Source organism: Daucus carota, chromosome 8, assembly GCF_001625215.2.
Source record: "Daucus carota subsp. sativus chromosome 8, DH1 v3.0, whole genome shotgun sequence".
In the NCBI taxonomy this organism is placed as follows: domain Eukaryota; kingdom Viridiplantae; phylum Streptophyta; class Magnoliopsida; order Apiales; family Apiaceae; genus Daucus; species Daucus carota.
The window spans coordinates 10,920,781-10,992,869 of NC_030388.2; the positions used below are offsets into that span (position 1 = coordinate 10,920,781).

Consider the following 72,089-nt stretch of genomic DNA (forward strand, 5'->3'; position numbering starts at 1 on the left):
AACCAACCAAGATATAGACATATCTTGCTTCAAGGGTTGCACTGAAATCTTTCGAGTACTTGGACAACATCTTCATTGCTTCCACAATCTTGAATACTTCAATCTTTATTCTTCACTGAGGCATGAACATATTAATGAACTTCTTCCAGTGAACTTATTCCTTCAATACTGTAGATGGCTTCTTCAACCTTTGTCTTCGTATCTTCCGATTCCGGTGCAGGCGTAGTGTTATTTACTTGTCCTGTTCTATTGTTGAGTTATCATCCCTATGTAACAGATAGGGTTGTCTTTACATTTAGACTTACACACGTCTTCACATTTGCTTTATTTTCCTTTGTATAATTAATGCAGCAGGTCCCACTAATTTGCATGGCCTCCACTAAATCCCTGACATGGTAACTTTCTCTCCCCTCTTTTGTATACTTCCGTGCTCTTCAGTCTTTAGTGGATTATACTTATTAAGTGAATGTCTTGTAATGGTCCCCCACATAATATGCTTTTCTAATATAATAACTTTCCTTTTTTCAAGCATCAACTCCGCTTGTATGTTACTTTCACCAACTTTGCTGCTTAACTATGTCCTGCTTGTCTTCAATATTCTTCGTCGCATGCTATTTTCTTTAACTGAATTGCTCCTTGAAGGCGCGCCTTTCCTTTTTCGTTGTTTCTTCATCAATTATTTTTATGACTTGCTTTATCGTACGTACACATGCGGTTCTTTTTCACTCCTTTGCATTGTTTATATATTGTAATTTGTAAACGCCCTCAATATTACGCAAACATGATCATCCACCTTCACTTCGAAATCTGTTTGCTCCTCTGGGCGTGCCCTTTTTATTTTCTTCTTCAGCAAAAATCTTCAGTTGCTTCTTTCATTTACTTTATCTCTTTTTTTTTTATTCCTTTAAGATCCTGGCGCGCCCTTTTTAGTGCCCCATCATGTGACGTTGATGATTGTAGGAATACAAGCTGACTTTGGTGCTTTGATAACGCGGATGTCTTGAACTTTGACTTTGATCCAAGTTGCGGCAGGATCTTGTCCCGACCTTCTGTCTTCGACCAACATTCTCGGACTTGTTCTGACTTTTCGGTCTTCGACCTGTATTCTCGGGCTTGCCCTTCGTCTTCGACCTGCATCCCAAAATGTATCTAGGGTCTCCGACCTGTACGCGGAACTTGTCTTGTGTCTTCGACCTGCATTCCCGGGTTTGACTAGGATCTCTGACCTGTATCCTGGAACTAATCTTGTGACTCTGACCTGCATCTCGGAGACTGTCCAGGATCTCCGACCTGTACTTGGAGCTTGTCTTAGGCCTCTGACCTGTACCTCCGAAACGAGCTTTTCCCTGCAAGTGCTCCAAGACATGTGTCCCTCCAAAGAGTTCGCATCTAATTCGATAGGGTCCTTCCTAGTTAGCACCGAACACTCCATGAATTGTCACGTTCATCCTGGCATCATCCGACACATCACTAGGTCTCCCCCTTCAATGGCTTGGCCTTGACCTTACTATTGTAGAATCGAGTTGTTCTCTGTTGATATGCCGCTTACGTGATCTGTGACTCTCTTCTGACTTCTTCCACCATATCTGGGTGAGGTCTCTGATTAACTTTGTTTGCCTCCTGCTCGAAGTTGTCTCTCCCTAAAGAACCTGCTTCGACCTCAACTGGAACCATTGCCTCGGGATTTTTAGAGTAAATGAACTACCCCCCGAGTAATTGTCACCTATTTCTTCATGAACTTCCCTCATCTACCAAGAGGACAATGGCGCTGGTCTTCGGAAGTGTCCTTTGTTGCGGTTGGCTTTAAAGATGTGCTCTATTGACGCAACCAAAGGTGCCCAATGATTAGATCTTCCATCATAGTCCCAAGGTGGTGTCTAGTTTCTTCTATAGGTAGTATTGTCTCTGCTTGGATTTTGATGTTTGCTTCTATGTTCCGGGCTGGAAGATTGTTCTCGTCTCCTCTTCTTGATCTTTGAAGGACTTTGAGATTCATTCTTCTCACTTTCAGCCAAGGATTGTTCCACGTTATTGTATGCTTGGCTCGGGCGTAAAGGTCAGCCAAGGACTTGGGTCGTTGACTTGTAGATGCTTCCAGAAGTCTGTTCCCACTCTGAGACCTGTATCCAAGAAACTCTTCTGCATCTCGACATTGAACCTGCCAAGAAACTCAACAACATCGGAGCTGCCATGAAATTTGAGATCTGATGTGTGTTCTTGATGGGCGAAGGAGCCTTGATGACTTCGGCAAAGACTGGTTCTTGACTGGAGGTGACATCTTTCCTCCATCAAAGTGTATTGAGATCCTCCTGAGAGGGTTGATGTTGCTAGCACCGAACCCTGGAATGTTCTGGATATTAGGTTGGACAAGCGTTGTAGATGGGATCCCCCCTATAGCTATGAGGTCGCTTGGCGGCGGAGCAAGGAGATTCGACGAAGTGGCAAGATTTGATGGAGCAAGGAGATTCGACGACGGAGCAAGATTTGATGAGAGCATGAGTTGATGACGGAGTGAGAAGATTGGCCGATGTCTGTTGTCGGGTTGTGTGGTTGATCTGTGCCTCTATGAGATTGAAGTGAAGCGCGTCTGTGCTATGTTAGAAGGAGGTGCACCTCCTAACATACTTCCTCCCTACAAAGGATACAACCAACACAATATATCGTATACGAGTATCAAGAAGAATATTTACCTTACAGCGCGCCCAGTCAGGGGGAGGCGCGCTTCGATCTATTGTGTCAGCCGCGGGACTTGCTTCCTTCCGACGCCTTTAGAAAGTCTTCAGATCCGCAAATCGCGCTTCCCTCATGTGTTGGCCTCTTGAACCTTCACTCCGATCTTGCCTTCATCTTTCAATCTTCCCTTGTTCAATATCGATAACAAACAACCATGATTACCATCGTCTTTTCCTTCTGAACATACTTCTCTATCGAACCCGTCTTCTCCTTCATAACGGTTTTTTCCTTCGATCCTGTCGTCTTCTCCTTTGAAGGGACTTCTCATATAATTCATCGTTACTCACCATGATTGGCGGCGACTAGGCGATCGGCCATCGTAGACTGACGTTGTCTCCATCTGTTATCACAATTGCCTGTTCCTGGGGGGTGTCCCCGACCGTGGTGTTGTCCAACCGTCTGGTGTTGCTTGTCTTTTCGATGTTGTCTCCTCTGGATCTAGGATCGGGTTGCTGGTTCCCGCCGGACGTTGTCTCGCCGTGGTTCGACATCTTTCTCCTTGATGGAAAATCTTGAACTAGCCCCTCCTTCTAGCGCCAATTTGTTAACGGAGAAAACTGGTAGGTTAACAAAGATGAGGTTCGCGGCGTGGATCAAGATTCTTGCTGGCGAGAATGTAGGAAGTGGTTGGTTGTTTGTTATGGAGGCGGCTGCAATTGTAAGCAAAGGGTTCGAGATCGCTAACTGGAATAGCTCTCAAGAATGATCGATGCCTACAATCTGCCTACGTACCCCTATTTATAGGGGATCAAGCCGGCACGTAGTTCTTTCTCCTAAGAGACCCATGTGGGCTGGGCCTCCCCTTCTAGAATCTTCCTCCTGAAAGGGGCCCAATACGATGAGGCCTAGCTCTAGAGCTTACCCCAAATGCATGGGCACTACCCTACTCCCCGACAGGGACAACCCGCCAGACTACAGAGATAGGACCCTTCAGGGTGTGTCTTCTCTTCATCCTCTACCTCCCAAGGAGGACAACCCCTCAGACTACAAGGTAGGGCCTTGTAGGATCTACTAATGCTTAAGGGCGTCCCCCTAAACAAGAAGCATCTCCTTCTGCCCTTCTAAATTACTGTTGACCAAACTATCCTCGGCAAGTGGGCGCGCCCAGAAGATAGGGCGCGCCCTATCTTTTGACAGGGTCACTTCGAAGTCGTGTTGATCTTGATTCTCCTGGTCCAAATAGGTCTTCTTCTGTGGGCCCTGCCCATTTAGTTAATCTTCATAATTTTGCACCATAAGTGGTCTCTTCTGACTGACATGACTGGTTTGGGCTTGGTCCAATCTTGAGCCCATTATGGTCTTCTTTTATGGGCCGGGTCTTCATGGTGATTTTTGCGTATAACACCAGCATCAATCATCTCTGAAAGTTTGTGATTTTGGACTCAACAAAGATGTAATTTTTCTAACAACCATCTTCTAAACAAAAAAGAAGCACTGTTGATTCTTTGGTCCTTGGTATCTTCTACATAAGTTGTTCCTCTGAAGACGGTAGCTAGAGAGCTGCAAAATATCCATTTCCTCCCAAATCTTAATCGCTTATACGCCTACTCCCAAACGCTTTCTTGTTGTTATTATGATTATTCTTTGTACACAAATCAAGTTGCAATAGCTTGAAAGAAGTGTGCCTCCCTTGTTATCATTTTTATAATAAAATCCTATCACCGAAAAAGAATCTTCATGTTATTATGATTATGCGCAAATCAAGTTCCAATGCCTTGTACCAACAACTTTCAACATCTTGCGGTAGACATTGCATCGTCTTGTACCAACTTTCAATTGGTGTGGTTATAATGATCCTGCTAAACCATACTCCAACTGAATGTTTCGTGTGGTTATAATGTTTCCGATGAACCAATCTCCATGACACGAACAAATAACAGAACTTTCCTGGTACCAAACATTCCTTTTCGGCTGTCAAGATAGCAGCCACCATCGAACTCAGATAAGCACATTCTGTCATCTGCCAAACGGTTCAGTAATCTTTCCTATTCCACCTATTCCATGTTGTTAACAACTCATCGGACAAAAATATATCTCATATAAATCAAGGCTAAATTTTTTGGTGTAAACTTGTGCTCCAACAGCCATCATAATATACTCAAACAGCTGTGACTGAGATCTGGTAAAAAAATCGAAAAATTTAAAACATAAAATAAAACTTAAAGTACATAATCCCTATCTTATTTGTTCAAGTTCTAAGTTAATTACTACCATCATAACAGTGATTTACAAAAACTAGCGTGTTTACCTGCAGTTACAATCCCTCAGATCTGGTAGTACTGGCAAGTGGCCACCATGTTTTCGTTATATAGATCTGCAATTTCATCACTTTATCATATGGAGAATTTTTTAATTGATAAAGTGAAATGAGATGTGCATTTACTCTTTAATACTTAATCTTCTACTTAGTGTTCAGGGCATACGTGTTAAGTTTTTTTTTGTTTTTTTTATGATGGCATACGTGTTAAGTTGGTCCTAGTTTATTTATCTTTTCTGTGACTGACGGGGGTGTATTCGATTGGGATTTTAATGCATTGTTTTTAGTCTATGGATTTTAATGGATTGTATGGGATTTTGATTTTTTGCGGATTCTTGATGAAATGTCGCAGAGTTGATAGGATTTAGGTACAGTGCTTCAAAATCTCATTGAATTTGGTGGGATTTCAAAAAACTTAAAATACACTGAAGAATGCCACAAAATCCATCATTTTATGAAATGAAAAAAAATCCAGCAGCATTTGAATACCATCAGATTTTAATGGATTTTAAACAATCCCAATTGAATACCATCGGATTTTAAAGCATAATTTAAAATCCCAATTGAATACAACTAGATTTTGTAGCATAGTTTAAAATCCCAATTGAATACCTCAAGATTTTAATGGATTTCAAACAATCCCAATCGAATACCCTCGGATTTCGTGAATGCAAAAAAATGCTTTAAAATCCCAATCCAATACACCCCTCTGAGTCTAAAAGATAATAGAGCTTGTATTGGTTTAAAATTATTTTTAAATTTCATTTGAAAAATATTTTTTATTTCATAGTTAGAAATTAAAATGAAAAATAGTTTGATATATTTGTTTAATATTTTAATTATTACAAATTTCTTTTGATAAAAATTACAAATAAGTCATAGTTACTAATAAATTATTTTTAATTTTATTTTTTATATTTATTAATTCATAAATCATTAAAAAATCAAATTATTTAAATAAAAATTTTAAACTACTAACTTATCATATGAAGTCACCTTAAATCATAAATTATAATTTTAAATTCAGTCAAATGATTAACTAGTCTCTAAATCTGATCTCGTTTTAAATAAACTTTTTCTTTGATAAGCAAGGATTTCATTAATATAATAAACCCAGGATCTTTACAAGACCAATAGATCACGGGGGAGATTTTAATCAAGATTCACTTGACTCAAAAAAAAATTAGGACATATCACAAGGGTATGAAGTATGAACTAGATGAGACCCTATCAACAAAAGAACTTAAACAACTAAAACTTACTTAAAGCATACTTGAACCAACTTAAATACTAATTAATCAAACAAAAGAACCCTAACAAGGGTTATGCACCAGCAACACTGTTACTTCTTCAGTTGCGATTCCTGACCCTGGCTGACCAACTCCATCCAGCAACATGTTCATTTCCTCTGTGTCATCATCGGACACGTCCATCACTTCCACATTGTTGCCTTCCTCAACCTCTTCACCTTCCCAGAGCCAATCTTCGTACTCATCCTCAGACATGGCCTCAAACTCACCCTGTCAAGTACCTAAGCCCATATCCAGACTCCACAGTTCCTTAAAATGTCCATGCAGGAGATGAATCACCACCAACCTGGTTCTCTGCTGAGACCCAACATGAGCTAATTAGTACCTGGCCAGTGCATTCTGGGACTCCTCGACTACTCTGACCACCAGGGTTAGGTTCGGGTCACTTTTTCGCTGATTAAGCTGCTGGATGACATTCTCATGGTTGGGATCCGAGTACCACTTCCATTCCTCCCATTCCTTGATAGCATCCTTGTTATCAGATTCTAGTTCCACCATATGTTCATTCTCCAAGAACGCCCCTTTTAGCTCGATCAGCATCGCCCAAAGCTCATTTCCATGCTTGGTCAGATCCATGATTGTACCCGAGTACATCTTGATGATAGTGCCCTTACGATTCCTCAGAACTATCTCAATGCCAGAGTCGTTTCCATTCGGCATGGGATGATCCAGAGTGAAAGCATGGACATTCACTTTGATAAATCCTTTGAGAGGCCAAACCCATGACTTAACCATTTTGAGCAAGAGAAAGAAAACCCTAGGCTGAGAAATATGAGATTGTTTGAGAATTGAAGTTGGAGCTATTTAGGAGACTATCTTTTTAGCCAAAGCGTGCCTGTTAAGTATCCTTGTGCCTCCATAATTGCACTGCGCTGCCCAATGAAAATACATGCATTCTGCAGTTTAATTAGCCAAGACACTCCTTTAGATTTCCAAGCAACGTCTGCCCATTGGCCCAGGAGAAAGTAAATTTTTTGAGAAGCAGCGAGTGAGTTGGGTTGCTCAAGAAATTACAACAGATTTCTAGCTAGTATTTTCCTTCTAGTTATAAATCGAACTGACAAGAGAAAATTTGTTGCGATATTTGTAAAAAATACAGCCCTAAGTAAATTAATTATCAGCACCAAGCATGTAAAATAACCCTTTCTGTTCGTTCCTTGGGTTGCCAAATCGTGGGCCGCAATTAAATTGTCTCTTGGGCTGTAACATACCTTAATTCCTGGATTATTAATCAGCCTGATCCAATCTGCATGGTCATCTGGGTTGGTATAGCCCGCCCTATATTTTTGGAAATCATGAACTAGAGAAATACAGTTCATTTTTATTTGTAGACGACCTTGGATTGATCTCCGAGAGGTGAAGGACTTGAAAGCAAACAGAATTGCCTCTCTCTCAGCTTCTCTAGGAGATGTTGCTTGTGATGGCCCTGAGAAAATAAAAATTAAATTTTGATCTCTATCTAAAATGCATCCACCAATTCCTGCTATATATATGGTTATGATTGAGTAATTTCCATGAGCCATCTGTGTGTATTTGAAACTCAGCATTCCACCATACTAAATCTTGATGAAGACCTTGTTTATTATGTAGCATAGTTGCACCAGCTGGATTAACTTGCCACAGGTTAAACAGCTCATCTGGGAAACTAAGTTCAGCTTTCAACCATTTAAAGCTCCTAAACTTGATCAAGTCAGCTGTTGTGGCAAGAAGCTCCCAGTGCTGGTTGAAGACCAAATCATTTCTTCTTAACCATAGAGACCATAATGCAGCTACAATACTAATCCTCCAAGCTGAAGAGATGATTTTCCCTTTAAAGATAGTGAAAGATTCCTTGAGTGAATTGCCCAATTTGGACCTCTGAGAAGAACTGAGAGCCCGCCAATTTGCTATTATGCACCAAATTGACTTGGCTTCCTCACTGTTCCAGTAAATATGGTTGATAGATTCAATTACCCCTACACATTGGACATTTTTTAGAGAACACTGAATCCAGTCTTGCATGTAGGTTTTCATTTGTAGGGAGTGCATTAGCTTCTAGCTTCCACAAGAACAATTGAATTTTGTGAGGGACTTTCGTTTTCCAGATCAAAGATCAGTTAACAGGATATTCATGAGGATCTGTGGCTTCTAATTATTCAAAACAGGTCTTGGTGTTGTAAGCTGCCTTATTGACTTTTCAGACTACTTTATTCTCAACTGGTTGTAATTGAAATCCTCTTAAGATAACCTCTACTTCCCCTGCCAAATCTAGTTCTCAGTCTTTAAGGGGTCTCACCCAGCTGGGTTCCAGAGAGTTGTGGTATAGCCATAGGGAGAGAATGTCCTGGATATTTTTAAATTTCTATTTTGAGAGCCTGTAGAGTCTGGGGTATTTTGAGAGTACTGAGCCAAAAGAATTCCATGCATCTTCCCAAAAGTGTGTTCTTCGACCATTACCAACTTTCCATTGCATTTGTTCTGACTTCAAAAGGTTTGAAATGATTGGAGAAGAGATTAGGCTACTTACCCCTTTAATAACTCGCTAGGTTGAGGATAGTGCCTGACATTGTGACAAATCCTTATAGCATCAAAGGTTGTATTTGTCCATAATTAGGTCATTCCAAGGTTTGCCCCTATTAGCAAACCACTTCCACCACCACTTACCCAAAAGTGCCAGATTTTTCCTTTCAACCAAGGCTAATCCAAGACCACCTTTTTCCTTTGCTAAGCAAATTCTACTCCAATTGAGCAAGTGTAGTCTTTTATTATCCCATAGGAAGTCTCTCCTCCTCCTTTCTATTTAAGCTGAAATACCTTTGGGAACCTTGTAAAGGTTAAACCAATATGTTGGAAGACTATTTATGGAGGCCTTGATAAAAGTGGTTCTTCCAGCCATGTTCAGACATCTGCGTTTCCAGCCCGCCAACCTTCTGTCAACCTTTTGGTGCAAAGGGGTCCAAAAGTTGGTTAACCTTGAGTTCGCTCCTATAGATGCTCCTAAATATGTGAAGGGGAACTGCATTACTGAACAGCCTAAGATGTCAGCCCAAGACTGCATTACAATATTATTTACTCCTCTAGCATATAAGGCACTCTTGTTAAAATTTATCTTGAGCCCTGTTAAGAGTTGAAAACATTGCAGAAGCCTTTTACAATTGATTAGACTATCTTCAATCTGATATGAAATTATATTTTGACTCAGAAAGGAAATGATGGGAAGTTAACACGAGTGAGTCTGGGAGGAAGGACAATGTGGTTGATGCAAGGACTGAGGCTGAGGTCAGAAATGAGGGGACTAGATGGATTTCCAGAGATGAAAATTTGCACAGTACTCAAAACAAGGATGTTAGGATCGAGGCTCATGTTGGTGCCTCTGGAAGAGAGGTTCTGTCAGCAAGAAAATGGTTCTATTTCATCCCTCAAGTAGGGATGATGATGCTAGTGTAGACCTTGAAGAAGGTGATGGTAAAGCTGGTCAGGGTGATGCAAGGAGGGCTCTGAGAGATAAAAATTTGCACAATAATGAAAGAAGGGCTCAAAGTGATGTGAGGACTATTTAAGATATTGATGTTAGCAGGATTGAGGCTCTTGTTGGAAGCGATGGCGGTAAAGACGTTGTGGCTGATGCAAGATAGACAAGGGCCAGGACTATGAGTAGCAACATGATTTCTAGAAATGAAAATTTGTGCAATACTCAAGATGAGGATGATAGGAGGTCTGAGTCTCGTGTTGGTCATAATGCTGGTGTAGACCTTGAAAAAGGTGACTGTATAGCTGGTCAGGGTGATGCAAGGAGATCTCAGGACTGAGAGGAGAAGAAGGGTTTCTAGAGTAATGCGGTACCGTTTGTGCCCTTTAATAGTGATGATGAAATTGGTGGTGATGGCGAACATGTGGGTAATGATGGTTAGTTGGTCACATTATTGAAAATGTCATTCCTGAGGTTCCTGTTTCAATAGAAGAAGGGGTGCGCCGAAGTCAACGCTAGCGTAAACAAACTCAATTTCTCTTGTATGAGTGGAATGAAACTCATTTGAAGTGGAAAGTACGCAGAGCGAAGAAGAAACCAACAACAGTTGGGAAGTCAAATTCATATTCTGATGCATTCAAAACAGTGCATCATGAACCATAACCAGTCAAGAAGAATAGTAAAATTTATCTTGATTCAGATTCCGAACATGAGCCTGATTTAGATGCATTCATGGCTTATGATTTGGTAGAAGGATTGGAAGCAAGATTGCAGTATGAAATGATTTATGGTGAAATGCCGGAATGGATACATCGCTCCAGTATTAGAGATGATACCGTACATTTCTCCAAAGTTGTGAATGGTTTTAAATAAATTTTTGTTTTAAACTTATGTTTGTTAGTTGGATAAGACGGAAATTGTTTAGTAAAATTTACATATAAATTAGAAATTAGTTTAAAACTAAAATTGATGTGCTTATTTATTTAAAGTACTCTATTTTGATTATTTTATTATTTTAAGTATACCCGAAGAATTAACACTACATAAAGTTGATGATAAATATTAAGATACACATTAAAACACTTTATTCCTGGACGGTTTAGATTCGAGCTCCGTTCGATAAATTAAACAAAGGATGTCGAGTTCAATGTTATCTGGGATTTACTAACATACGGGCTTTTCGAGGACTGCAGTACAGCCGTTTTATCAGTTATTGGCCAAGGGATTATGTTGATACTTTGAGGTCTGGTGTAGGCTTTACCTTTTGTACTTCTTTTAGGATAAATCTTTTATCTTCCCCATGCTCACAGCAGGCCTCTACTGCCACAGAGATACTACTTTATCTACCCTCAGCACTATACATATCACTCCTTGTCACTCCATACTCCCACCATCTTTCTCTCTTCTTTTTTCTCCTCTGATTAGCTCTACTTTCACATATCCATGGAGCTTCTCAGGGAGTTACCGGATACGAATTACAATAAAATTAATGTCCACTGTATGATGTCCACTCAGCCGCTCCCAAATGGCAATGTCAATGGAGGGGGGGTTGTTGCCCAGGACGATACTGGTGGAAAGGCATGGATTGCCATGGGACCAATGTTTGGGCTCACTGAAGAGCAAGCTGTAATGGCTGGCATACAAGCTGCAGACTTGGATGCTCCTGCGGGTCATGGTCTGTATGGTCGAGATATTCTTTACCATGCAGTGAATGGAACCCTCAAGGAATTCTTGGCTCAAAAGTGGCTGTCAGCTAAACTCCTCTCCAAACATTTCATTGTCATGACTGTGGATGAGGTTTTGAAGGCGATGGGGCTAGCAAGTAAGCACTTAAAGTAGCTGCTTCTAGTGTTTTTATTCCAGGAGGATGGATATCAATGGTGGATCATTGAATCAGTTTGGAATGGACAAACTAACAACCAACAACTATCAGTATTGGAGGATGTGCATGAAGGTGTGTCTCCATAGACAAGATCTTTGGGATATTATTGATGGAGGTGATACAGATTTGCCTTCGGATACACCTGAAAATTCTGAAGCAAGAAGAAAGTGGAAGATTAAGTGCGAGAAAGCCTTGTTTGCGTTGCGAGTATCTATTCACAAAGATCTTATTGATCTTATCCGAGGTATAGAGTCACCAAAAGATGTTTAGGACACATTGGAGACGCTGTTAACCAAGAAGAACACAGCTAGGCTTCAATTTTTGGAGACAGAGTTGGCTAATACAAATCAAGGGAGCGTGACAATTGCTCAACATTTTCAGAAGGTTAAGAGTTTATGTGCAGAAATTTCAGAACTTGATCTAGACAAGCCAATTAAGGAAGCACGAATGCGCAGGTATCTTATTCGTGGCATAAAGAAGGAGTATACCCCATTCTTAACTTCAATTCAAGGATGGGCAAATCAGTCTAGAATTGTGGAGTTGGAGAATCTACTTACCAATCAAGAAGCTTTAGCTATGCAGATGGCGAAAGCTTCGATTTCTGAAACCGACGAGGCATTGTTTGTTGGAAGAAGGCGCTACAATAATTACACAAGCTGGAAGGGAAATAAGGAAAAGGAGAACTCGAAGAGAGACCATTTCAGTAGTAGGGAGCAATGGAAACCCAAATATTTCAAAGGTGGACAATATTAGAAGTCAAAGAGTGCATCTGATTGTGAAAGCTGGCCAGGAAAGAATTTTAAACAAAAAGAGATGAATTCAGAGAATTCTCAATACGAGGCCAGGAAGAATATAATATGTAACAGGTGTGGCAAAGCTGGACATATAAAGAAGTTTTGCAGAACCAAATTTGTAGAAGGAAATGCAAGCATTTCTCATAATAAGGAGGAAAATTCTGCTGGATGGGAAACTTGTCTTTCAACTGAGACAACAAATTTCGACAACATTGTGCAAGAATCAGCACTAACTTCTATTGATGGAGGCAGTCTTGAAGAAGATTTTGCAACTATCAACTATTCAAGAGACTGGATCATTGACTTCGGCTGCTCTCATCATGTAACAGGTGATGTTTTTTTGCTTTCATCTCAGAAAGAACACAAGGGAAGTAAAGCAATTGTAATAGCAGACAGCTCTGTTCATCCAGTGAAGAATGAAGGACATGAGAAAGTGAAGACCATGGATTCGAATGTTGGTAAAGTCACTCTCAATGATGTATATCATGTCCCCGGTATGACTAAAAATCATATTTCAGTATCTCAGCTTTCAATTTCTGGAAGATATGTTTTATTTGGTCTAAATGATGTTAAGATTTTGGGAAATATTAAAAGTATTCAAGCTGATACAATGTTCAAGGGGAAAAGAGTAAATTCTCTTTATGTTTTGTTGGCAATTGAAGCTTTTGTGGAGAAAACAAGCCGACAAGATTAAAAATATCTTTGTGGCATGCTCGTGGCGCATGTGAATTATGAGAAGCTGAAAAATATTTCAGAAAACAATATTGTTAATGGGTTGCCTAATTTGGGAAATATTCCGCGTGGAGTTGTTTATGAAGGTTGTCAATATGGTAAAGCACATCGTCTTCCATTTGGCAAATCTTCTACCAAATCTACAAAACCTCTATAGCTGATCCATTCTAATTTATTGACAAGCAATGTAGCAAATTATGATGGTCTTCATTATATGCTTGTAATTGTTGATGATTATACAAGATTTTCATGGGTGTTCTTCATGAAAGAAAAATCTGCTACATTCTTGATCTCCAAGCAATTTAAGAGAAATATTGAGGGGGGAGGAGTTTCGAAGAAGAATCAGGTGTTTACGAACTGATAATGGAGGAGCATTTAAATCCAACGAGTTTGCTGATTTTTGTGAAAGACATGGAATAAGAAGACAATTGACGTGTCCAAGAACATCGCAGCAAAATGGAGTTGTTGAACAGAAATTAAGACATTTACAAGAGGTAAGTAGAAGCTGGATGTATTCAAAGAGTCTTCCTTAAGAGTTATGGGCAGAGGCTATGCGTTGTGCTTGTCATGTGATTAATAGATTAGCTTCAAAAGTCATTAACATGCAGACTCCATACGAAGTTTTTTATAAGGAGAAACCTTCGGTCTCGTATTTCAGAATTTTTGGCTCTGTATGTTATGTCATTGTTTCTGATCAACTGCGTGCAAAAATGGATGCTAAGGCACAAAAATATGTTTTTGTGGGCTATGATCTTGAAAGAAAAGGATGGCGGTGTATGGATCCTCACACTCTCAAAGTTGTGACATCTAGGGATGTTGTCTTTGATGAAACATCATCTTATTATGTGTAGCCTATACTAACACAACTTCCAGATCCACCAAACATTGAAAATGAAGACAATGAAGATGTGCAAGACTGAAAAAATCATTATCATGATGGTTCAGCAAGTGAAAGTGAAACAACTCATGCAGCAGATGGTGGAACTTAAGGAAGTGATCAACTGCCTAGACGATCAGAAAGATGACGTGGGAGGAATAAAAGGTACAAGGACTACACTATCGGGGCTGATTATGATGGAATAACATAGTGTTTCTTTGCTGGTCCTTTTGAAGAATCTGAACCATCATCATGTGAAGATGCTAAAGGACATCTAAATTGGGAAGCTACTCTGGAGGAAGAAATATCAGCACACCATAAGAATGAGACATGGGATCTAGAACCTAAACCTAAAGGAGTCGAGCCAATTTCTTCCAAATGGATTTACAAAGTCAAGCGTAAATCTGATGGAAGTGTGGACCGATATAAGACGAGACTTGTGGCTCGTGGTTTCTCCCAAAAACATGGCCTTGACTATGAAGAAACTTTCAGTCCAGTAGCTAAGATGACATTAGTTCGAGCTACTTTATCTACGGCAGCTTCTAAAGGATGGAAACTTTGGCAATTGACGTAAAGAACGCATTTCTCTATGGAGATATTGATAGAGAAATCCATATGGAGCAGCCTTTCGGATTCAAATCAAAGAAATTTCCTGATTACGTATATCGACTGAAGAAAGCAATTTATGGGCTTCAACAAGCTCCGCAGGCCTGGTTCGGGAAAATTGCTCAATATCTAATATTTTGTGGCTATGCTTCCTCAAGTGCTGATGCGAGTTTATTTATAAAGAAAGATTCGAAGGTCTATGTCATTGTGTTATTATATGTCGATGACATGATAATAACTGGGAACGATGAACAAGAAATAAATAGATTGAAGAATGAACTCGCTACCCGTTTTCAGTTGAAAAATCTAGGGGAGCTGAAACACTTTCTTGGTTTCGAGGCATCAATGTGCAAAGATGGTATTTTCGTTTATCAAGGTCAATATGCTAAAAAGATCCTTGAGAAATTCAAGATTATGAAATGCAGACCAGCATCCACTCCAATGGAGCAAAATCTGAAGATGAAAGCTAATATTGGGAAAGAGCTCAAATATGTAAAGACATATCGCACTTTAGTTGGAAGCTTAATAAATCTGACGATTACGAGGCCTGATATTTCATTTCGATTTGAGTTATTAGTCAATTCATGCAAAAGCCAAAGAAGCTTCACTTGGATGCTGCACATAGGATACTTCGTTATCTTAAGCATACAATGGATTACAGGCTGTTTTACTAAGTGGGTTCACTAATGCAGATTGGGCAGGTGATCCCTTGTCAAGAAGATCAACGTCAGGTTATATTTTCAACCTTGGTTCGGCAATAATATCTTGGTGTAGCAAGAAGCAAGGCTACCGTAGCACTGTCAAGTACAGAGACAGAGTATAATATATGCAGCTACAGTTGCTGCAAAGGAGTGCGTATGGCTAACAAGATTAATTAAGAACATCAACCATTCTTTTGTGGAACCAGTTGAGCTATATTGTGATAATATGAGCTCAAGTTGTCTAGTTTCCAATCCGGTATTTCACATGAGAACTAAGCACATTGAAGTGCACTATCATTAATTCATACGGGAGAAGGTGTTGCAAGAGGAGATTGATCTTATTAAAGTTGATACAAATAAACAACTTGCTGATATAATTACAAAGGCACTACCTAAGGCGAAATTTGAGTTTATTAGAGAACAATTCGGCTTGGTTCCTGAAGTTCGCACAAAGGGGGAGTGTTGAAATATTGTGCAAACTTCCTGAAGTTTCTAAAAGTACTAAGAAGCCGAATACTTTCTTCTGTAAATACTGCATATTTGATTCCATCCATATATATATTTTCTTCCTTATGAGTTCTAGTCTCAATAAGAATGCTAGTTCTTACTGTTCATATATTATGATATGAATATACCACACTAATTCGTTATATATGGATGATGAGATTCTATTGATACAGACCCAATTCCAATAGACTTATCGGAGGGTCCCATTGACGTGCATCCGGTAGGAATTGAACCTATGAATTCACCAATTATAAGTTGGGCGCTTTAAACGTTCAACCATGGATGCTTAGCGGGGATCCTGGTACATGATGTATTTGGTACCTTATCCATTCTATAGGTTCATGCATTAGAAAGATTAATGTATCAGCATTTAATATAAGTACCATGAATCTATCAAGGCTCATGCATCTAAATCATCTAGAATAGCCTATTGCATTTATATATTGTAATATGCACATTAGTGTAACAGATTTCAGCACTAAGAATATTTCACAAGTAATATGTTCTCTCTTAAGTTAAACATCAGTGTGTATGAGTTTTCTGTCTAGTATGAATAATCTCTCAACTGTCTTATCTTAATTTTTTTAATATGAATTGTTTCTGAAAAAGATACTTGTATATATTTATATATATTTTAAGATTAATGACTTGTTTTATAAATAAGAATATTAAACATTTATAAATTATATAATATTAAAAAATATTATATAAATGTGATTTTTTCCGAATAACTCTTTCTGAACATCCAAGTTTAGAATCACTAGAGTTAAAAGCTTGTGGAAATGTAGTACTGCTGCTGTGTGTTTAGTGCTGGTAAAGTCGGTTGATTGCCTACTAAAAATTTTTTGTTATTGATTGTCTACCTAAAACCTTTGTAGAATTCCAACTATAATTTTAGCAAGCTTCGAAACAAACAACACGCTAGAAATTGTACAATCCCACAACGACGCACATGGAAACACATGATTTGTTGCGAAATAATAAAACACACATTTATATATTTCGAAGAAGACAAGAGGGAGCACAATTGCATCAATCTAGAAGAGAATCTATGGATAAATAAAGTGATGAACAATTGAATACGATTCCAACTTAATCATGTTCCAATAAAATACATAGCGAATATGGAATCCAGAACCTGAAAAAAAGGTTACGAAACTCCCAAATTGCTTTAAATTGATTCTGTAAAATGGATATCGAACCAGAATATCTACATAATTAACTAGTGATAAACAAACTTAGTCCGAAGGAACAAAAATCATCCTAACATATTCCAAACTAAAATTATCTTTTGACGAACCGAAGGAACAGAGATCATACTGACATATTCCGAACTAAAATCATCTTCTGACGAATGAGGCCTACTTGTGCTGAGAAAGATTCGTGATTTGAGCATTCTTAAAGGCGCTGCAGGCGATGAGATAAACGCAGATCAAAACCACGACAGCCACAATCAAAATGACATTAGCTTTTCTCCATTCCTTCCTGAGGTTCCCTAGTAAACCAGCCTTGCAAGAATCGCAACTGTAGCACAATTGGCTAGGGTCATTATTCCAGATAGAGCAATCTGCATCAGCAACTGAATTCACCGGGTTTATCCACATTGTCGGGTTCACGTACTGGTACCCGCACATAGTTGGTGGCTTGCAACATCCTGACTGAAATAAGAATTTTTTTGTCAATTTTGACATGATCTCTGACATCTCGAGTAAAGAATAGCACGTTTAATTAAACCAAACCAACTCAGTGTAACCTGCTCGTACGTGTAGTGTAACCTACTTAGTGTAATCCACTTGTAGAGTAAGGTCTGAGGAGGATAAAATATTACCTACTTAGTTTATCCACTCGTAGAGTAAGGTCTGAGTATGATAAAATTTAGCGATTTAGTGATGAAGGAAGATTTTTACCCTTATCACTCAATGTGTATAAACTAAACATTTTATTCGGAAGATGTCAGAGTATAAAATACTGTATAGGCGCACTGATCAACTTTTCTAAAGATAAAAAGTGTGTAATGATGCTAATATGCTTGGTTCTCCTGCCCTAATTAAAGGAAAAAAGAGTATCAAACAACATGGCAGTATTTGAGATAAGTTCAAACAATGCACAACCCTTAACCAACTTTTCCAATCAAGAATATAAGTATAGGATTAGGTTAAAAGGTTTACTACAGTTTGACAAACAGGTTCTTAATGGAATGCCCTTTAATCCTTGATTTACTGATCACAGGGGTTTTATATTGGAATATAATTAATCAAATTAGAAAAAATAGCTTTAAAGCATGGTACATAAAGATTCATGAGTAACAAAAGATTGAAATGCAAAAGGCTTAATAACAGTAATCATGTCAACTTTCAGATGTAATTATCATACACAGATTGATTTAAGCTAATATATTAATGTTTAGTTTAACCATGTTTGAGACTCTTGGTTTTTAAACATAAGAGAGTCTTTACGAAAACAACCTTTATCCGGATTTGTATAGTTCTCGTACATCTAACCTTCCTTAGACGGTTGAGAATGAGTCGTATGTCAGATTTAGCTATAAGAGTCTAGGGATTAAGAAGGAACGATATGTAAAAGCAAAGTTTACCTCAATAGGAGTGAGATGAGCATTGAAAAACTGATAAGCAGAGTCATATTCTTGACTAAGCTTGGGACAAACTTTAGAATTAGCTAAACAAGCCCTTATACCATGCCAGTTTTCATCATCTGTAACATGATCCCTCAGCCATTTGGAAAATCCCGTGAGACGATACTCCTTGTACCTACGACCAGGTACAGAGAACTGGCCAGAGGGTCGAGCAACGGTGAATGCAAGGATGAGGAGAACTAGGAGGAAAACAATGAGAAAGGCCATGGAGAATAGGAAGAAAGACAGGAGTCCTGGTTTGTTCCAGTAAGCGCCTACAAAACCCGATAAGGCCACAAGGAGGAAGAGGATTCCAATGAAGATGACTGGAAAGCGGAGCCAGTGGATGCACTGGTTGTCTTGCTTGGAGGAAAGCCATATTCCGGCCGTGATTATAGGGATGGAACACATTAGTGCTATGAAGTTCACTGCTGTTATGATGTTGTTGCTAACTGCCATGCTTAGTTTAACAAGAGAGTAACAGAGCAAGAAATAAAAAGGCAAAGTTCATTACAGCTTCTCTACATGCATGTTGTACTTATATACCCTGCTGGATACTATGTTGATTGATATATTATTGATCAAGGAACTACACTTCCAAAAATGTAAAATAAAAATATGAAACCAAGAAAAACTGTCAGGGTCAATTGGTCAAACAAACAAAATTTCAAGATTTGTTTTAACCAGAAGAGTACCATGATAAAGTGTGTGCGCACTAAATAAACATATGGTCGGTATCAAAGTAAGACAAGACAAAGTTGCTACAAGGATCGATAAAGGGGATCTTCGTGTTGTTCCTCTTACCTTTTTTTTTGTTCTTTTGAATTTCAGAACAGGATAGTAATGGTGGTCCTAGTTAAGTTTTCTAAATTCTTAGAAGGCAAAGCTACAATTTCTGGCAATAAGAAAAGGATCTGAAGATAGCCAGACAGTTGAGTACTATGAATTCAAGATTTATATCAGACAATGCATTTGAATGACATGTTAGATTGCTGAGTTTCAGTCAGTACAGGTTTAAAGTTCTTGCCGAAAACCTGCCTTTCTACCCAGAAAAGAATGCAAGTTTTCAACAATCCACAAGAGCATGCTGTTGAGAATGATGGTTCATCTGTAGTGTTTGTTCCGGAGTTATACTCTGTATATTGTACAAGATGAGAGAATTCAGGGTACAGAGAAAAGAGATCCTAGAGTTTTCAAAAACACTTCTTCCTTCACCAGAAAATGGTACAGCATCCTTTAATTACTATACAAGAACAATAGACAACTGCACATTGATTCACTTTTGAAGGGAAATTTTAAGAACAAAAAAATAAAATAAAGGCTCAAGTAAATATTGCTTTACAAAGATGCTTTGTACAAAAATAGGCTCTTTGCATTCAGATGCCGTGTACGTCAGTTAAGAAGCTTTGTACTAAACTTGATGTTGCAACAGTTGAATTACAACATTGCAGCTGCCTTGCCTTGACAGTGTCATTGGACAGTCATTCTTTCGAACTATGCAAAGGGAAGGCTACTTTTTATATGCAAGAATTCATGGAAGTATCACCTTCGAGCATCCAGAGTACCTTTGTGATATACAAAAACAAGAAATGAGAAAACAATTTTATGCTACTTTTTGAGTGGTTGACTTCTATCATCTAGAAATCAACATTAAAGTGTTTCCGGGTGGAATTAAGTTGTACAAAAGATGAATATAAAGATAGATAACAGCCTGCTAATATTTGCAATCTTGAGAATTTAGATGTTAATCAGTAATTTCCGACAGATACACCTTTAGGCCTTGTCATAATAAGTTCAGATTGTAATTAGAAATAATTGGACTTGTGTTTATAGAGAGAGGGCAAGAATAATTCACTCAGACAACCATTTTCTCATTAATATTTTGGAGAACTAATGCAAATGTTTAAACATAATTTCAGTTTTGACAACTTAGTTCAATGACATGGACCAACCTGAGACATGCGAGGCCTTAAATGAGGATCCTTCCGGATGCACAAGGATGCACAATGTACCATGCATGAGATCTCTTGCTCTATATAGCCGCTTCTCAAGCGTGGATCAATCAGTTCTGTGATGGTATTCTTTTCCAATAGCGGCCTTGCCTGCTCCATATCAAAAAGAAAATAACTCCTCAATTTTCATACTTTTTAAATCGTTATCAGTTCAGTTGATTATATTCACAAACAAGTATATAACCGCTAACTGCTAAAACCCTCTATATGATGTTTCTTTCTTTAATTCTTCCTAAATTATCCTCTATCGTACTAAAAAGGAATTGGGTTTATTTCATTTTAATGTTCCCATTTGAATGTAGCATGCACGAATAAAATACCAAAATCTCCTTTTGGGTTTAGTGCTTAAATTAATCTTTATCTAAAGACACATTTACTGCATTACAAAGTTTACAATGCTGTCTTAATTCGTCTGGTACTTAAAGCATAATACACCACAAGTCCTGTAGTCTTTCAATATTCTAATATATATTGACTGGTAAACCTAATAACTATAACTAAGGAAAAATAAAAATAAACTTCATAATAAGGCCGAGTGTGTAGCCCAAAGGCACACATGACAATGGCCATAGATCCAAATCCTCACTCCCCCTCCTCTAATACACAAATACATAAGCGTAACAAAAAAAATCTTGATAATGAATTAGCGGAAATATCTTTGATTAATGACTTCAACCCATTAGTAATAGCAATGCCTAGAAATGGAAAGTTATATAGTTATAAATATCCAAATGTTAAGGCTGTAGAGTCTGTGCCAAAAAAAATTTAAAACAGTAAGGGCATTACTTTTCTGTTTTAGAGCTTGATTATTTTACAGCCTGGATAAATCATTGGGCCTATCAATGCTCCACTATAGTATTGATCCACAATATCATCTATATTAAAGTTCTATAGGACTTACCCATTCCGTGAGGCACTGTTGGCCCCTCGGCCGGTTAATATCCATTGCTTTTCGTCCAGTGATGAGCTCCACCAATATGACCCCGAAGGAATACACATCAGCCTTTTCCGTAATTTCACCAGTTTGAGTGTATTCTGGAGCCAAGTACCTAGGAAAATTTGCATTAATCAATATAATTTTTCAGACTCCATAATTAACATATCGGCTCTATCTTTGTGTTTACCCAAATGTTCCTATTACTCTTGTTTCTACACCCATGTCTCCTTCTGGCTGCCACCTAGCTAATCCAAAATCGCCAACCTGTTGAATGAAAAATGGGAAGGAAATTTGGTGAAAACAAGATGAGAAGAAGAATTATTTTGGTTGTTAAGCTGCACTCAAAATAAGATGCATATACTCAAAAATATATCTACTGCACAATTTTAGAGAGGACCTAGAATGGATTACCAGTGGTTCAAAATCATGTGTGAGCAGAATATTGTTTGGCCGCATATCACGATGGACAATACAGCCCACCCTACATTCTTCGTGAAGATATCTCAATCCTCGAGCAGCACCAACCGCAATTTTTCGTCGTGCAGACCATTCTAGTGCATCCAGATTCACTGCAATTCCAAATTTTAAAGGAAAAAGAAAGATCATACACAAGAGATAAGGCACCACATACATATTATCACACTAGATTTATGCTCTTCACGTTTTGAATAAACAATTGGGAAACTTAAAAGTTACAACAGATGAACACGACAAATAAGAAAGAAAACAATTCATGAAAAAAAAGTAAAAGGGAATGTGCATATCTTATAATGAAACTGAAAAACTAGCAATGATAAAATTAAACAAAGGAAGAAGCCAAGTGGGAAGTTAAATCTGCCAAGGGATCAATACACTTGCTAGTTGCTACAAACAATTTAAGGTCAGAAATGCAAGTACCGTATAGGTGATGATCCAAAGATCTATTGCAAATATATTCATAAACTAGTAATCGTTTCCTGTCTTCCACACACAGGCCAATGAGCATCACCACGTTACGATGTTGAGCACAGCTTAGGACCTCAACTTCAGAGCAAAATTCATGATCACCCTGAGAACTAGCTGGTTTATGTTGTTTGACGGCTATGACCTGACCATCTGGTAAAACACCTCTGTGTACAGAACCAAAACCACCTTCAGCCAAGAAATTAGCTTCAGAGAATCCATCTGTGGCATGTTCTAGCTCTGCATAGGTAAACCATTGAGGAGGTTTTCCAAAAACAGGCGCTTTGTGCTGACATACTGAACATAATGGAGGAGGTTCAGCAAGTGTATTTCTGGTGCATGATATAGTTGTTCTCAGATTCTTACTTGAGTCTTGATTGTGCCTGTCAGTCAGCACCTTAATTTCATGGTCTCGATCAAGTTCAGAGAATTTTCCCCTTAAACCTTCAGACACAGGATTCAAATATCTGCCACTAGATAACTGTGATTTTTTCACCAAATATTTTGACAATTCACCAGAAGAACTAAGACCATCTCGCATCCATTGCTGGGAACTTGAACTTGTTGAAGGAGAACTAAAGTCTTCACTTTCAGTATCAGAGTCAGAATCATCAGGACTTTGATATCTGTCTGTATACAAAAATCTCTCTTTATTCAGATCCCAGTTGAAATCAGATGTCACAAATGGTGATGTAATCAGATTTAAGTTTGATATCGGCAGTTTTCCAGCACCAGTGATTTTACAAGATGAATGTTCTGGACTGCTTGTTGGAGTGACATTTGGCACCCGAGTGGCCTTCCACAGACTGTGGTCACTTACCCCATGTTCTGCAGATGAATCTGACGCAGATGAAATATCAGTTTCCATCTTAGGTGATCCAACCAGATTTAAACGAAGTACTTTAGCCTGAGACTTTTTCATTACAACAAGATTGGATTCTAGCTGTTCCATGCAAAGTTTTGCCTCCGTCTTTAGTTTTCTGTTTTTTGAATTTAAATGGAATGATTAAAATATAAAAAAAAAAAAGAATACTCACAGAGTTTCAATAATAAGAAACTTAATTTCTAAGGATAAAAGACAAACTTTTTAGACCAAAACAACTCTAATGCACAAACATATCATAATATTCCATCAGATGTAATATATTACTTATCCAATACAACCCAATGTGTTTGAGCTTTTTTGGCTTCAGCAGCCACTACTCCACTTGGTGAGCCACAGACAACTTTTATCTTGAGTTTTATCTGTTAGGAAGAATTAGTGCACTACAATTCAGTGACAGTAATAGAAGCATAGAATTAGCATATCATACCAAAATATAAGGTAAGCATAAGAGTTCCTACCAACTTAATTACCTTATCTATATCATATACATCACGGAGTTGAAGCATCATATCGGAGCATGAGTCTACAATATCATCTTTCTGATATGGCACTGTTCCAGAAAGAGATCTCCAGTGACTAGAGGTGCAATCACTTCCAAATTTACGGAAACCCCATATTTTTTTACCTACAAAAGGAAAATATTATATATTATCGAAATCTATAAAGTCTGCAACTGATACCAGAAGCCTATAAGAGAATAATAAGTAACAACGTTCAGAAGGCCTAGATAATAAGACCCACAGGACACATGTAATGAGAAGATTGTTATTCTTGTTAATATAGACCTAAACTGAAACTAGAATATCAATTAAGTCACTAATTGCTTTAATCATAAAAACTTGAGATTTTCCTTAACTGATTTGTGCTATATAAATAATTTTCCCAATACATATCTTTCAGGTCACCAAGCTGTTGAATAAGTATAAGTGCATGCCTTAAAGCAAGTCCAATGCATAGCTTTATTTGGTTTTATAGCTATAATCTAGAACCAGATGTACAAAACATCACTCCAATGCGTAGAATTAAATGGAAAAAAAAAATGCAATTTGCTATATTAAGTATTAACAACCAAAGATGGCAATAGACATCCTTGCCACATCACCAATCAACTAGAATCCAAGTGCAAGTTGCTCCACTTCAAATGAAAGTATGAAGAGTTAGATAAAATGTTAGTCAAATCTGGAATTACTTAATTGCAAATTGTGACTAACATTGGAGCTTAAGTTCTATTTTAGCACCAAAAAGCACTTCTCAATGTCAAATTGTAGCAATAGCTATAGCCATCTTGCATTTAGCAGTAGGCATGCTCTAATTGCGTAAAATACTACATAAATATGAATCTTTAATAAAATTTCAACCTTAAGCTTCCATCACTTATTTGGAGTTGATCAAATGGGGTAATCTGTATGAACATATACATTATTAGAAGAACTGCACATGAGGCCTCAAATCAAAAGATCTACATTATACATACGTTTCAGAAGTTAATGATTAAGTAACATCACCAATACCTTTAGACCATCAAAACAATGAACACAAAACCTCAGACTAACTTACAAGCAATCACCGACACACACCTAAAACCGCAAAATACTCGATCCAAACTACAAATACACCAATTCCATTTACTTCTCAACAAGTAAAACACATAGATAGGCAACAAACATAAAGATGCTTGCTTACTTGAACTCAAAACAGGAATGATCACTAGCAGTTTAAGACAATCCCCAGGTTGAACAACATGAGTTAAAGCCCAAACCACAGCAGTTCTTGGAATTTCACCAGATGCTTTAATAGCTACAAGAAGTTGTCTCTCTTCCACATTCAAGTCCCTCACTTTACTCTGTTCCCTCATACCCATCTGCCAAATAAGCAATTTCACACACACCAGTGACCAATTAGCTCAAATCCTCAAAACCCTTTACAATAGAACAGTTTTCGAATCAAGAAACTCAAATACTAACAAAACTCAAATGGGGTTTTCGATAAAAATGCCAAACTTACATAAAGTTTCCTCAAATCCTTGAAACCCTTTACACAAAATCCATTTTCTTTAATCAAGAAAGTCAAATATTAACAAAACCCAAATGGGGTTCACATAAAGCTGTTAACTTTATATATAGTTTGCTCAAATTCTTGAACTCCTAAACAAAAAAGCCAATTTCTTGAATCAAGAAAGTCAAATACTAACAAAACCCAAATGGGGTTTCACAAAGATGCAAGCTTTATAAAAAGACAATCAAAAAGAGTGAAAATTAGAGTGACCCAAGTGGTGGAAATGGTCATATGAATGAAAGTAGATTGAAGCAACTTTCATGTGTTAGGGATGATCCAAGAAGATGCAGTAAAAAGTGGGGCCCACATGTAAAAAGAAACTACCAGAAATCTGCTGGCCTGGCCGTTATAATTGTAGTTTTGTGTGTGTGTTTTTGTATAAAGGAAATGGACGTGCTGGAACATGAGGGAAGGACAGTTTGATGCTGATATATATAGACAAACAAGTTTCGCTGAAATGTAGATAAGCTTTGTCTAATTACTGTACCATTAGTCTATTAGTCTCTCTGTCCCTCTCATTTGTTTACCGTTATTATTTTGAGATGTCCCTCTCATTTCTTTACATTACCATAAATAGTAAGTTTTTCTCATCATTACACCCACTATCTTCCCCCACTATCTCATATTTAACAATAAAAACTACTATTACACCCACTACTTTCCTCCACTATCTCAAATCTATAATTAAATATTGATAGGTCCCACCACTTTACCCACTTTTCATCTACATTGTCTTGGTCTCCGTGTCCCCCTCCAATGTAAACAATTGAGGGGGACGGAGGGAGTATTAGTTATTTAATTATTTATTTTGTTTGTTTTTGTTTGTGGTTTATGTTTTTATTATTACTGGACCAGGGACTGACGTGGTTAACTTGCATTACAGTATATACAAATTGTTTATAGCAAAGCACAGATGATTTAGAGTTTAGACAAGGTTTCTCTGAAAATCTCTTGTGCATGGCCTATTGGCCCATTGGGTCATGAATGATTGACATAAAATAAAATTTTGAGAATTTAAGTAATGTTTTCTAAAAAAATAAATGATAAACGATCAGGGGCGTCTCCAGGATTTCGGAGGCCCTAGTAATATACTACAAAGAATCAAAAATATGTAGTATCTAGTATAGAAAATTAATTTTGAATTAAAAATCTCAAAGTAGAGAAGAATTGAAGAGATCACTATATATTACCTTTGCTGGCTTGCTGCTCTGGTTCTATATCTGCTCAATTGAGCGTATTAGGTTTTCTACCTTTTTGGATATATTAAAGACTTAAAGTGATTTAAAATATTAAAAAACATTATATTTTATTGGGCTTTTATCTATTTTTTATTTTATTACATGGGCCTAAAGTTAAAGGACTGTATAAATAGGAGGCCCCTGTATGGATGGAGGCCCTAGGCAAATAGATGGGAAGACTCCCCCTGAAGACGCCTCTGTAAACGATGTTGTTTCGAAGAATTGATCTTAACTAATACTCTATAATATGAAATTCAATTCGAGTTTTAATTTTATAAAATTTAATTATAAATCAAACACCATCAAAAATAGTTTAATTCAATGCATGCACAAGATGATTTTTAAGAAAATATTTGTTCATGATTAACGAATTTGGGAACCATAACCTCAAATATATATATATTAGTTTCTGAATTATTATTTTGTGTTGTGAAATGGATGAACCATTCATTTCTCATTTTTAATATCGTTTGTTACCATATTAAAGTTCATTATCATATTAAAGTGACATATTCTATTTATAATAATTTAAAATATTAATAACATACTATTTTTAAATTATAGTCAACCAACATAGCCAATATCATCTAATCAAAATTTATTACAGGCAAAATTTACATAATGACTCAGAGGTCTAATTTAGTCGACTATTATAACCAACGTCGTTGAAGATGCTATAAACACAAACTAATCTAAAGTAATTGTGTAGTGTATAGATATCCTGTTATTCCTGCTGATTGAGACAAAATTCATTAAATATACAAGTACTCCCTCCGTCTTTAAATACTTTTCCTATTTGTACTTTTCATGTTTGCCAACACACACTTTTGATCGTTAATATTCTTTCATTTCGTAGTAGCATTAAATATAAAACTTCACTGTATTAAAGTACTCGTGAATACGAATCCAACGAGATCACTCGTGACTATATTTAGTTTTATAGATTATATGTAAATTAGTAATTTGTTTATGAACAGTACCGACATCACAAACATGAAAAGAAAAAAGAAACGGAAGGAGTAACTCTTTCTGCGTACTACGTAGATCTGTAACATATCGAATCGGCACGACTGTAGTGCCAAACACGAATCACGAACTCTTTTAAAAGATGGACGGCAGATCACATTCAAGAAACTTATGGCAACAAAGCTGCAGTCTCATAATGGTCAACGTAAGGGAACTCACTACTCACCTTTACATAGTATAAATTGTTGAGCAGAAAATAAATTACAGTATACTATCTAAACTTTGTGAGAAATTATCAAACAGTGTTTTTTTAATTTAAGACTATTTGGTTCGTGTGTTTATATAAGTACCTTTTTTCCTATTTTTAACAGTGCTTCTTAACTTACAGGCATTTGATTCATGATAAAAATAAGTACTTATTTTCGATCTTGACAAGTTAACCGAAATATTAACTTAGAAAAAATGTATGAAACTACAAGCACGTCTTATGCAATATAAGAATTGAGCAGCCATGGCCCTTTTTATATTGCCTCCAGCATTTTGATTCCTTAATTATTATGGTTTTGTTTATTCTTTATTGTTGTACTTCATTTGTCTTTCCTTCTGGTTTCATTCAGGTGGCTTAGTTTGAGACTTGTGATTAGAATAATAAGTCATTTTTGAATTGTTGTGGCTTTATTAATCTATACTGTTACAGGATAATAATCCCTGATAATACTTTTTGCCAGACTAAGCATATATTAATAGATACTAATACTTTATGGGCTCAACAGACTTCAATAATCTTGTTAAGACTTTGTTTTTTCTACATCCAGTGGGGCAAAAAGGATCAGCTGGTTCTTAATTGACTTGATATAGTAATTAGTAAGACTGAAATTGTGATTTAGAAGTAATTAATAGTGAAACAATTGGTTAATCATTTTGCAGTGCCTGTGTTAGATTATTTCAGTTTATTAAATTAGTGAAAAGAAACAAAAGATAATTTACTGGTAGTTTTTCTAACAGTAGGGAGGTTTAAGAACATGTCCAATCACTAGTTACCTAAACGATGTCCTAAACTTACATTTAGATAATGTGTCAAAAAAATATACTCCAACACTATCGCAGTGGTTACTTAAATCACTAGCACATCCCCAACTTTCCTCGCCATAACATATTTTTAGGTTATAATTAGCCATTACATATTTAATATTTATAAATAAAAAATCATCTCCTTCCTTCTTTTTTTGTCTTTTCGCTTTTTTCCCCTTTTTCTCTCTCAAATTTATTATTAAAATAATAATAGAAAACCAAATATAAGGATTGCTATTGAAGTTGACACTAAAAATAAATTATCTAAATCACTATGAATCACTAAAATTTATTATTTTTTTTTGCTAGTTGATTACAGTAGGGAGTCGAACTCCCGACCTCCCACAAGGGGTACAAGAGCTCTACCACCACACCAACACCTTGTTGGCAATTTATTATTTTATTTTATATTATTAATAGGTGATGAGATAAGTAACTGATAACGCCAAATCCCGTTCCGGTGCTTCCTCCGCCGTGTACTGGTGTCTTGCGGTGTAGCTGCTCGACGGGTGTCTGCAAAACAACACCGGAGGGGGGTTTGAGCCCCGCGGCGCCTCCGGCGTGAGAATGAGTACAGGCGTCGGAAAATAGATAGACAGGAAATGAGCTATCTATGTGTGGTGGGTGAAGGTGTATGGCTGCTGTTTATGGTGGCTTAGAGTGTGTGAGAAATATGAGAGTGCGGAGAAGAAGATCCTTAAGCCTCTCATCCTTGGTCTATTTATAGGCCTAGGATTAGGGTTTAAGGATGTGTACCTTGGATCCAGTCGTCCATCTGTAGGGCTTGGATGCTTAACACCTGTCCAGGTGTCAGCATTTTGGAGTGTTCTGAGGTTTGTCTTCACAGTGTCAGTAGCTGACCATTGTGTGACTTGGATCCCGGTTCATATCCAGACTAAGTTCTGGCAGGACTGGTGTCCACCAACCCGGGTTGATTGCCTCTCCAGGGTCATGGAATTCTCTCCGGGTTGGATGCGCCTCCAGGATTGCGTCCTTGCATTGTTGGTCCCTCCAACCGAGGTTGGAGTTGGTCTTGCTCCCGGTTCTTGGCGGGATTGAGGTAACCCAATCTGGATTGGGTTACTTGTCAGGATATGGTTGAACTATTCTCACCAATCCGGATTTATGTTCAGGAGTGGGTGGATGATAGAGTATATATTTACATATATTTTATATGATTTTATTCCTCATATTTATTATATTTTGCATTGAATTGGATATTTATTTAATAGATTTTAATGTTTTATTGTAGGAAGCAAGGAGTTCCTAAACTTGGAGGAAATGGGAATAAAAAGCTTAATTTGGAGATTAATTAGAAGGAAATTCGGATTTGTTGGATTGCTTGCACTTGACTCACCGTTTGGGCCGTATCTTGAGTTCTAGAAGTCAGAATTGGGTGATCTTACAGCCCACGCGAAGCTTAGAGAATTTTCTTTAATTCAGAGATGGTCCAATATCCAAAATCCAACAGAATCAGCCCAGAAACAGGACAAAAAAGTCAGCTACGAATTTTCCTTGGAGAAACCAATTCCGTTTAGGAATCTGTTTTGTAATTCCTTGTAAGCATTAAAATCAATTATATATTAGGAGAATAAACATCAGAGAGATTGTATTGTATCATTAGTTTAGGTTAAAAACACTTCTTCTTTTTCTTCTTCTTGACTTCGGGATTGAAGAATCCATTGTATAATCCATCTTTATTTTCTTTATTATGCTAGAGTAGATATTATTCTAGAATTGAGTTGAACCCTAGTTGTGGTTGATGCATGATTTTCGATGATCTTTGGTTGATAAGGTTATTTGCTCTTGCTTATTGAGTTGTGCTGATTAACAATAACAGGTCAGACGTGATTTTGTGTATTGTTTGAACTGATATCTATCTACCATCGGAAGTTGGATTTAGATGGTTGTGATTTATCCAATAAGGACATGAACTTCTCCATGGAAATAGGTAGAAGGAATTGTTTGGAAGTTAGGATGCTGTGTTTAATGTCTCTAAACTGCATGATACCATGGAAATAGGCTTGATTGTATTTTAGAGAAGCCATTAATACTCGGAAGAGGTTATTGGTATTTTATAGGGCGCATCTTTCCTCTTGGGTAATTTATCTGATTGATTGGGGGAGAAAATCATAATTGCATTGATTCATGCTAGTGGGGATACTTGATTCTGGATATTTTTTATTTGATTATTTTCTAGATTTTAATAGTATTAGTTTGATAATCTCTCAATATTTTATTGTGCTACTTGGTTAGTTGGATTGAATCGGGAATAACTAGTGTTTGATACGTTTGTCTCTGTGGGAACGACTCTGACTTACCCTACTACATAGTTAGGAGGTTTGTTAGATATTTTATTATTTGATAGGCACGCGACAGCCTTGTCAAATTTTTGGCGCCGCTGCCGGGGACAAAGTGGTATTAGATTAGTTTATTTTTGATAAGATCCAACTAATTGTTTTTTGGTTGCTTCGGCTATTATTCTTGTTCCGTTTAATCCTTCGCTTGTGGTTTTTCTTGTTTCTTGTGATATTTGAGTTTCAGGCTTATACGACAAGAAAGTGAATGGAGGAAGAAGAAGAAAGCATGGAGGCATTGGATAAGGCTATGCATTCATTATCTCAAACAATCGATGAAATCAAGTCTATACCTTCATATTTGGTTGCTACTTGTGAAGTTTGCGGTATGCAGGGACACACTCGAAATTATTGCCAATTCAACACCCCTTATTATCCAAACCAAGCACCGTATTGGGGTTGTAATTTAAATTACACTACCAATTACAACTCTAACCAAATACCACAATACAATCCATATCCTAGCACATACAACTCTGGCTGGGAAAATTATACTAATTTTTCCTACCAAAACCACTCACCTCCACCACAAAAATCTAGCTTGGAAACTGCCTTGGAAGCTTTTATCTCCGAATTTTCTCAAAATGAACAATGTAATCCTCAGTTTGAAGAGATACAAGTTGTAAGTCTAACTGTAAAGACAACCCTATCTGTTACATAGGGATGATAACTCAACAATAGAACAGGACAAGTAAATAACACTACGCCAGCACCGGAATCGGAAGATACGAAGACAAAGGTTGAAGAAGTCATCTACAGTCTTGAAGGAATAAGTTCACTGGAAGAAGTTCATTATTATGTTCATGCCTCAGTGAAGAATAAAGTTTGAAGCATTCAAGATGTGGAAGCAATAAAGATGTTGTCGAAGTACTCGAAAGATTTCAGTGCAACCCCTGAAGCAAGATATTTCTCTATATCTTGGTTGGTTATTTACAATCAACAATTGAAGCATAAACTAACCTGGAACCGACTGATCAATGTTTGCTGACAAAGACGGTACAATGTTTAACTTCAGTGTTAGTCGCTTGTGAACCAGACCAGTGCACTAAGCGTCAGCACGTACGGAGCTTTGCAAAGTATTTATCGATCGAAGAATTGATCCAGTCATATCAAGCCAAGCCAAATGCCAGCTATGCCAATGCTTACTGCTCAACTGTCAAGCTTCCACATAGAGCCATATCAGGAAGTGACCTATCTTTTATATGTGTGCACTTATATATTTGTATATGTACAAATATATTTATATATATGTATATATGTATATTTAATTAAATATAATATATATAATATATATGTATATATGTTTTTAAACATATGTATATGTATATTTATATGTATGTATATTTAAATAAATATATATGTATATAATATATGTATTTATATTTTACATAAGCAATTATATAATTAAGTGTATATATATATTATATTATGGGCATAAATATATGTATATTTAGAGAGAGTTATATATATCTTTATATATATATTTATATTTATATTTACACATAGTTATATGTATATTATATATATTTAAATATATGAGAATATATTTAAATATATGTGTATATATATGTTACTATATGTTTATATAAATATTATATATATGTATATATTTATATATACTTTTCTTTATATATATTTATGTTTATATTTATATTTATAAATAACTTTATATATCTCTATATATATTTATATATATATTTACATTTGTATTTACATATAATTATATATTATATATATTTAAATATATGAGAATATATTTAAATATATGTACATATATTATTATATGTTCATATAAATAATATATATATGTGTATATATTTATATATACTTTTATTTATTAATATAATCACAACATAATATATTATATTATATATTATATGCATACATGGAGATGATGTCAGGTGTCTACTACAACCTAGGGTTTGCATGTGTCATGTGTCTGCACCTAACGTAAAAAGCTATACACACCGCGTGTATATGCATGGCTGAGAGCAAACTAGGCTACACAAAGAAGAAAAAGAAATAGTAGCGCCACTTGCTTTTACAGGAAGGAGGAAAGATAACAGTGGCAAATACAATCCTTGAGGCGCCAACTTGAAGCTTTGCGGATGAAATGACTAAGTAAGAATTGAGTTGGCGCTATACATACCCACTGTATGTATGGAAGCGCCAACTGGGGTCAACCATGGTCCAATGTGAGAGAACAGAGGGGTGGCTTGTACAGTGGCGCAAGTATTGACTAGAAATGTCAAAGCGCAGAGTTTGACTCCTTTGAAGTGAAGTGGCGCAAGTTTTATGTGATGATATTTGTCTAAGTGCCACACATACAGTATACTACACTGGAAGCTCACTTGGAGCGCAACCATTGACTAAGTCAAAGGTTGCGACTCCAAGCCATATACTCTCAAGGCGCAAACTCCTCTCCAACTTAGAATTTTGTCTAAGTTACAATCTCTACTGGGAAGCAGTGTAAGGCGCAAGATTTGACTAAATTCCAGGCGCCAACTTTGACTTCTTATATATGCACACATATGTACATATCCAAGCGCAAGTTTGTGATACATATATATGTGTATATATAACTGGCGCCACTTCTTGTGCTGAGGAGTTAGATTTATTTTGGATATCTGAATCCGTCCAGGACGAACTCAATCCGTCCAGGACGAACTCGTTAACCATGGTTAGTTTATGAAAGCCTATAAATATGTGATTGTGGTTCTCACAATTTACATCATCCTTCGGGATGAAATGGCCAAGTGCTCTGCACGGCTACTCCCACTATACACACACCCTAGCCTAGCTTTGTAATAGAAATATCAGTAGTGGTTAGAGTTTGTAATATTGAGAGTAGTGGCCATTGTAGCCGAACCTTCGGGTTTGGATTTATAGCACCCTTCGAGGTATTTATCAATATACAGATATACCTTGGAAAATATTGTGTGTTGGTTTAATATTTTAATATCCTCAGAAATCGACCCAATAAATATCCGGAACACGAAACCCATTACAGGACTGCAATTTATTTATCCGCAAGATTCGAAAGAATTTTAAATTGTAGTGAGTATCGTATTCAACCCCCCCTTCTACGATACTTTGGACCTAACAATTGGTATCAGAGCAGGCTGATTGATATACAAATCAGGATCCTTATCGAACGGAAAATCAAGAACCTAGCTTTTGATATTTGATTAGGGGAAATGTTCTTCCGGTTTGTGTTGCTGAATTTGTCCGTAGGCCTAAGCAAGGATTATCTGTCGGATACTGAACTTTGGACCGGGACTTATAAATTTATACTTTAAATTTTAATAAGTTTATTTTATAAATTTGACTTAATTTATTTTAAACTTATTAATTGAGTTTATTATGAATTAATTAAATTTATCTTATAAACTTAATTAAATTTACTTTATAAACTTTACTAAATTCAATTATTAAATTTGTTTAAATTTATTTTAGACTTGTAAAGTTTACTCTTAGACTTACCAAGCTTATCATAAATTTTTATAAATTTATTATTTAAATTTGTATAGTTTATGATTTAAATTTAAGTTAAAATCTAGAATATAAATTTTAGAGGATTTTAACTGATTATGGATATAAGTATAAGTTCAAGGGTTCAATTTAGTTTGTTCTGGAAGCTATGATTTAATTGGAGACGAGACACTTGAATATTTTCAAAAATTAAATTTATCTAATAAATTTTAATATATTTACTAAATGAATTTGAAATAAATTTGTTCTAAACTTATTCAGTTTATTATGAATTTATTTGAATTTATTTTTTAAATATAATTAAATTTACTTTATAGATTTAACTAAGTTTATTTTATACTTTATTTTCTTTCATATTTTAAAACTTTTTTATTTTCTTTATAATTTAAACTTAGTTTAAATAATCAAGTGTCCCGTAACCTTTTTAATAATTCTACTCCAAGACAAATCAGATTGACATTTAGTTGAGACAGATCAGGCTGACAGATTACAAGACAAACACCGGACTTTCAAATACCAGATTCTCAGAACCGGTAATGGAATTACATTGATGACCCAATCCAATTGATTACTCAAAGGATTATTAGAAGCAGTTTTCCATGTTCGACAAAGATGATTGTGATTCGAAGAAGATTCCATTGAAGACTAATTTGGTACTACTAACAGTGGATTTTGAAGAAGGTACTTCAGGCCTTGATCCGAGTAATTACTCCTACTTGATTATCAGATCACCAGATCAGGATGGGAACTTGCTTTATGTGTTGAGTGCATCTTCCCAGGGCTCGGAATGTCAACTTTGAATGGCACCACTGGTAGTAGGAAAAGAGAAGTTTTTACGGACGAATCTTCAAGGGATTTCAATCTAACTCAGTGATTCAGGGATATACAATTACATAGTGAATTGTATCAATACTAAATCCATCCAGAATCAACTGAACCAAAGACAGAGAACTGTGGAGGTTTAAGGATATAATTATCAAGTTACTACCGCACCAAATCAGTTTCATGCATTTATGTCAGAACCTTAGGATTGAACAGAAGAGTTTGTAACTGCTGAATTTGAGGAAGCTCAAGTCGACGAAAGTTAATACTTTTGGAGAATGTGAGGACAGAACTTCAAGGATTAGCATAACACTGTCTGAGAGGTTTAGTCATGTCAGATTCAGATGGAATCCATTGGTTTCAAGTGGTGACTCTTCAGGGTTCAGTTCAAGGAGGTTGTTTTTCAAAACTGAGTTGGTCAGTACACACAATATTGTTTGGTATCTTTAAGCAAAGAATGGTTGCTATATATATTGAAGCCTCGACAAACAAGGATGATAAGGCTTGTCTGAAATTCAAGTGGATGTTTTGAAAGAAACATCACAACAAGTTCTTATGCTATTTTAGGAAAGGTGTGAGCTGGATCAGTTGCTGATGAGAAGGATGATTATGGTTATCTGGCTATCCAAGCATTCTCTGAAGATGATTCACTTTGCACATCTCAGGTACGAGTTCTTTCTAACTATGCAATACTTATTTCTTAGTATTCAAAGCATGTTATAAATCTTCGAGTAGAATTGTTTAACACACAAGCACAAGCATGATAGCATCACAATAGATAATGTTGAACTAGTATGCTAGAGCACATTCTGGTAACTAGGATTGATGATAATCTTGTGCATGTGTCTTTAGCAGATTCTTAGCATGTGTATGAATATTTAGGATTTGATTATTTGCAATAGTGAGATTAGAAGCTTTCCTTTGGAACACAACTCTTAGTTTTAGGGGTTATGATCCTAGCATGTATAACTTTGTTAAAACACTTACTTTCAGATTCCCTAGTACAATTAGATTTGCTTATCTAATCTGAATTGTTTGTTAAGGATTTTATTTTGTTCTATGATGGAATGTCTACCTTGTGTCAGTAGAACTTTTAGAACTTCATGTTAGATCTAAAACTGACTTAGGTAATAGAGATAGTATAATGCCATATAACAACAGATTGGGATTAGTATGAATTGATAATGTGATTATTAATTTCTTGTGTCTAATCCATATGCTTTTCGAAGATTATTGAATATATGTAATTCTACTTGCTACCTGTTGCACTTGTGTTAATTGGTTTAAGTAGAGAGTACTGAATCTTTTGAATTGCATAACTGGATGTCTTGCTCTTGTCTTATCTTTGATTGTTTGCCATGTGTATTCAACATCATGTCTGCTTATTTTCATGTCATGAATGCATTTCTTTGTACTTGCATTGAATTTAGAAAAGCATGTTTGAGAATCACATTAGGGCAATGTCTAGATAAGAATTAGCATGTTAAGGTTGCTTCTGTTGTTACCACTGTTAAAGAAAAATCTCTAATCCATCCGGACCCAGTTATGATTGGGGACCATAGAACTCTTTCCATTTGTGATTGCAGGTTACATATGTTCCATATGATTTTTGGTGCACTCTGTTTGCTGAGTAGCTGAAATCATATATTTACCAAAAGTACCCTGTTAGCAAATGTGATCGTGTGAGCAGTTCCGTCAATAATCTTTGAAAGATGACAACAAAGATTCTCTTGCGGGACATGCATGTTTTCCTGGAATGTCATCATGGAAACATATCTTTCTTGAAAGAGTCAAAGCACACAAATTCCTAGTATCAGACTGTTCTCTAACAAAGGACATTATGTCAGTTAATGGAATAGTGTTTTATCTCAAATCAGGAAGGATGTGAATTTGCTCGTAGCTAATATATAACTTTAACTGAAGATGGAGTGAGCTGTCTCGGTAGTAAAGCTTCATCAGATAAGTGTTAGCTATAGCATCTGAAGCTCTCGCACTTGTATGTCAAAACAAGGAGCTCTTTCTATTCGTAAGAAGAGAATTGGTGAGAGGACTACCTCATCTGGAATTCATTATGAATGAAGATTATGAGGTATGTCAATAGGGAAGTCGAAGGAGCATCACAAAGAAGCAAAGATATGATCAACATTTATGAGCCGCTTCAGATGATACATATGGATTTCTACGGATCAGTTAATGTTATATCTACAACAAAGCCAGATATCTTTTTGTGATGATCGTTGACTACTCTAGAGTCTTTTGTGTTGTTCATATGTGTTCGAAGGACAAGATGTCACAAATGAAGGTTGATCAAGATGAACCCTGATCATTGATAAATCCAGAAAGACACCATTCTTTCAGTGGCCAATCAGAAGCAAACACTAACTCTTGGTATGTGTTTGGAGGAAAATGCCTCTTTGAAAGTCTTGCATTTGAAAATCAAAGAATATTTTCCTCAGCTACTCAATGGAGTCTATAGTCTACAGGGTGATTATGATTGATCAACAGAAGGTGATTGTAAGTCTGGATGGGACGTTGAACAACACTTTGCTCCAAGCTGTTAAAGGTGATATTATTGGTATAATGATGATTCAGATCCAAGCGGAATCTCTTTGCAAGGATAAGGATTATTAAAGAAATCCCAGCAACAGCTTAGGGGGAGCATTTGGTAGATCCACTAGTCAAACTCAACACCACACAAGATGAACAGGACATATAAAGAACGTATCTGCTTAGACAAAGGGTTTGGAGTCAATATCATTCCCGGGTTCTAGTTCTTAAATGTTCCTAACGGTGAAGTGAAGACTGGGAGAGCTATTGTGAAAGGATGTTATTTCTTTGAGTTTCAATCTAAAGTGAAACCTGAGGAAGATTCAGAAGCTCTTAAAGGGATCCAGATTGAGTGATTGCACAGCAAGATGATCTCAATCAATTTGAAAAGCAGATTGTGCGGATTCTGATACCCTGACCTAAAGACAATTCGGTACCTAGTACTTGTCGGGTATTCAGATTCCAACTGGATAATTTTGGCTCTGTTACGAGGGACAAGCCAATTTGGTTGCTAAGAGTTACTACAAAGGAGAAGGTTATGAAGATGATGGAAACGGAATCTTCAAGTTCAGGACTCTACATCTTAGGGGACTCAACGACCTTCATGATTTAACTAAAGCACCATTGACGAGACTCGGGTTCAGGATATTACAGTGAGCTAGAAGATGAAGATTCATACAAAATTTCAAGGACTTTGCAGTTGCAGATCCAACAGAATTTGTATATCTCTTTCTTCACCAACTCTCTATGAGTTGCTATCCAACACCTGATGATCGTCACGAACATGGTATGACTTCTGACTAGCATATTATTTTAATATCTGTTTGCTAGAGTCATATTTGGTATTCAAAATATTACCTCTCATGATACAAGGCAGACACAATATGACTATCTGTGCTGTGATACCATGATTATATTATATGTGGACTAACGTCACTTGTGCAAGATAATTGCTAAGTGAATGCAGATTAGTGATATGATGAGTTTGTTGGAAAGTTGCAATTCTTCATGGTCTACTAGTTAGCCTAAAGAATGATGGCAATAAAAGTAAGTCAATGATCTTTTGAATATGCGCATTTTGGAAGATTCTAGACCTGCCAAGACTTATGCCAACAACCACTGGACTTGATCAGTACAAGAAAGGTACATCAACTGAAATGTCAAGTCTCAGAGGTATTCAACTTATCACTTTACTTAACTGCAAGTAGATCACATACTATATTTTCTATAAGGTGTTACTTCTTTCATGAGCATGTCTATCATATTTCTTGAATGAATTCATAAGTATTAAATTGTCTATACTTAGGACTTGTGAATTTATTTAAAATCCAGTACCTCGTGCTTTTTGCTATTATATGTGATTGCCATGTTTATTGCTTTGCATGCTTAGATGGTGATTATATGTTTTAGCATGAGTGTTTGTTATTTCAAATTATTTAAATTGTGTTGCATGACAATTAAGTGACTTATTTGTTCATGATTTAAATGATTAGAGATGACATGAAGCATGACTTAATTATGTTATTTTTCTTGATCTATACCTTTTTAACAATTGGTATCTAGTAGAGAAATTTATCATAATCTAGTTGCGATATATCTGTATTTGTGAACATACTTAGGATTATCTTCTAGGTTGAATTCTTTTTTATAGGTATAAAATCTGAAGCATGACTTATTTGTTTCTAGACTTGTGACTTGTATCAGTAATTGGTATGTGGTTAGAATCTAGTTAGAATTTAGTCATGATATACTAGTGTTTTTGGAGTTAGTTAGATTCTTTCTAGGCTGAATCCATTTATATTAGTGTATATACTTGAAGCATAACTATTTGTGTTGGATATTTGATGATTTATTAATTGATACTTTATTTCATGTCTAACTGCATATAGTTGTGATACTTTTAGTGTTAGTGATGTTTTGCATGCTTATATGTAGATCACTAATATTAATTGTTAATATTTTCTGCGAGGAGTTGTGTGAGTTTACTTGTACTCAATGCTTACATGTATAGGACTTGTGAACTTTTCTTCAACTTTCCCTCGGGCTTGCGTATATCTTTGTATGATTGTCATGATTTTAGTTGTTATATGATGATCTGATAATTATATGATATAGCGTAGGTAATTATTATTTTATCTTAGTTAAATTGTGATCCATGACAATTATATGCTTATTTGTTTCATGATTGACTTTGATAGAATAATAGATGCATGATTAATTCACATTTTGAATTATTTAATTGGTATCTCTCTTTGATGCTTTATTGATGTTTTATTTGTGAATTGATTGTGATATATTGGCACTGGTGAAATATTGTTGCATATTTCTTAAAACCACTAGTGCTAATATATTTTAGGTGTTTAATATTCTGAGTACAAGGGAGACAACATAATCTTTATTCAGTCTCATATTTATGTTCTAGAGTGGTGAGTTTCTTTAAAGAAATTTTCATATCAATTGATTTCAACAATTGGTATCCACTACTCTATATCATAAAATTTCTTAGAATATTTTGCATCTATACATGTAGCGTCATAGGACGATACATTGATTATCTTGTATTTGTGTACTTGGTGATCTTTGTCACTTGTAGCGTCTGTTTTGACGATGTGCTAGTATGAGGCCTTTTCACTAATTATTGTGGTGAGTGCTTTATACACTGTAGCGCATAAATTTTCTTTTTCCCTTTTTAAATTGTAGTGAGAAACAGGAGTCTGTGTCTTTTTCAAAGACAAGTTCATTTAAACCTTTTATGCATAGATTCAGACTCTTGTACTCAAACCAGTTTTTAATGGAAAACTTCGATTCTTTCATAGATTGTGATTGTCATTCTTTATGAAAATCATTTTACAGTCACAACTGATTCATTTTTCTCAAAAGATTAAATGCAATTGCTTTCATTTAAAATCATAGATTTTCTAAAGTGCATTTATATCTCATTCTGTTCTTCGGAACTTTATCAGCCTCTTGGCTTTCCTAGATAGTCATAAGGTTGAAAACCAACAATCTTTATCCCAGACTATAAAACCAAATTCAGAACACATCCTAACTTTCCCCCTGGAGTGATAAGGAACTTATTAGACTAGAGGTCAATGAGGGAGAAACTGTACTCGTTACAGCAAATAAGGATGTGAGGGATAGTGTACCCACAGCTCTACCTCTCAAGGAGAAAAGGTGTTTTCTAAATTGAGGTAACTGTTGCTCATCTATATTCTCTCAAAAGAATATAGAGCTGAAAAGGCAATAAAACAGTCTCTGGAATCATTCTCTCAACAGGATGAGTCCATTGAAATTCGCTCGTCAGCCAGAGCATCTTGTATTAAGTCAAGCACATCATCAGTAATCACTCTGATGAAGAGCCTAAACAAAAAATCTTATGGACACAATACAAGAGAGTGCACAGTGAGGTTAAAGGTTTTATTCTAGAAGCAACTTCTTCATTTACCATTTTACGGTAGATAAGATGGTTGATACCTTTACAGGTGTAAGGAGGAAACGAGGATCTCAATTGCCACATCTTCAGGATTCTCGTCTCCCTCCCCAGATAAGAACAGATCTGGATCCAATCGGAATGGATTTCCTATTTATAGGAGATCGGCAACTCTCTGACTATGAGTCAATTTATTGATGAGTCAGTTGAGGATCGGGGATTTACGAAACCCCATTGCACCGCCAGTGACCTCTCTTGAAGGGGCTATGGTGATTTTCTCATGCAGGTACAGAAGATCATACTTTGAGTGCTGAGAGAAACATTGTGAGCCAAACACTGAGAGTTAAAACACTTGGTGAGATTCTGAGAAGAACCAGTGAGATGATAGAATAATAAATATGTGAGCATGAGTGAGTGCAAACACATAGGAAATTGAGAAGAGTGAAACACTTGTGAGGTACATATTATAATATTTAGTATCGAAAACTCACATGTTGTTGAAAGAATTGACGGAAGCAACTACGGTTCATTCCATTTCACGGTGTGAACTTATGGTTGATGATTCTCTTGAATCAAGTGTCTTCACAGACATTGAGGAGGACTTAGGCCTTTGCCATAATTAAGCCTTTGTCTAACCTCCCAGAGCAAACAACTCTGGATCCTTAATTGGATAAGCCACTTAGTGGTTGGCAACTTGTGGACCATGATTCGGATTTATCTGATGAGTCTGCAGGGACTGGAAATTACGAACTCCCATTGCACCACCGGTGACCCCCTTTAAGGGTGGCTAAGGTGATTTTCTTGCAGGTACTCAGCATTTTGGAAGCTTAGTATTTGTGTGGAGGGATATACTTACAGAACTCGTGAGTGACACCCTTACCCAACAACCGAGAGAAATTTGAGTGTCGAGTGATAAACCTGCAGAACATTTTAGTGAGACGCCTACTAATTACCAAATTTATACCTAAAGACAAAGTGGATGTTGTTACTGGAATGTTAGTTTTACTCATTACTTTTCCGTTTGGAACCTATTCTTTCAGCATAGGGACCAACCCAATCAAAGTAAACCCTTCTTCTGAACTCTTTCTTCGACCCCAGCTTTAGCGTTGTTTAGTTCTCTATGGGGAGATTATCTTTTGGTACAGGAAGTATTGTACACGTTCCTTGACCATATTTGATACCACATATCCTCGGAGGATTCCACAACTAAGGGGGAGAATATATTTAGGGGGAGAATATATGAAAGGGGGAAGAAAAAGTAAGTTAGCTTTCTTCTATTGTCTACAACTAAGGGGGATTAAACTACTCTTTAGTTGTGTACTACTGAGGGGGAGATTCTTCTACTACTGAGGGGGAGATTCTTCGTTCAACTATGGAGGAGAATTGATCTTTCATCTAAGGGGAGATAACTACTTATCACCAAGGGGAACCTGATCAAGGTAACGGGAGGAGAAGTATAAGGTGATACATCTATTCTTCAGTAAGTGGTAGACAGGAACTTATTTATTACCACTGAAGAATTCAATGAAGCTGCTGATTGTTCTTTGCATAATGGAATGTTTTGAATTCTCTTCAAGACAGACTATGAGGATTATCTGGCAGGTAAGCAAGAAACAGAGAAATAAAGGTGATATGCACATTTGTTATTTCTATTCATGAAATCTGGAAATGTACTATATGATCCAGAAACTTTGTAGCATTATTTACTAGTTCTGGACTTTACTTTTTCTAGTGTTAGTTGAGTTATCCTCCGGAGGATTTGCTTGTTATGTTTAACAAACAAATAGGGGGAGATTGTAAGTCTAACTGTAAAGACAACCCTATCTGTTACATAGGGATGATAACTCAACAATAGAACAGGACAAGTAAATAACACTACGCCAGCACCGGAATCGGAAGATACGAAGACAAAGGTTGAAGAAGTCATCTACAGTCTTGAAGGAATAAGTTCACTGGAAGAAGTTCATTAATATGTTCATGCCTCAGTGAAGAATAAAGTTTGAAGCATTCAAGATGTGGAAGCAATAAAGATGTTGTCGAAGTACTCGAAAGATTTCAGTGCAACCCCTGAAGCAAGATATTTCTCTATATCTTGGTTGGTTATTTACAATCAACAATTGAAGCATAAACTAACCTGGAACCGACTGATCAATGTTTGCTGACAAAGACGGTACAATGTTTAACTTCAGTGTTAGTCGCTTGTGAACCAGACCAGTGCACTAAGCGTCAGCACGTACGGAGCTTTGCAAAGTATTTATCGATCGAAGAATTGATCCAGTCATATCAAGCCAAGCCAAATGCCAGCTATGCCAATGCTTACTGCTCAACTGTCAAGCTTCCACATAGAGCCATATCAGGAAGTGACCTATCTTTTATATGTGTGCACTTATATATTTGTATATGTACAAATATATTTATATATATGTATATATGTATATTTAATTAAATATAATATATATAATATATATGTATATATGTTTTTAAACATATGTATATGTATATTTATATGTATGTATATTTAAATAAATATATATGTATATAATATATGTATTTATATTTTACATAAGCAATTATATAATTAAGTGTATATATATATTATATTATGGGCATAAATATATGTATATTTAGAGAGAGTTATATATATCTTTATATATATATTTATATTTATATTTACACATAGTTATATGTATATTATATATATTTAAATATATGAGAATATATTTAAATATATGTGTATATATATGTTACTATATGTTTATATAAATATTATATATATGTATATATTTATATATACTTTTCTTTATATATATTTATGTTTATATTTATATTTATAAATAACTTTATATATCTCTATATATATTTATATATATATTTACATTTGTATTTACATATAATTATATATTATATATATTTAAATATATGAGAATATATTTAAATATATGTACATATATTATTATATGTTCATATAAATAATATATATATATGTGTATATATTTATATATACTTTTATTTATTAATATAATCACAACATAATATATTATATTATATATTATATGCATACATGGAGATGATGTCAGGTGTCTACTACAACCTAGGGTTTGCATGTGTCATGTGTCTGCACCTAACGTAAAAAGCTATACACACCGCGTGTATATGCATGGCTGAGAGCAAACTAGGCTACACAAAGAAGAAAAAGAAATAGTAGCGCCACTTGCTTTTACAGGAAGGAGGAAAGATAACAGTGGCAAATACAATCCTTGAGGCGCCAACTTGAAGCTTTGCGGATGAAATGACTAAGTAAGAATTGAGTTGGCGCTATACATACCCACTGTATGTATGGAAGCGCCAACTGGGGTCAACCATGGTCCAATGTGAGAGAACAGAGGGGTGGCTTGTACAGTGGCGCAAGTATTGACTAGAAATGTCAAAGCGCAGAGTTTGACTCCTTTGAAGTGAAGTGGCGCAAGTTTTATGTGATGATATTTGTCTAAGTGCCACACATACAGTATACTACACTGGAAGCTCACTTGGAGCGCAACCATTGACTAAGTCAAAGGTTGCGACTCCAAGCCATATACTCTCAAGGCGCAAACTCCTCTCCAACTTAGAATTTTGTCTAAGTTACAATCTCTACTGGGAAGCAGTGTAAGGCGCAAGATTTGACTAAATTCCAGGCGCCAACTTTGACTTCTTATATATGCAAACATATGTACATATCCAAGCGCAAGTTTGTGATACATATATATGTGTATATATAACTGGCGCCACTTCTTGTGCTGAGGAGTTAGATTTATTTTGGATATCTGAATCCGTCCAGGACGAACTCAATCCGTCCAGGACGAACTCGTTAACCATGGTTAGTTTATGAAAGCCTATAAATATGTGATTGTGGTTCTCACAATTTACATCATCCTTCGGGATGAAATGGCCAAGTGCTCTGCACGGCTACTCCCACTATACACACACCCTAGCCTAGCTTTGTAATAGAAATATCAGTAGTGGTTAGAGTTTTTGTAATATTGAGAGTAGTGGCCATTGTAGCCGAACCTTCGGGTTTGGATTTATAGCACCCTTCGAGGTATTTATCAATATACAGATATACCTTGGAAAATATTGTGTGTTAGTTTAATATTTTAATATCCTCAGAAATCGACCCAATAAATATCCGGAACACGAAACCCATTACAGGACTGCAATTTATTTATCCGCAAGATTCGAAAGAATTTTAAATTGTAGTGAGTATCGTATTCAACCCCCCCCTTCTACGATACTTTGGACCTAACACAAGTTAGTCCATGCCAAGCTCAACCACCTGAAATCATCTATCCTCAACCACCACAGAATTCCCACTTGGAAATTCTTTTGCAAGAATTTATTTCAACACAAGAGAAAAAGAATGAAGAGTTTAAGACACATCTCAATGAGATTCAAGCTCATACCAAGTTGATGGAAAACACACTGGCTCAAATGACTCAACAGGTGACTCAATTCGTAGAGATGCGCACTCAAACGGATAGAACACCTATGAGTCGAATTGATGATGCAACTTTGTGGAATGGTGAGGAGGTCAAAGAGTCTACAAATGAGGTAAATATTGGTAAGATAATTTTTGATGACTTTGATGATGATGATGCTTATGAAAGTCTTACCCTTATTGACCAATATGCTTCTCAAGAAATAAACATGTGCGAAAATTTATGTGATAATAATGATGTTGATTTCTTAGATGACTCTTTTTGCATGTTATTTAATGAGGGTGATAATATATCTGTGGTGGAAATTGATTCGGATAAGGATGTTGTGAACTCAATTGTGGTAGATGATATAGAACCAAGCTTGGATGAGATTGACTCAACTGATGTTAAGATTGAGAATGTATATATGCCTTTTGTCGATCCAATTTGGGAAGAATTTGTGAAAAGTAATTATAAACGTGTTATAGATAATTTTTCTAAATACTTTCACATGCCCAAATTTCTAAAGCACCATGTAATTCTTGGGTGTCATTTTATATATCTTCTTGGTAATTTAATTGGTGTTCACATGATTAGATTACTTGAAATTAGGAGATATGTACATTTGTTTGCCTTTTCACCTCATTGATGGATATTAGCTATTTAATTAAGTCGAGCTAATGACAATAAACAAGCGCTTCTTGGGAGGCAACCCATGATTTTTAAGGTTAGTATTTTTTTTATTTTAATTTTTGTATTTTTTTTAGGTTAAGAATTTTTATTTGTTGGTTAATATTTACTCCCTCAAGGTGGCTTGATAATTTTTTGAAGTGTTTCAGGAATAAGTAAATATATTCTAACAATTTTTGGCGTGGAAAAAAAAAAGTGAAGCAGAAAGTGAAGCACCGCGGTGCTGATTTCCTGCTGGCGGTGCATAAGTTACTGGAACTGCACATGATTTTTGACCGGAAGTGCGGAGCTGAGCATGGCCATGAGTTCATGATATATTTTTGTCGCTGTTCTTTTTGCACAAACTATGTTCCGTTTCAAAGCAGTCCAGCCCATTATTACACCATTTTATTTCAAGACCAGCTATCCACATCCCTACTTGACTTACTATTTGCGTTCCAGCCCTTTTGCGGGCTAGTGTGTCCTAGCCAATCTCCTTGTCCAGCAAAGTAATTATAAAAATAAAGATTGACTGGTGATTCGAACCTAGACGCCTTGGATGCTGGTGCTGTTGCACAACCAATTGGACAACTTGCTCAATGTGTGAGATTTGTAAAATCTAGTATTTAAAGGTTGCTTGCAGCTGGAATTTTAATAACATGGAGCTGCACTTCAATTTCTTTCGAGCAACACTTCGTGCTTGTGCACTTGGGGAGTATTTCTAACTTTTCTTTGAACAATTTTCTTAGAAATATATATTATCATTAATTTATTCATTGAGGACAATGAACCATTTAAGTGTGGGGATGAGTTCTTAATGAATGAAAAAATCCAAAAACAATTATATGTGGTTAAAATTAAAAAAAATAGAAAATTAGAAAAAAATTGTATATTGCCATGTCTTAAATTTAGGAAATTCATGCTAGTTTCATTAAATTAGAGCATGTAGTTATTTAATTTGTAGTTTTTTTTATTTTATTTTTTAGGTTGCATTTGCATAATTCATGAAAGTATGATACCAAGTTAATTTCTTATGATGAGTTTATTTGCATAATTTCTTGGCTAGTAATCTTGATCATATGTGATGTCTTGCATGCTTAGAAATTGTTTGTGCGAAAATTCTAATTACACTGTAAATGCTCTAGAGATGAGATTTAGGCTAGCTTAATTCTTGAGTCTTTGCTATGAGTCGGACATAGAATTTTGACTATTCTCTTTTGAGCTTAGAGTATGTAAATCTTAAATTTGGGGAAGTTTTGGGATGTATATGCCTTTTAAAAAAAAATATTGAAAAATAAAGTATCAAGTACTCCTTTGAGATCAGTGGGTGATAATAAAATGTCATGTGAAGGGGACGATCCATGTACTTGTGCTGGTATTAAGTGCGATTGTACTAGAAGTAAAATTTTCTTGGTGACTTTTCACAACCTTTGATTACTGGAGAATTACTTGACTTCAAAAAAAAAAAGGAAAAAATAATGAGCTAGCAAAGTCTTATGGTGGTCGTAACTCACTTACACTGAGAAGCGTCCCGACCTTAGACCGAGTATGCGAAAAAAAGAAAAAAAATGGAAAAATATAAGAGATGCATAGAAGTTCCTTTGTGACCCTAGGCTATAGTTGACTCTAAAGCAACGAAGTGTTTAAGCATTATTTTGATCAACGGCTCATGGTTAAGACTCTGTTGAAGTTCGTTGGTCTCTGTTTTGTTTCATTAGAGAGCATGTTGAGCACACACGATGCACTCCGTACTTGCAGTGGAAGAGTTGCATGACTAATATTTGGGATAGATGAATGCCTTGATATTTGCATATTCTGAAGATTATATGTTGACGAGGTTAATGCTTTCATGATTTGATTCTAGGCATATTCATTTAGATTGCATTTATATTAATTGCATATTTGAGACTTGGCAGAAAAATATTTGATTTTGTGGGTATATCTTCTATAAACCCTCACGAGACAAAACTCGTCCTACTAGGGCTGCCTAGGGGTTTAACGGCTTGTTGCATGCGCTCAATGCAATCGTGTCATCTACGAAAGTGATGGTACTTAGTTATAGATATATTATTTCGCTTATTTGCCCGAGGACGTGCAAAAGCTAAGTGTGGGGATGTTTGATAGAGTATATATTTACATATATTTTATATGATTTTATTCCTCATATTTATTATATTTTGCATTGAATTGGATATTTATTTAATAGATTTTAATGTTTTATTGTAGGAAGCAAGGAGTTCCTAAACTTGGAGGAAATGGGAATAAAAAGCTTAATTTGGAGATTAATTAGAAGGAAATTCGGATTTGTTGGATTGCTTGCACTTGACTCACCGTTTGGGCCGTATCTTGAGTTCTAGAAGTCAGAATTGGGTGATCTTACAGCCCACGCGAAGCTTAGAGAATTTTCTTTAATTCAGAGATGGTCCAATATCCAAAATCCAACAGAATCAGCCCAGAAACAGGACAAAAAAGTCAGCTACGAATTTTCCTTGGAGAAACCAATTCCGTTTAGGAATCTGTTTTGTAATTCCTTGTAAGCATTAAAATCAATTATATATTAGGAGAATAAACATCAGAGAGATTGTATTGTATCATTAGTTTAGGTTAAAAACACTTCTTCTTCTTCTTCTTCTTGACTTCGGGATTGAAGAATCCATTGTATAATCCATCTTTATTTTCTTTATTATGCTAGAGTAGATATTATTCTAGAATTGAGTTGAACCCTAGTTGTGGTTGATGCATGATTTTCGATGATCTTTGGTTGATAAGGTTATTTGCTCTTGCTTATTGAGTTGTGCTGATTAACAATAACAGGTCAGACGTGATTTTGTGTATTGTTTGAACCAATATCTATCTACCATCGGAAGTTGGATTTAGATGGTTGTGATTTATCCAATAAGGACATGAACTTCTCCATGGAAATAGGTAGAAGGAATTGTTTGGAAGTTAGGATGCTGTATTTAATGTCTCTAAACTGCATGATACCATGGAAATAGGCTTGATTGTATTTTAGAGAAGCCATTAATACTCGGAAGAGGTTATTGGTATTTTATAGGGCGCGTCTTTCCTCTTGGGTAATTTATCTGATTGATTGGGGGAGAAAATCATAATTGCATTGATTCATGCTAGTGGGGATACTTGATTCTGGATATTTTTTATTTGATTATTTTCTAGATTTTAATAGTATTAGTTTGATAATCTCTCAATATTTTATTGTGCTACTTGGTTAGTTGGATTGAATTGGGAATAACTAGTGTTTGATACGTTTGTCTCTGTGGGAACGACTCTGACTTACCCTACTACATAGTTAGGAGGTTTGTTAGATATTTTATTATTTGATAGGCACGCGACAGCCTTGTCAGTGGACTATTCTCCGCTTGACCGAATTCCTCCCGGGGTTGTGCTGAGTCTGGACCAGACTTGGCCAAGGACCTTGAGAATACTGCCGGATTGGATTATATACTATCATTTGCCCCCCACTCCCTTATACAGATTTTCTGTGTGAGGGAGTAGAGAATAATACGAATCTTGTCTTCAATCTGGACGAGAATGGAGTAGGAGTAAAAATTTGCCACGGCTCCTTAATTCGGACTGATCTGGACTAGGAGTAGTAAGTTTCTGTTGCACCCTGATCTGGGTTGATATGGACTAGGGGTACAATCCTTGTCGCTGAACTTTAAAAAAAATATTAATTTTTATATATATGAAAATTTGTAAAATAAAAAATTTAGCCCTCCATAAATTTAATGAATTCAATTGATGTCAAAAATATTATAATAAGATTTTAAAATATAACATCCAAAAGAATGTCATAATAAGACTTATTTTTATTTTATATTATAGGTATTAAATTCAAATGATGTTAATATTAATGTATTGAAATGTTTTTTTTCTCATCGGTGAATTTTTGTTAGCCCATAAAGCATCTCCAATGGGGGTGCTAAGGTTGCTTAAAATGACACATCATGAAAAGTACTATTATTTTATCTTCTCTCTCTTTATTTGTACTTTTGGCAACTCTTACATAAAAATTTGCTCTAATGATTGGCAACCAAAGTTGCCACATAATTGTACAATATAGTTTTTATAATATAAACCGAACAAAATACATTCAATTGATTTATGCTAATACAATTAATTTTAAAATTGAATAAATACCAGAGTCAAATATGATCTCTAAATTTTGACCAAATATACTCCACTAAAAGGGAGACTGGGTGCATGCATATATATTAGATAAAAGTTAATGTTAGAATTAGGTTGGTGAAATATTTATTAATAATATATACACACCCAATACATTCACTCGAAATTATTACTAACTACTCACTGTACATCACATTCATATATATATTATTTATAACTTAATTATTTATTCACCATATATTGATCATTTTATAACTTAATTTGAAAAATTAAATAAAACAAACATAAGTATAAAAAGCTAGGGAACTATATGCTTTAGGGTGATATACACACTTCTTTCCATTTTAGGAGGGTGTCAAAAGTTGGCAACTTTACTTGGCACCCCTTCCACTCCAATGGAGAGCCAACAAGAGTGACATGCCACGTCATGCCACATAGCACTTTGGCACTCTTTTTGGCACCCCCATTGGAGTTGCTCTTAGAATACAATTCTTGGGTCCTCCAGAGGCCATTGGCAGCAGGGATAATTTTTTGATAGATTTTATGTTGAAAAGAATTGAGAATTTCAGCATCTTAATCATGTTCTTCGACGATTTTCTCAAATGAAGGATCTTAATCTGTCATCTTATTATATCCCATCAGAACTCTCTTAGGAATCAGATGGCTACTTTGCTCGCTAGTGATCCAACGGTTTATTGACTCATTATTTTGGTTCGACTTACTGTAGCTTTGCTTAGCGACAAGTTTTAATCAGTCTTTCTTTTCTTCCATGTATTAAGGAATTGCTTACTTATTTTGTCCCCAAATCAGAAATTTACAGTTGACAAGGTCATTTTACTAGCAAACTAAGAATAGACCACCTTTAAGTTTGGTAGAGTGTACACATAGTATCAATATATGATTTGAAGATTTTGTCAGCTTGATTATGGGAATAAAATGGCTTAACATTCAATTTTTGTAATATATAAATAAGCATTAAGATTTCTACACCTTTTTACATTCTCTAGTCTGATTCTTTCAATTTGCACCAGTTTGTGGCAGCTGGTGTAATTAAGCATAGATGAGGAAGGTTGCAGACACTATGGCGTTGTTTTTTCTGGAAAAGGGATGCCAGCATACAGAATTCTGGATTATTGACAATTTTGATTATTCCTACGATTGAGGCCGGATAATTGACAATTTTGATTAGTTCTACAACTGAGGCAATAATCATGGACGTCTTCCTGATAAATAAGTACCGCAGTACCTCAAATATTGTTTTGTCGTATGCTATTTAAAAAAAATTAAATTTTATTGAACGAATGAAGTTATTTCTAAACTTGTACATTTGAAGACAAATCCAATCAATAGTTACTTAAACTTTAAATCGACCAATATTACTTTTAGACAGGTTCTATCCTTCTATTTTCACTAGCATGGTGGTGACTGGTAAGTTTTGAATCAAGTATATGTTTGTAAAGAGACGACTCTTTTAATGAAAATGAACTCACAATTGAACAATGCATTGCTAGTCCACAGCTTCAACCTGAGTAATCTACATTTGATAAAAGCATATCTGGAGAAATGACAATGTGGTCAGGAACTGAAGTCCCTTCCCTGACTACCCCATTTCCCGTCCCTTTTTCCCAATCTACCCAACTTCATTCAGTTTATCCCAAACTACCCACCTTTTGAATCTTCCATAATAATTAAATGATTAAATGGACCCCACTCACAAGTTGTGCAGACAAAAGTGATGAATCAAAAAAACATGCACATGTACATTTTACATATAGGTCACCTAAGTTATTTATTTTTATGAAATTGATTCTACTTTTACTTAATTGAATATAATAATTATAAATTATTAACTAATATTTATTTGAACATGTAAATAAATGAAAATCCAATATTAAACTTAATTATCCAATAATTATAAATATTACATGATAGAAACTTTTAGGTAAAATAAACTTGACAATTAAAATACAACAACATAATTATTTTAAAATTATTGTCCTTGTTGTGGGCAACGAAGACTACGTCTTGTGTGACCTTCTTGACCGCATCTCCCACAAGTTTTAACGCTTTGAGAGTTATCCATTCTTGTTCGAATACATTGGCTTTGACCTCTCTGTCCACGTTTCTTCCTCTTCTTTCTCAGATTTTCGTCAGCAATAAGAGTACCATACATCTCCCAGTTGTATGCTAGTGGAAACGTCCAATACGCTTGATTTGCCATTGGAAAAAATTCACAAGAACGGAAACCTTGAAACAAATTTAGTGTATGTTTGTTTCCACCTTTCCAATATCCATTCGTTGTTCGATAACGTGTAGTGATAACCTCAAAGACCCCTCTTTGTTCATTATATGGGACAACCTTGTGGGCTGAAGCCTTCTCTTCTATTTTTTTCAAACAGCTCCCTCGATTTTTTACAATATGTATGTCCATTCTGTAGGTCATTCAATGTTTCAGTGCGCCTTTCTGCAATCAACTTCACAGAACGATAACAGATATACTCAATCTAGAATTTCTTATATGGCTCGTTTGTATTGCATTTATAGCAGTTTGCTTATCTACAAAACATTGACCAACAAACAAGTCATCAGTAAGAGTGTTTAAGTTAGAAGAAGCACTTGAACTATTAGCAAACTTGTTAGAAGTTGTTTCTTCTGTAAATCATGGTGCAGTAGGCATATATTCTTCCTCTTCTTCATCATTATCAGTATTTGTCGAATCAGAATCACCATCATCGTCAATATCCTCATAATTTGTTTCAATTTCTGAATCATGTAAATGACTAAATTCATCGTCTCTACTCAAATTATAGATAAGATTCGATATCATTATATCATCATTAATAGAATTCTCCATCTGCAATATAGTAAGATAATTAGTAATAACACACTAAAATATATGAATTCAAAAAATGCTAAGAAAAATAAACCTGATCAGCTTGGTATATTTCACCTCATATTGCAAGTTATATATAGCCGAGCAACTAGATCATAATTTAGCAAATTCGACAAGACATAAAGTGTGAATAGTTGAATTAATAAATGAGTCAAACAGTTGAATTGACAATTCAGTATTAAAATTTGAGAAGACAATGCACTGCAAAGTTAGACATTATTTTCAAAAAGTTAGATATTATACAATATGTATTATTTTGTAAATAGTTGATTTGATAACTCAGAAAAAGTACTTAAATTATTTACTTTATTAGTTTATAAATATAAATTGGTCATATTATTATTATTATAAAGTATTTACTAACTACTTCTAATAATATAAATATATTAAAACTGAAATATTTTAATTTAATTACAGCATACATATATATTGTTAAAACTCCAGTGGCTTAGTTGCATTTTTGTCCGGACATATATGTCTCAAGCAGCATGTTTAATGAATTGAATAGGTTGTGGGCCAGGCTTTCCAAACATTTTCAAGCGTACAGTGCAAAAGGTGGGTAGTTAAGGAAAGAGTGAATGGATGTGAGTAGAGTGGAAACTTGAAAAACAACGTGGGTAGTCAGGGAAAAGATTCCAAGAACTGACTGCAGGTATCCAGACTTGTATAACTAACATATCTTCGTTTCATATGTACACCGAAGGAAAAGGCGCGAGCAACGAGGAACATGATAAAGGAGAGCAGGCAGATTTTTTTTTTTTAAGAGCACAAATCATGGAGATGCACTAGAAAATTTTGGGATGATGGTAAGATGAGATTTGGTTCAAAATTCAGTCATGCAGTAGCTTGGAAGGTATTCAGAACAAGGTTGTGGAAATGGTCTTAACGACAGAATAAGATCCAATTAAAATTTTCTCCTAACAACTAATAGTTTTAAGAAAGCCGATAAAATAACAAATTGCACTAGAAGACACTTGAAGAAATCTGTGTATTTGCTGAAATCTTATTGACATCAAGGTTGAAAAGAGCTATAGAGCTTGGCTGACTGCAATTCATCAACATGATAATTCTTCTTGATCAATTTTAGCATTAGTAAGTGATTGTTGTTGTGCGTTCTGCTCATAGCTCAAAGGAAGCCACAGTGTGCTTGGTGGTGTTTAGGAATGTGAAAGAAGCACTTCTTTTTTGAAGAAATTATTTCCACTTTGCTTAACCTGTTTCGAAAAAATATCAGAAGCACAAAGCTAAGAATGATGGCTTCTGTTTCAGCAATTCTAATTCTTTCCCGAACACTTTAACAACTTAAAAGTTTTAACTTACTTCTGACTCTTAATCCACTTTTTTTTATTATAAGTAAAAAGCACTTTTTTTAAGATAACTCAAATGACCCCTATGTCTATCACATCATTTGATCAAAACAAATTGGAACAAAATTTTGTACATAACATTACTCTAGTCAAAAATATCATCTATCAATTTGACACTATTTTCCCAAGTATAAATTTTATTATAAAATGACGTGATACTGGTAATATGATAGTTTAAAATAAAAAGATTAATATATGTTGTAATATACGTAGTTTTAATAATCTTAAAAAAGAGAGGGGAATTTTCAGTCATGTGTCTTGTTTTAAATGGGTTTGGAGAGTAGGTTTGGGAGAATTTGGGGACCAAATTCTATTTAAGGAGGGTAGAATGTAATATCCCGTATATTTTAGAATAATATTAATAGATTAGTAATAATAAAAAAAGGGGATTAAATTTGGATTATAATTAGGATTTAAAATTGAACTAGGATGATGGAGTTAGAATATGGATCAGACTTGTATTTCGATTATGTATAGGTTTAGAATTAGGGTTTGAAAACTCTATATAATGATTGTGTTCCCTCATTCTTTTATATACACTTTTGAGAGCCACCCAACCTTCTCTTCGTTTTTGTTACAAAAATTCGCAGGGCTTTATTCTCATAAATCAGGTAAAATTTGTGATAAATTCAATTCTTATCGGATTTCGATGATTCTTGATGTTTCAAAAAGCTCTTTCAATCTCCTACAACTTTAGTTCACAATGTTTTCTCAGATTATGTTCGAACTGTTCTCAAAATTACAAAACTTAATCAGATCCTGTTTATTCTTTGAGTACTGAATCAGCGGACGTTTTATTTAATTCCCGATTCGTTATAACTCCGATTTTGATGAGCCGTACCTTTTCGAAAGGTCTTTTCGTTCTCTACGACTTTCATGTTTTGAGTTTTTCCATAAAACATCGTTTAGGGGGTCAAAACAGTAGATTATAGTTCTGGGCAGATTGGAATAATGAAGATATTTGGAGTTTAAGATAAAGTCGGGGTTCGGGAGTTTAGATGGTCCCTTGTGAGGTTCGTTAGTGTTTGAGTTTGCTATTTTCGAGGTACGGATTCTATTCCTTTTATTCAGCGCTACTCCATTCGGTATTAAATAGTTTTGATCTGTCCTCTTTTGATCCGTCCGATTTGCTAAGTTTGTTCTGTGCTATTCATTTGACTTTTTTGATTCCTGAAAAATATTTTAAAAATCAGTTTTGAAAGATTTAAATATTTGTTATGTGGTTTTCAAAGATTTTACAAAATTGTGATTTGTTCAGTTTATTTGAAATATCTGTACCATGTGATTTAAGTTGTGAAAAATATTTTGTTTTGAACCCTTTGAGAGATATATGGTATACCGAGTTACCCAGCTGTAGGGGGTACTACAGCCATGTCTTTGCGGCACCATTGACATGACACTTCCGTGACAGTGTGATTGATCACGGCGTATCCTTCTGTTAGCTCTTGGGAGGAGCTTTGGCCATTTTGATTATTTGTTCAGGATAAGTGGTTGCATCCAGTTCAGTTTGATTTGGTTTGTGATTTGACGGTGACGTTGTATATGCCGTACACGTTACCTAATTTGTTGCACACATTAGGTACCCTATGATGTGTGTATCTGTATTTGTTCTGATTTGCTCGGTATGAAATATCCTAAACCCTTGTTGCTTCAGCCTGTTATTTTCAAATAACTGATTTATATTACTGTCAAAATATTTTAAATGTTTCTTGTTTTGTAAATGCTTCCAATCCGTACTGGGCATTTGGCTCATGCCGTATTCTTCTTCTGGTAGGTACTTAGGGGGGATTCGGGACTGTGTGATGGAGAGCAGCCCATTCTTTTCGTTGTTTAGGATTCATGTACTTCTAGTATTTATTCGGATTTTATTGTTTAGAGATTCTATTTATTTGCATTATTAGGATCTAATTATTTTCGAGGATTTAAATCATTTTAGGAATTATCAGACTTGTTTACTATCATTTAGAATATATTTAGTGCTCTGTTTGCAGGTTTTGGATTTGTAGGTAACCTCTCGTCTTAATTTAAGATGGGGAGTTACATATATATATATATATATATATATATATATATATATATATATATATATATATATATATATATATATATAACAATGTATTTTATTATTATTATTTAAATTATAATCAATAAAAATATGACAAATATAAATATTACCTATTTCTGTAATTTATTTTATGCCATCTGCAATTTTGGTTTTACAGCACGCTTGTCAATCCACGTCCGGAGTTGAAAGTAAAACCAGAAGTATACAGGGAAAATATATTTTTTCGTCACCCAATTTATTGTGTGTTTAGAAACTTACCAATATATAATAAATTTTTTCTTTTTGTCACTAATGCTAGGTTCGGATTTTTTTTGTCACTACCGTTAGGTTCGGATTTGATTATTAACATTTTGCAATTCTTTTCAGCATTATTAAAATGTAGTGGTACTTTGCAATATTTTAATTTAATAAATTATTTTAATTTTTTTTCTGAATAAAAATGTAACGTTTGAATTTTTATACACAAAAAGAAAATCTCAAAAGTAAGTTATGAAATTATGTTTTATAAGTAGGAATCTTAAAATACGTGCCAAAACAAAGCAGTGAAAAAGAACTATAAACAAATGAGAAGGACGGGCAATACCAATAGCATAAATGAGCAGTATAATCACCAAGAAAAATAATTAGAATTCTAAAAATTCATTAAATCATCACAATGATATATTGCACAATAGTTTAAATAATTGGAGATGACATCTAAACTTAATTTTTGTGATACAATATATTATATAGATAATTATAATTTACATTTAGAAAAAAAATTAAATAATTTATGAAATCAATAGGAGCCTTAAAATGCGTGTCAAATTCTCGTCCTACAAGGTAAACTATCTATGGGTTATAGTAAGTAATATATATGGGAAAATAGATTTTTTTTGTCACCGAACTTATTATGTTTTTAGAAACTTGCCATTTAACTAAATTTTGTTTCCTTTTAGTCACTGATGTTAGGTTTGGATTTGTTTTAGTCACTAACTTAGGTTCGGATATGATTATTAGCATTGTAATAATTTTTTGTAGTATCATTAATACATAGTGATAGTATATAATTTTTTGATAATATGATGTATGTTTATATTTTTGTATGTAGAAATAATAACATAAAATGAGACGATATAATATTAAAATCAGGAAAATTCGTAATTAGAATTCTAGAAATTCATTAAATCATCAGTGTGAAATCACTGACTTCAAATAATTTATGCTCTCCATGATGAAATAAAGTCTAATTGAGTGATACGATGCATCATCTTTCACTATTAAAGTTTCAATAACCTAGTTCAGCCTAAGATCTCTCTTAAATTTATCCTCATAATTTTTAATAACTTTATCTTATTATAATTTTCAAGATAAAGATAAATAAATAGAGAGGAAAACTTAATCTTCGATGATTTATGAGATTTTATTTTTGCGTATAAAAATTCAAACACTAAATTTTTATTCGGATGAAAAAATAAAATAATTTATGAGAGTACATTTTTAGAAACCGTAAAATGCGTGTTTAACTCTTATCACTGAAAATAAACGATCTTGGGTACATAAAAGTACTATATATAAAGATAGACAGATATCAAATCATCAAAATATTACAGGTTATCACTATATTTTAATAATACTACAAAGAATTAATATAATGATAATAATCAAATCCGAACCTAATTTTAGTGGCAAAAAAAATTCCGAACCTAACATCAGTGACTAAAAGGAAAAAAAAATTAGTTGAGTAGTAAGTTTCTAAACACATAATAAGTTCGGTGACAAAAAAATCTATTTTCCCAATATATATAGATATAGACATATATAAGATCACATTAATATATTTTAGACTACCACTGTGTTTTGATAGTGCTAAAAAATAACATAATGTTAATAATAAAATCCGAACCTAACGTTAGTTACTAAAAAAAATCCGAACCTACTATTAGTGACTTAAAGAAAAAAAAATTGTGATTTAGTGGTAAGTTTGTAAACACACGATAAATTGGGTGACGAAAAAATCTATTTTCTCAAGTATATATATTCATAACTATAGAGAAAATTTATTTCCGGTTTCTATTTGATATTGTAATTTTGTTTTTTTGATTAACATTTTTATAAAATAAAATTTTAATTTTATATTTTTATTTAGAAAAAACTTTTAAAAAATAAACAAAATTAACTTTTATGAAGTGTGCCAAAAATTACAATGTCAACTATTTTACAAGAAGAAACGTGCGGTTAAAATGATAAGTACAATCTACATGTATACTACAACAAGGTTCATATTCTCGTCACTCTTTCCTCTTTCTGTCGGTGGAGCCGCCATTTCTCAGCTTCGTTTCGTCTCTCATTTTAAGGTACTCAAATTAACACACACAGTTACGCACCAGTTCATATGATTTGTTTATAGCTCGCATCATTCTGTTGTGAAATCTTTTCATCTTACATGGTTGTCATAAAATAAAAATTTCTCTGATCAGTTTTGTTTAATTTGCTTCGTGAGATTTGTAATTTATATGTTTAGTGTAATTTATTGAGTTGCTTTTGTATTGTTTAGTTTTTCAATTCGCAAGTAGTGAATTCTTTTATTGCTGACAGTTACAATTGTATAAAGATTATATTACCTCTGTGTCTATTGGATTTGTATTTTGTGTTAAACAATTATGATACTCTCTCCGTACCATTGAGGGCCTTAAAATACGTGTCAAACAATGAGGAAAGGCTGTATAGAAATAAGTATAGAAATGGGTGGGACGGATTTAGTATACTTTGGGCGAAATTGATTAGTTTTGGCGAGAATTTTATTAATTTATCAAGATTAAAATATACACGGGATCCTGTCTGTTATGTTAGGACAGAAAAGGAGTGTTCTGTTATGTTGGGACAGAAAAGTGGTTCTATTTTATATGCTTATATGGTTCAGGATGTTTAGATGTTTGAATAATGAATGAAGAATTAAACTAATGTTTTTTCTACGAGTGATAGTAATTTACAATGCCAGCTGGGGAATATATGAACAATACGCCACATCCAACGGCAGGTTCCAATGAGGAAGAGGCCTGGCTGTGGGCACAGATTAAGGCTGAGGCGCGGCGAGACGCTGAGGCCGAGCCAGCTTTAGCTAGTTACTTGTACTCGACTATACTCTCGCATTCTTCGCTTGAGAGATCACTTTCGTTCCACCTTGGTAACAAGCTTTGTTCCTCCACGCTCTTGTCGACACTGCTCTATGACATGTTCCTCAATACTTTCTCGAATGATGCTGCTCTTCGGGCTGCCACTGTTGCTGATTTGCGTGCAGCTAGGTTCCGTGACCCTGCTTGTGTCTCGTTTGCACACTGCCTACTTAATTACAAAGGCTTCCTTGCTTGCCAGGTCAGGAGTTATAACTGGACTAATTGATTTAGAGTTCATCTTTCTGTAATGTTTATTACTTTGTAGTCGAAGATGATAAGTATATTGTTGCAGAGTAATATGAACTTACTTTTTTTTTTTTGATATGTTTTAGGCACATTTTTTAGAAGTATTATTGTCTACACATTACATCCCATTAAAGCAATCACATCTCGACATATATCCCTAATAGAATATCATGTCATAAAAAATTTGTCCTGTAATCCAGATATATCATGATATTAACATATTGAAAATATATGTTGTTTACAATAGAGAATGTTAGGCTTGGGTTGTACAGACAGAAAATATTAAGTTTCACTCCGTCATCTTGAAAAGACAGAATTAGTACTTCTAAATGATCATGGTATCAGGTAAAAATGTAAAACTTTATAAGGTGAGCATATTGGGCTATAACGATAGTTCCTGGTGTGGATAAGTGATAAGTCATGAGTCATAAGACTGTCCACCTGTCTGTATTCTAATAGCAAGCTAACCTCTTCCACTAACAATATGTATCTTGTTATCAGGCCCACCGCGTAGCTCACAAGCTTTGGACTCAGTGTCGTCAACCGCTGGCTCTCGCACTTCAATCTCGAATCTCTGATGTGTTTGCTGTTGACATACACCCAGCTGCCAAAATTGGAAAAGGCATTCTGTTTGATCATGCTACTGGAGTTGTTGTTGGGGAGACTGCTGTCATTGGTAACAATGTATCAATCCTTCACCACGTGACACTGGGTGGAACTGGCAAAGCAGGAGGTGATCGACACCCGAAGATTGGCGATGGAGTGCTGATTGGAGCAGGTGCAACTATCCTGGGAAATGTGAAGATTGGAGAGGGCGCAAAAATTGGAGCCGGCTCAGTAGTACTTATTGATGTCCCTCCACAGACGACAGCTGTGGGAAATCCAGCAAGGCTGGTTGGAGGGAAGGATACACCATCAAAGCACGAGGACGTGCCAGGGGAATCCATGGACCACACGTCTTTCATATCCGAGTGGTCCGACTATATTATATGACTTAGATGAAATCATGCTTGTATGATGTTAAATTAGGTGGAAGAGTCTTGCTATAATGTTATAGCTGCAGCTTATGCTCCATATGCCGGCGTTTAGTGTTTCCCCACAGTTCAATACATTGAGATGCTTGTAATGGAGTAAATATGTATGACCAGTTTATGTTAGTGCTGTTTCTTCCCCAAAATAACTTTGTACCCAGTGGTTAGTCCATTGTTTACATAAAGCTGGTATGTAATGATAATTTGGAGGAACAAATAACCTGCGCGTGTCTTTTAACACAGCCTCACTGGTTGGACCTGCTTGCCTGTTACGAGGTGGAGAGAATGATAATAATTCATATATGAAATAATTACTGTCATTTGATTTGTTTTTAGCATTTGCAGATCAGCAACTTCTGACGAAATCTGGGACTGCTTAGTATGAGGAGGCAACTTCCAGTGTAGTTTTTTTTAAAAATTATTGGTTAGTCTGTTTCTTATCTTTTGAATCAAAGTATTCACTCTTTTGTTAGTTTTAAGCCAACTCAATTTGCTTTGTTTTATTTGATTAAATCTGTTCAATTTTAAATTCTTTTTCCCTCTTTAGTGTGTTCATGCTTTATTTTAGACTTTCAGTTCATGTGTCTATACAATAATTGCTATGTTTTAATGAATTTACAAGAAACTGAAATAACACCAGGCTGAAACTGAATTATGCACCAAACTGAAAACTAATAGCATAAGAGTACCTGGCTCAAACAAAACTAAACTGCCAAACTCAATATCCAGAACTCTCTAAAAAGTAAAATCACCGGATGAAGTCCAGCTTTCTTCTTCTGTCCAACTAATCATTATCCTAGTCTTTATTATGTATTCAACCTCTTCATAGTGTTGAGCAGCAGATGATCCATGTGTGTTTCTAATATTCTCTAGCTCATCTACAACTTGTTTTATCACTGGTCTATTCCTACCATTTAAGTGAAAGCATCTACATGCAATGTTGTCGAATGCCATCATCTCTTTGTTTCCACGAGAATCAAGAATATCTAATACACAATATTCTTCCATTGCCAATAAAAGAAGTGTTGCTAAACTTCTTGCTTCAATGCCAAGTCAAGTTGCCAAGATTCGTTTCTGTCCTGTCAAAAGCTCAACAAGGACAACCCCAAAGCTACAAACATCGCTCTTGGTGAAGTGTTTTAGTTTGTAATTATGGGTTGCCAACTTTTTTAGTTCATAATACCGGCACCAAAGCGTTTTCTAAACGTAGTTTAATGGTGTAGGGTGCAATACACTCCTTTGGAAGTACAAATATAGATCTGGCTTAATCTTGGCACTGTCTAGCACCCTCCTTGTTATTGATAATTTTTTGTAAGCTGCCTTAATTCCTTAATTCCAGTTTCTTTCCAAACAAGACTCAGAGCAAATCGCACCTATAGAGTACATCCAGCAAGAAGCTCTGTTCAGTCCTTTACCATTACAAGGGTTGATTCCAATGTCTCTGACCTCTCTCCTTCGAACCTTATATATCTCCTCCAACATATAGCGTCCTGGCATCACTAGTTTGTCATAGGGGGGGTCTATATCAACAGTGAGACTGTGAGATTCGGTGGAACTAGTTGAAGTTGAAGTAACATTTGACTCCCAAGGTTCGTTTAGTTCATTTATTCCACACTCACCCTCTTCATAGTGCTGTCGAGCAGCAGGTGATCCATTTGTATTTCTAATTCTCTCTAGCTCTGCTACGATTTGTTTCATTGTTGACCTTTTCTTTCCTTCAAGTTCAAGTATCTATATGCAAGGTTAGCAAAGCTATCATATCTTCCTTCCTACCATCCTTGATCTGTGAATCAAGAATATCTAATATACGATTTTCTTCCATTACCACTAAAAAAAGTGGTGTTAAACTCTGTGCTTCATCGTCTAGTCTAGCTGGCAAGATTGGTTTATGTCCCGTCAAACTCAACAAGGACTACTCCAAAGCTATAAACATCACTTTTTAACTGGAAGTATTCAGGATCCAAGTAACCGAATGTACCTTGTACTCTTGTAGTCAGGTGAGTTTGATCAATAGAAATTGATCTTGAAGTTCTAAAGTCTGTCACTTTTGCTGTGTACTTGTCGTCCAAAAGTATATTTGGCGACTTTATATCTCGCTGATATATGGGAATTGATGCAACAGAGTGTAAATAGTAGAGAGCTCCCGCAACTTCTGTGGCCAGACGTACACAGACATCCCACGTAAGTGGAAAGTATTCATCCTGGTATATCCGCATGAGTGTTCCGTTAGGGATGAACTCGTAAACCAGTATAGGGACCTCTGTCTCCAAGCAGCATCCATATAGTTATGCGGGTCATTTAAAACCCCGAAGTGATATTAACATATGAAGGATAGTCATATATCAAAAAGTGAAAAACAGAATCAAGCTCGATTCCAATTTTCAGAAGCAATGTGAGACTTTAGAAAATTGGGGGTCATTTTAAGCCCCGAAGTGGCAAGCTGTGTGATGATTTGGAAGAATTATTACCTAATTATGTTAATGACTTGAGTAATTCCCTGGATTGGTAATGTTACATTATCACATATGATTATATACTATCAGATTTCAATTTTTAAAAAAAAAGCGAGAATAAAAATCAACAGTTTTAAGAGGCTGCTACTATTTCATATCTTTGACACTTATAAGAATTTGACAAAGGTATCTTAGTTCCTTCTCATTCACTTGAGAATTTCGCTGAGCTTGGGATCTGCCTGATAATATACCACATCCCCTGTATCACTTACGTAGTGATCCTGTTTTAAGCTTCTTATTAGAATTCCCAGCAAGTGAAATGGAATCGGGCCTGACTTCTCCACCTCACGGTAGTATTTTCCAAGCACCGGTCTAGCAGCTTCCGTCTGTAACATGAAATTTCATAATTAAATCTAGAGGTAATCGTAAATCACATCCTTTACTTCAGACCAATTACTATCTAAACTTTAGAGAATGCATCCTCGACATATTTTGATGCGTCACCTTGAACCCTTTCGGCCCATTTTTATATGTTTTAACCTAATGCAGTAGAAATTAAAGATGAAATAGACTTACGAATTAACTAAAATACAATGTTATAGGCTCTTAAGTCTACTTTGCCCTTTTAATCTAACATATTGATAGGTCAAAATAGATGAAAATGTGCCAAAAAAGTTTAACATGTGGCACTGAAATATGTTAAGGGATGTATATTGTGTAATTATCTAAAATTTAGGTAATAATTGTAATTGACTTGAACTTAAGAGATGCGTTTTGAAGGTAACTCTTAAATTTATTATAACTAGTGATTAAACAAAAAGAGGCAAGTTATAAATCAACGCTTACAGCTTCTATCAAGTGATAGTGTGGGATCTGAGGGAAGAGATGATGCACAACATGAGTTCCTATATCATGGTGGATGTTATTGATCCATCCATAATCGCGATCAAGCGTTGTCAATCCTCCTCTCAGATAAGTCCATTCCTGTTTCAGTCATATTACAAACATTTATTTCCCTGTTTCTGTTGTTGCTAAGAAATGTTATTCATACCTTTCCTCGATACCATGGAAGTTTTCCTTCATGCCCATGGTGATGCAGGTAGGTCACAAAATCCAGCCACATGACAAAAATCTGCATTACAGTGAGTTTTTGGTTCCCTGTCAGAGGAATGCTAGCTAACATTGTTGATTAGAATATGGATTAGGATACGGGATAAGGACTGATGACTGACCCAGTAGGGAACGCCATAGAGTTTAAGCATCGGAATAGGTCCTACTACAAAACATAAACCTACAAGTAGAGAAGCCATTGCTGTCCAACATACTGTTGAGGTGATCACATCTTTTCTCTCACTCGGAACAAATAAATCACTGTTAGGGTCATAATGTGATCCTTTCTTTCCTGGACTTCGAATCCACTGTAAATTCAACTTAGTTATTCATACTAAAACATAAATTCAATCTACAATGTCCAGGTTTCAGTAGTTTGGACTTTAGATCAGTTTATGCCTACCAGATAGAAGGGATAAGCGAGCAGAGGGAATGGTAAAGTGAACCGAAATCGTTTCCCCGTGTCATCCATTAAGTTAAAAATCCTCTTTGGCACCTGCAGATTTATTTACAAGCAAGTTTGAAAGTGTTACCTCTAAATTAATATTCAGATAAAATTTTAAAGGACTTTACCGGATGCCAAGATTCATCATTCTCGACGTGTCCATGGTTCTGATGATGAGTTCTATGGCTAATTCTCCTGTTACATTCAACACAAATATAATTTATCAAGTTTTTAAGTTGAGTTTTCTACAGGACTACCAGTTTTTTAGATCCACATACCAGCCATGGTAGGGCACAAGAATTGAAGAATGCAAAAGGTGTCCAACAACACTGTTGAGCTTAGAATTATTTGAAAAGCTTCCATGCCCACTAGAAAACAGAAGTTGACAATAAATACCAACAAACATGAAATCAATTGACTTTGAAAAAAAACTTACCAGTCATGACCAAGAACAAATAAAGCCCAGAACATGGTTCCCTGAGCAAACCAATAAATTGGCCACAAAAACCAGTTATTGAAATAAGCAGCTGTGGCTGCCAAACCAAACACCACCAAAATATCCCTCACAACATAGCTCATAGATCTCCACGCATCCTTAACAAAACAATGTTTAGGAATGGCTTCTCGAACATCTGATAATTTGAAGGGTGGCGCCGCTCCAGGGTCAAATTCATCTTCTTCCCAAACTCCATAAACTTTATTTCCCGCATTATCCTCATCATTAGAAGTTTCAAATGCGATGGGTGCATTCACTTGAATCCCCCAGTTTCTTCCTCTAGAGGACCTAAACAAACAATTCTCTCGTAAAAATCTTATCTTCACCTGTTTATTCTTGTAAGTACAACTAAGTCCTGTTTTGGGTTGGGTATGAAATTTAGGAAAAGGTTTTAAACCACATTCTGAGAGAACCCAACTTGCCATAATAGACTCAAATGGTTAATATACAGATAATGCATGTATATGCAGATAATGTATATGAAAACACTGGAGATTCCTTGTTTAACTTTCAGCCTCAAATGAGCAAGAGATGGAGTCCTGTTTGAGAAATCTGTGTTGCCTTTTGAGTTACAGAAACTCTAAGCATAATACCAATACTCATCCGGTGAAAAACATTATTCACAAGAAACAAACATATACAAGGTAAATTTTGATATTCAACTGGAATTTTCTTTTCAGAGAAGATGAATATGTGTGTGATATTATACTTGAGAGAAATGTAGCATGTAAATAGAGAACAAGTGGATGTCTTGGCTTAGGATTGAGGGCTTCCCTACATATCAGTTCTACTGGCTGACCTGGATATAATTTGGAACTCCTGTATTGGTACTCATAAAAATTGCATGGGCAACAACTTGCATGAGTATGAAAAATTATTTGAGTGTCGTCTTGGCAAAATGATGTCAGTTATGTTGTATAGCTCTTTCATAAAGATTATGAATTTGAAATATTGGGTTTAACCAATAACAGATAAGTAATATTAAGCTAATTTCATATTAAAAATTGATATAAAAGACATTAAAAACAATTAATATGTATATAAACCACATTAGATATAACCCAGCTACGGCGGATCATGATCTTCGCGTGTTGGCATGATTACTATTCAAGTACATTTAAACAAACTATCATTGCTTCCATTCCTTTTCAATATGTATAACCCAGCTAGGGGCTATATTTATCAGCAAACAATTTTCTCTACAATGTTCGTATAATCGTGTATGTACATACAGTTTCCTTGATAGTTTGAAGGTGTCCCTTGTTTGAGTAATAGTTGTGCCGGGCATTCCCTCTAATCTTTCAACTGTTGCATATGTGTAAAATCCGGGGGAGCCACGCAACATCACGTACCTGCAAATAGGTTCTTCAAGTTAGCAATGGTCGAGCAGAATTAATTAAGTAAACTTGACATTGAACTGGTCCAAGTACTGGAACATAAACCAAATCAACTTGTATTCTTCAGGGTACCTTTTGTCGATATTCAGTGGAGGGCTATTCTGGTAACTAGGATTCCATGCTCTTGTAAATGAAAGCTCCACTCTGTTTTCATCTTCGGCTATAACAGTAAAATTCGAACCTTCCAGCCTATACATGACCAGCGTTCAAACTTTCATGTTATATATTGTTCAAATTTATATCCTGCGAAAATGTTCATGCATATTTATATTGAAAGAGTAAGTGTATATGTACCTATCTTGGATGTTTCGTTTGTTTTCCATCCAAGCTTGATCCTAGTATCTAAATCAATCAATCAAAGAAATATGATGCATATGATGATCACCAAGCGTAAAAGGCTGAAAAACTTAAATTTAACAAGTTGTTGGTTCTCAATATTTTCTCTTCTCCACTGAGTGCGACCTATATTTGTTGTGTATTGGATCCACTGGAAATCAAGTTATAGCAATAAGTTCATGTGCTTAATTTTACCCGCCTGGAGGAAATTCAGTTTCCAACAAGTTTTTGACTCCTTTGTATTCTATTCCGGCCATCATACCCCCAGGAGTTGTTAGAGTTATTGGTGCCAATCCATTGTTCATCACCACCTGAATTAAATAAAATTTAGAGTTAATTGCAAAATGCACCTCTAAACTTCGGCCCAAATGCACTTCAGTCAACATACTTTTATTAATTGCATTGTGCATCCCCCGATGATTAGCGCGCTGCAAAGTACCCCTTTTCCGTCCAAGTCCGTTAAGTGTGTTTAACGTAACTTGTCAGGGATTAAGTCAGGGGCATAATAGGAAATTCAAGTTTAAACGGTATTCTTCCCCAAATCAGCTATATATTATGGAGCATATATAAAAATTGTAACATCTTACAACAAATTAAAATATTAAGGCCACTAGGAAACATGAGGGACTAGTTAAAATAGATCAACCAGTGCAAGTTTGTACTTAAGAAGCAGGAATAGAACTAGGGGCAGGAATGAGAGGAGTTGCAGATGCAGATTGTCCGCCGGCAAACAAGCAATAACCATCAGCACATATATAAAAAAGCAATCATAAAATAATAAAGCAAGCCATAAAATATAACTCACAGCGTAGTTGGTGTAGGCATTTGAGATGATGTTACAGACACTGCAGCATGTGAGGGATTTGCTGGTTGAACCTGTTAAATAAAAAGATCCTTCAGCTCTTAAGAAAGCACAATATTGTAACAGAAACAGAAGCCTGAGGAAAAAAATGTCATTCTATGATGTTCACCCACAAGATAGGAAACGCCGGCCAGGATTTGAATCAGTCCATGATGTTCTCACAAGTCACAACAATGATGTTCCCACACCCACAATGCTCTGCATCATTTCTGAAAAAGAGAAGAAGATGATGTTATTTGTCTAGGGCTAACATATGCTTTTTAATGGCATATATAGTTGATTTGGGGGAGAAGACGTTTAAACTTGAATTTCCTATTATGCCCCTGATTTAATCCCTGACAAGTAACGTTAAACACACTAAATCCCTGACACTTAACGGACTTGGACGGAAAAAGTGTACTTTGCAGCATGCTAATTACCAGGGGATGCACAATGCAATTAATAAAAGTATGTTGACTGAAGTGCGTTCGGGCCGAAATTTAGGGGTGCATTTTGCAATTAACTCTAAAATCTATAATATTATTGTTATCTACCCTGCCTGCTTATTAACTGTATGCTTTCTAAACAGTGCTCCAGCCTACATACGGCTTAGTTCCCATTTTTTGCGAAGAAGATTGAGAGAGAATGGCAGCTCTAGAACCGGTGTGTCCAGCAAGAAGCTCTGTTCATTATCTCCTGTTATTCCCAAATTTACCAAACCCTACATCATGAAGTCTTAGTATAGTACCCACAATCGAGTGCTGCTAAGATAATATATTAATTTACCAAGATAAACTGTGTTTATGAACTCTTCCTGGTCTATTCATAAACTGCAGTACTCCTTATTTTGCATTGTTTAAAATGTACTACTCATTCATGTGATATTTGAGACCCTGAGATACAAAAAGAGATGAATACTTGAACAAAGTAAGGAAACTTCGAACAAATTGACATCGTTTTAATTTCAGTATTACTAACTTGAATAGAATTCGACAATATAAAACACACTCTCCTTAAAAATTCTACATTGTTGGCCCTTAATCTTCTTACACTATCCTTGCGTATAAACTTTTAAGTCGTGCAACATAAGAGGAAGCGGCTTTTGGAAAGTATTTGGAGATCAGCAGCACCTGATGTCATTATAAACACTTCCTTTGAGCGCCTTGGCATCACTAGTTTGTCATAAGAGGCTCTATATCAACAGTGAGGCTGTGATATACAGTGGAACTCATTGTAGTTGAAGTAACATCAGAATCCCAGGGCCCATTTATTTCATATCGGTCCTCTTCATAATGTTGTTGAGCTGAAGGTGATTCATTTGTAGTGTTTCTAATACTTTCTAGCTCAGCCACGACTTGTTTCATCGATGGCCTTTTCCTCCCATTCGGGTTCAAGCATCTATAAGCAATGTTAGCAAATGCTATCATCTCTTCCATACCGCCCTCATTCTTAATCTGTGAATCAAGAATATCTAATATACGATTTTCTCCCATTGCCAATGAAAAAAGGGTTGCTAAGCTTCGTGCTTCATCGTCAAGTCTAGCTGGAAAGATTGGTTTCTGTCTTGTCAAAAGCTCAACAAGTACTACCCCAAAGCTATAAACATCGCTTTTATCTGTAAATTGACTTGATCGGAAATATTCAGGATCCAAGTAACCGAATGTACCTTGTACTCTTGTAGTCAGGTGAGTTTGGTCATTTGAAATAGATCTTGATGTTCCGAAGTCTGCCACTTTTGCTCTGTACTTCTCGTCTAGAAGTATATTTGATGACTGTTAGGTCCAATCAGACGTAGAAGGGGAGGGGGGTTGAATACGTCTATACCAATTTCTTCGATTTAATTTTATTGCGGAATAATTCTGTTTTAGTCTATTTTAAATCAATCGTAAATAAACAGTTTTTCCAGAGTCATAGTTCTGAAGTCGCTTCTTTCCCGGATGGTCTCAGTCTTCACAACTAGATGAGGTGGCATCACAAATGAGAACTTTCTGTTAATCTCTTTCCGTGGATAAGTCTTTCCATGCAGGGTGAGTTCATTTAACAGCAATATGAACCTTTCGTAGATTTGAGAAATGTTCTCTCCAGGTTTGCTTGAAATGCTTCATATCTGGCAATTAGCATATCGTATCTGTTTTCCCTGACTTCTTCAGATCCCTCTATCAATGCCTCTATAGTATCCCACATCTGCTTTGATGTTTTCAGACTCAGAATTAGATGTGTCATAGTATTGGTCATTGATTCAACAATTATGAGTTGCAGATTATGGTCATGTGCAATATATTAGTCTCAGTGTATTCGCTTTTCTCTTTGGGAACAGACTTTTGTGGAATGTGAACACCATTTTCAACAAATTCAGGAATAATCTTCATTGGCATAAATGGACCATTTTCCAGAATCCCAATGTACAGGGGATTAGCAACTCTGATATACAGCAACATCTTCATTTTCTAGTTGTTGTAGTCATCCTTGTCAAATGGAGGTACTTTGATTCCTAACTTGTGTGTCGACATTGTTATCAGATAAAATTACGATTGTACGGACATCTAGCTTTTCAGATTGGTAACGGATCTCAGATCTGTATATCGATCAGCGTAGCTCTGATACCAATTGTTAGGTCCAATCAGACGTAGAAGGGGGGGGGGTTGAATACGTCTATACCAATTTCTTCGATTTAATTTAATTGCGGAATAATTCTGTTTTAGTCCATTTTAAATCAATCGTAAATAAACAACTCCAGCAAGTCGGGGAATATTCTTATATTAAAAATAATCCTCGGGTGCTACAAATTCGAACACAAGTGTCGGCTGCAGAGACTACAATCACTCTGTTACAAACTCTCGATTAAATCGATTGTCTAACTTTGCTCTCGAGAATGTGTATAGTGTGTGCACTTACAAAGTGTGTAGTTATTTTCAAATGAAAACACAAAACTCTATTTATAGGCTTTCAAAATCTAACCATGGTTAACGAGTTCGTCCTGGACGAATTCAATTTAACTGTAGTTAAATTGAATTATCCAAAACAAAAACTAATTCCAAAATGCTCAAAGTTGCGCCACTGACTAATGATGGTCAAAGTTTGTGCTTTGACTTCTTCATTGTATGGTGTGCAGTACTTAGAATAAATTCTAAGTAATTTCAGAGTGTGCCAAGTCTGAAGGTCAAACTTGGCGCCACTATGGTCAAATGTCGCGCCAAGAGTTTGTAGAGTGTATAAGTCAAAAGCTGCGCCTTTATCGGTCAAACATTGCGCCTCACCACAGTGATAACTGTAATTGTGACTTAGAAGAAATTCTAAGTGAAATCTCTATGTCACTGCGACTTGGAGTCGCAACCTTTGACTTCGTCAAAGTTTGCGCTCCAAGTTGTGCTTGTACACTGGACACAGTGTATTGTACTTAGAAATAAATCTAAGTAGTTTAACTGAGGTTGACCCTAGTCAAAGTTTGCGCTTTGACTCTTGGTCAAAGCTTGCGCCGTGTACTCCTGTGATGTACCTTGTGACTTAGACAAAATCTCAATGTCTTCCTTATTTGCACAAAGGATTATATATATATATATATATATATATATATATATATATATATAATTAATTGTGTTAAATTAATTACTTGAATAATTTGTATCCAAGTAATTCACAATTAATTAATATATATATATATATATACATATATATTAATTAAATTCTTTGGCAATAATCTAGAACAACTCAATTGACTTGAGCAATTGTTCTTTGATAGAATCCACTGAAT

The 72,089-nt window shown here is 35.5% G+C and overlaps 5 protein-coding genes across 15 annotated transcripts; 2 read left to right on the forward strand and 3 right to left on the reverse strand.

Annotated features, from left to right (window-relative positions):
* Positions 1-14,092: 14,092 nt before the first annotated feature.
* LOC108204052 (uncharacterized mitochondrial protein AtMg00820-like) lies at positions 14,093-14,607 on the forward strand. Its single transcript, XM_017373332.1, has 2 exons — positions 14,093-14,198; positions 14,270-14,607. The coding sequence occupies exons 1-2, from the start codon at positions 14,093-14,095 to the stop codon at positions 14,605-14,607; spliced, it is 444 nt and encodes a 147-aa protein (XP_017228821.1).
* A 2,305-nt stretch (positions 14,608-16,912) lies between these two features.
* Positions 16,913-19,032, reverse strand: LOC108192527 (tetraspanin-2). Its single transcript, XM_017373337.2, has 2 exons — positions 18,441-19,032; positions 16,913-17,505 (listed from the first exon to the last, which is right to left on the reverse strand). The coding sequence occupies exons 1-2, from the start codon at positions 18,936-18,938 to the stop codon at positions 17,209-17,211; spliced, it is 795 nt and encodes a 264-aa protein (XP_017228826.1). The 5' UTR covers positions 18,939-19,032; the 3' UTR covers positions 16,913-17,208.
* A 632-nt stretch (positions 19,033-19,664) lies between these two features.
* LOC108192349 (inactive protein kinase SELMODRAFT_444075) lies at positions 19,665-25,766 on the reverse strand. 2 transcript variants are annotated; one of them, XM_017373335.2, is made up of 10 exons: positions 25,636-25,766; positions 24,940-25,117; positions 23,727-23,881; positions 23,521-23,615; positions 22,326-23,350; positions 21,840-21,997; positions 21,616-21,692; positions 21,393-21,540; positions 20,432-20,581; positions 19,665-20,044 (listed from the first exon to the last, which is right to left on the reverse strand). In XM_017373335.2, the coding sequence occupies exons 1-10, from the start codon at positions 25,714-25,716 to the stop codon at positions 19,997-19,999; spliced, it is 2,115 nt and encodes a 704-aa protein (XP_017228824.1). In that variant the 5' UTR covers positions 25,717-25,766; the 3' UTR covers positions 19,665-19,996. The 2 variants fall into 2 exon arrangements, with proteins under 2 accessions (XP_017228824.1, XP_017228825.1); XM_017373336.2 differs by having other exon boundaries at positions 25,261-25,716.
* A 33,263-nt stretch (positions 25,767-59,029) lies between these two features.
* Positions 59,030-61,595, forward strand: LOC108192496 (serine acetyltransferase 5). Of its 2 annotated transcripts, none has more exons than XM_017373340.2 (3): positions 59,030-59,164; positions 59,793-60,182; positions 60,731-61,595. In XM_017373340.2, exons 2-3 carry the CDS (start codon positions 59,802-59,804, stop codon positions 61,220-61,222), a joined length of 873 nt encoding a protein of 290 aa, XP_017228829.1. In that variant the 5' UTR covers positions 59,030-59,164; positions 59,793-59,801; the 3' UTR covers positions 61,223-61,595. The 2 variants fall into 2 exon arrangements, with proteins under 2 accessions (XP_017228829.1, XP_017228830.1); XM_017373341.2 differs by having other exon boundaries at positions 59,059-59,164; positions 59,809-60,182.
* A 2,163-nt stretch (positions 61,596-63,758) lies between these two features.
* Positions 63,759-68,630, reverse strand: LOC108192445 (omega-3 fatty acid desaturase, chloroplastic). Of its 9 annotated transcripts, none has more exons than XM_064083625.1 (14): positions 68,473-68,630; positions 68,303-68,373; positions 67,697-67,808; positions 67,456-67,503; positions 67,234-67,350; positions 66,997-67,116; positions 65,705-66,052; positions 65,547-65,636; positions 65,397-65,463; positions 65,227-65,319; positions 64,946-65,131; positions 64,765-64,845; positions 64,560-64,697; positions 63,759-64,099 (listed from the first exon to the last, which is right to left on the reverse strand). In XM_064083625.1, exons 4-14 carry the CDS (start codon positions 67,482-67,484, stop codon positions 63,920-63,922), a joined length of 1,449 nt encoding a protein of 482 aa, XP_063939695.1. In that variant the 5' UTR covers positions 67,485-67,503; positions 67,697-67,808; positions 68,303-68,373; positions 68,473-68,630; the 3' UTR covers positions 63,759-63,919. The 9 variants fall into 9 exon arrangements, with proteins under 9 accessions (XP_063939695.1, XP_063939693.1, XP_063939691.1 ...); XM_064083623.1 differs by having other exon boundaries at positions 67,693-67,808; XM_064083621.1 differs by adding an exon at positions 67,886-67,975 and having other exon boundaries at positions 67,456-67,808.
* Between the last annotated feature and the right edge of the window lie 3,459 nt (positions 68,631-72,089).

What these genes read in the sequence shown, in the direction of transcription:
- LOC108204052 (XM_017373332.1), top strand. Translation starts at nt 14,093, where the DNA reads ATGGTTCAGCAAGTGAAAGTGAAACAACTCATGCAGCAGATGGTGGAA. An exon ending in TGACGTGGGAGGAATAAAAG is followed by an intron (nt 14,199 to 14,269) that starts GTACAAGGACTA and finishes GTCCTTTTGAAG; the next exon opens with AATCTGAACCATCATCATGT.
- LOC108192527 (XM_017373337.2), bottom strand. Translation starts at nt 18,938, where the DNA reads ATGGCAGTTAGCAACAACATCATAACAGCAGTGAACTTCATAGCACTA. An exon ending in CTCATCTCACTCCTATTGAG is followed by an intron (nt 17,506 to 18,440) that starts GTAAACTTTGCT and finishes TTCTTATTTCAG; the next exon opens with TCAGGATGTTGCAAGCCACC.
- LOC108192349 (XM_017373335.2), bottom strand. Translation starts at nt 25,716, where the DNA reads ATGTTCCAGCACGTCCATTTCCTTTATACAAAAACACACACACAAAAC. An exon ending in ATGTATATGATATAGATAAG is followed by an intron (nt 23,616 to 23,726) that starts GTAATTAAGTTG and finishes TCTTCCTAACAG; the next exon opens with ATAAAACTCAAGATAAAAGT. An exon ending in TAAGGCCTCGCATGTCTCAG is followed by an intron (nt 20,045 to 20,431) that starts GTTGGTCCATGT and finishes TATATCACAAAG; the next exon opens with GTACTCTGGATGCTCGAAGG.
- LOC108192496 (XM_017373340.2), top strand. Translation starts at nt 59,802, where the DNA reads ATGCCAGCTGGGGAATATATGAACAATACGCCACATCCAACGGCAGGT. An exon ending in AAGGCTTCCTTGCTTGCCAG is followed by an intron (nt 60,183 to 60,730) that starts GTCAGGAGTTAT and finishes TCTTGTTATCAG; the next exon opens with GCCCACCGCGTAGCTCACAA.
- LOC108192445 (XM_064083626.1), bottom strand. Translation starts at nt 67,484, where the DNA reads ATGGAAAACAAACGAAACATCCAAGATAG. An exon ending in AAACGAAACATCCAAGATAG is followed by an intron (nt 67,351 to 67,455) that starts GTACATATACAC and finishes GGTCATGTATAG; the next exon opens with GCTGGAAGGTTCGAATTTTA. An exon ending in TCTATGGCGTTCCCTACTGG is followed by an intron (nt 64,846 to 64,945) that starts GTCAGTCATCAG and finishes ACTGTAATGCAG; the next exon opens with ATTTTTGTCATGTGGCTGGA.